Raw genomic sequence first — 72,089 nt, 5'->3', positions numbered from 1 at the left:
ATCAACATATGCAACGGATCGTGGACTCTCTCCACCTATATGAAAGAAAAGAAAATCTGGATAGGACACACCTGCTATCTGGCCCATCTAGCCAGTGATTTAGAAAACAATTCTGGATCTGCTGTGCTGCATTGACCATGTGCTAAATTAACTACTGCAATTGAACCTGGGTTTTATGAATGATCTTGGTTCACTTGCTGTCCTGCACAAACAGGTGCACTTATTAGGCAGTCTCTATTAAATGGCTTCCTTGCCTTTAAGTGCTCTGTCATTATAGTTTTGATTCTAGCTACTGCCTCTATTCCTGTGTGTATTTTGTGTTCTGATTTCCCTGTTGCTGTCATTGGATTTGTTTGGATTCTGCTATTTGGAATGTGCCTTGAACTACTACTTCTCGATTGTTTAAGACCCATTGCCTGACCCGAGTAAGCTTCTGTGGATCCTGATCTTGTTCCTCTTGTCCATAATTGTTTTGATTCAAGCCTTTTTGACTTTTATCATCCTGCTGTAAGTTATCCAGTACTGCCTTTTGGAGTTACAGCCTGCCTCAGTGTAACTCTAGCTTGCTGTTATCAGGTATAGCCAGCTTAGAGAGATTCCTGCCTGTAGTGTTCTAAAGATATCAGCAAATCTAGCTCTAGTGTTAGTTGTCTGCTGTGTTCTAGATTCCTTTCACTGCAAAGCTCCAGTGGTACCTGCTTCTGTGATATTAACAAACTTAAACATTAACTACGTTATTAATAAAGGTTTCCTTTTAGAGTTTTCTTACAACTTGCTCCCTATTATGTCAAAGAAACTTAGTAGCTCTAGGAGTTCTACCGCTCTAGCCCCTCTTAGTGGCCAAGTTGCACCAACTACATACTCCTCTGTATCTGGGCTCCTTTCTCTGAACAAAGTTTAGCCGAGCATGACAGAAACTTTTCCCTGTTTATTAAAGGCAATCACCCTTGATAGCAACAAAAAATGGATGAAAGATGTACCTCACATTAAAACACCAGCGAACTACTAAGGCATCTTAGGATCTCAAGACCTGACAATACCGGGACAGCTTGTGGTTCAAGTGGGAGGCCATGAGATTTTATGCCTGGAATGCTCAAAAATGTCAAAATCTGGTCAAATACTGGTTCAGAGGCCATTACACCCAGGTGAAGGTACTAACAGCTGAGAAAGTCCACTTTCCAGTTGTTCACTGCTGGGATGTAAATGACTGATATAATGCAACGATTGCTTTCTGGCTTTGAGAATGTAGACTTCTTTCATCGCCAAGGAAGTTTGTGTTCCCCCTTGATGATTGATGTAAGCCAGTGCTGTAACATTGGAAAGGATCCCTGCCTTAGGCTGGGCTAACTCTGGCCATGAAAATTGTGTGGAGCTCCAAAATATTGATTATTAACCTCATCTCCAGGGGAGACTAAACTCCTTAAGCCCTCTTGGGCACCTAGACTGCACACCAACCTGTCAAGATGGTGTTTATGGTGATAACAACCCACGCTGGCCAGAGAGATGAAGTCCGCTGAAGAATGGACTGGTGACTGCCACAATGTAAGGGCTGCCTTGTTTTGATATCTGGCATAGGGAACATTATATGAAGCTGCTACCATGAGGGCTACCATTTCCATGCGTTAAGATACTGAAATAAGGCAATTGAGTTGTAGAGGGGCACACGCCTTATGTAATTTAAGTCCGAGTTGTTCTGTCAGAGAAAGCCTCATTGATACTGAATCTATAATAGAACACAGGAAGGAGAGGTTAAGGAGCTCTTCAGAGGGTTGATTTTCTAACCGTGGTTGTGGAGAAACTAGAGAACCTTGTGTGTATGTTCACTTGCGAGCTGGAGGGAGGGAGCCTGTACCAGAATGTGGTCTAGGTACAGAGCTACGGCAATCCTGTGAGCTCTCGCTTCAGATACTATTGTTTCAAATACTTTGTAAAGATTCTGGGTGCAGTGGCCAGATCAAAGGAAAGCTCCACAATCTGATAATTTCTGGTAAGCAAGGCAAATCTCAGGATTAAACATAATATGTAAATAAAATTTCTTTAAGTTGTTAGACCTAAATTGACTCTGAACAGATTTTAGTAGAACCCATAATTCTGTTCCACAACAGGAATGGGAGCAATCAATAGCATCCCTTCCAGATCTTTTAAACAAGCCAACAATACTTCAGCCTTTGAGGAATCTTGCGAAACATGAGACAGAGGAAACCTTCCTCAAGGGGGTCTTGTTTGATAGCCTGGCAACAATGGAATATAATTTTTAACACCTAAGAACCCTGAACAGGACTTCTCCCAGGCCTGAAAAAGTGTCAATCTGCACCCTACTAGAATGTCCTCTTGTTTCTGAGGGCCTGATGATCAAAGGATTCGCCAGCTTGGAGAGAAAGTGTAGTGCAAACTTCCCAGGGGCTGTACTTAATGAATGCTCAAGCCCAATGCACTGCATGATAACATAATTTATGCTTACCAGATAAATGCCTTTCCTTTCTGGCAGGGAGAGTCCACAACTTCATTCCTTACTGTTGGGAAATACAACACCTGGCCACCAGGAGGAGGCTTAAATATCCCTCCCACTTCCCCTATCCCCCAGTCATTTTGCTGAGGGAACAAGGAAAAGTAGGAGAAATATCAGGGTATAAAGGTGCTAGAAGAAATAATATAAAAAAAGTAACCGCCCAACAAAAATAAATTACGGGCGAGGTCGTGGACTTTCCCTGCGAGGAAGAAAAGGAATTTATCTGGTAAGCATAAATTATGTTTTCCTTTCATAACGCAGGGAGAGTCCACTACTTCATTCCTTACTGTTTGGAAAACTAAACCCAAGCTCCAGGCTAAAGGAATAACGGGAGGGAACAAAAAAGATACAGACCCTATTCTGAGGACACCACAGCCTGCAAAACTTTTCTCGCGGAAGCAAACACATCAAACTTGTAAAATTTAGAAAAAGTGTATAAGGAGGACCAGGTAGCCACCTTACAAATGTAATCCATAGAGGCTTTGTTCTTAAAAGCCCAGGAGGAAGCCACTGCTCTAGTGGAATGAGCGGTTATCCTCTCAGGAGGCTGTTGCCCCGCTGTCTCATAAGCTAAGCGGATGACACTCCTCAACCAGAAAGATAGAGAAGTTACAGTAGCCTTCTGCCCCTTACGCTTCCTTGTATAGATGACAAAGAGGAAGACTGTCTGAATTCCTTAGTAGCCTAGAGATAGAACTTCAAGGCACGAACCACATCTAGATTGTGAAGCAAGCGTTACTTCGCTGAAGGAGGATTAGGATACAAAGAAGGAACAACAATTTCTTGATTAATGCTACAATCCGACACCCACCTTAGGTAGGAACCCTAATTTAGTACGTAAAACCGCCTTATCAGCATAGAAAACAAGATAAGACATTGTAAAGCAGAAAACATAATTTATGTAAGAACTTACCTGATAAATTCATTTCTTTCATATTAGCAAGAGTCCATGAGCTAGTGACGTATGGGATATACATTCCTACCAGGAGGGGCAAAGTTTCCCAAACCTTAAAATGCCTATAAATACACCCCTCACCACACCCACAAATCAGTTTAACGAATAGCCAAGAAGTGGGGTGATAAGAAAAAAGTGCGAAAGCATATAAAATAAGGAATTGGAATAAATGTGCTTTATATAAAAAAATCATAACCACCACAAAAAGGGTGGGCCTCATGGACTCTTGCTAATATGAAAGAAATGAATTTATCAGGTAAGTTCTTACATAAATTATGTTTTCTTTCATGTAATTAGCAAGAGTCCATGAGATAGTGACGTATGGGATAATGACTACCCAAGATGTGGATCTTTCCACGCAAGAGTCACTAGAGAGATAGGGATAAAATAAAGACAGCCAATTCCTGCTGAAAACAATCCACACCCAAAATAAAGTTTAATGAAAACATAAGCAGAAGATTCAAACTGAAACCGCTGCCTGAAGTACTTTTCTACCAAAAACTGCTTCAGAAGAAGAAAACACATCAAAATGGTAGAATTTAGTAAAAGTATGCAAAGAGGACCAAGTTGCTGCTTTGCAAATCTGATCAACCGAAGCTTCATTCCTAAATGCCCAGGAAGTAGAAACTGACCTAGTAGAATGAGCTGTAATCCTTTGAGGCGGAGCTTTACCCGACTCGACATAGGCATGATGAATTAAAGATTTCAACCAAGATGCCAAAGAAATGGCAGAAGCTTTCTGGCTTTTTCTAGAACCAGAAAAGATGAAAAATAGACTAGAAGTCTTTCGGAAAGACTTAGTAGCTTCAACATAATATTACAAAGCTCTAACAACATCCAAAGAATGCAATGATTTCTCCTTAGAATTCTTAGGATTAGGACATAATGAAGGAACCACAATTTCTCTACTAATGTTGTTAGAATACACAACCTTAGGAAAAAATTCAAAAGAAGTTCGCAACACCGCCTTATCCTGATGAAAAATCAGAAAAGGAGACTCACAAGAAAGAGCAGATAATTCAGAGACTCTTCTGGCAGAAGAGATGGCCAAAAGAAACAAAACTTTCCAAGAAAGAAGTTTAATGTCCAAATGAATGCATGGGTTCAAAAGGAGGAGCTAGAAGAGCCCCCAGAACCAAATTCAAACTCCAAGGAGGAGAAATTGACTGAATGACAGGTTTTATACGAACCAAGTCTTGTACAAAACAATGAATATCAGGAAGATTAGCAATCTTTCTGTGAAAAAGAACAGAAAGGGCAGAGATTTGTCCTTTCAAGGAACTTGCGGACAAACCTTTATCTAAACCATCCTGAAGAAACTGTAAAAAAAAATTCTCGGAATTCTAAAAGAATGCCAGGAAAAATGATGAGAAGACACTAAGAAATATAAGTCTTCCAGACTCTATAATATATCTCTCTAGATACAGATTTACGAGCCTGTAACATAGTATTAATCACAGAGTCAGAGAAACCTCTTTGACCAAGAATCAAGCGTTCAATCTCCATACCCTTAAATTTAAAGATTTGAGATCCTGATGGAAAAAAGGACCTTGCGACAGAAGGTCTGGTCTTAACGGAAGAGCCCACGGTTGGCAAGAGACCATCCGAAAAAGAATCCGTCCATGCTGGAGCTACCAGCAGAACAAACGAGCATTCCTTCAGAATCTTGGAGATTACTCTTGGAAGAAGAACTAGAGGCGGAGAGATATAGGCAGGATGATACTTCCAAGGAAGTGATAATGCATTCACTGCCTCCGCCTGAGGATCCTAGGATCTGAACAGAAACCTGGGAAGTTTCTTGTTTAGATGAGAAACCATCAGATCTATTTCTGGAAATTCCCACATTTGAACAATCTGAAGAAATACCTCTGGGTGAAGAGACCATTCGCCCGGATACAACGTTTGACGACTGAGATAATCCGCTTCCCAATTGTCTATACCTGGGAAATGAACCGCAGAGATTAGACAGGAGCTGGATTCCGCCCAAACCAGAATTTGAGATACTTCTTTCATAGCCAGAGGACTGTGAGTCCCTCCTTGATGATTGATGTATGCCACAGTTGTGACATTGTCTGTCTGAAAACAAATGAACGACTCTCTCTTCAGAAGAGGCCAAGACTGAAGAGCTCTGAAAATTGCACGGAGTTCCAAAATATTGATCGGTAATCTCACCTCCTGAGATTCCCAAACCCCTTGTGCCGTCAGAGACCCCCACACAGCTCCCCAACCTGTAAGACTTGCATCTGTTGAAATTACAGTCCAGGTTGGAAGAACAAAAGAAGCCCCCTGAACTAAACGATGGTGATCTGTCCACCACGTCAGAGAGTGTCGTACAATCGGTTTTAAAGATATTAATTGAGATATCTTTGTGTAATCCCTGCACCATTGGTTCAGCATACAGAGCTGAAGAGGTCGCATGTGAAAATGAGCAAAGGAGATCGCGTCCGATGCAGCAGTCATAAGACCTAAAATTTCCATGCATAAGGCTACCAAAGGGAATGATTGTGACTGAAGGTTTTGACAAGCTAATATCAATGTTAGACTTCTCTTGTCTGACAAAGACAGAGTCATAGACACTGAATCTACCTGGAAACCTAAAAAGGTTACCCTTGTCTGAGGAATCAATGAACTATTTGGTAAATTGATCCTCCAACCATGATCTTGAAGAAACAACACAAGTCGATTCGTATGAGATTCTGTTAAATGTGAAGACTGAGCAAGTACCAAGATATCGTCCAAATAAGGAAATACCAATACCCTGTTCTCTGAATACAGACAGAAAGGTACCGAGAACCTTTGTAAAAATTCTTGGAGCTGATGCTAAGCCAAACGGTAGAGCCACAAAACTGGTAATGCTTGTCTAAAAAAGAGAATCTCAGAAACTAAAAGTGATCTGGATGAATCGGAATATGCAGATCTGCATCCTGTAAATCTATTGTAGACATATAATGCCCTTGCTGAACAAAAGGCAGGATAGTCCTTACAGCTACCATCTTGAATGTTGGTATCCTTACATAACGATTCAATATTGATAGATCCGGAACTGGTCTGAAGGAATTGACCTTCTTTGGTACAATGAAGAGATAGAATAAAACCCCAGCCCCTGTTCCAGAACTGGAACTGGCATAATTACTCCAGCCAACTCTAGATCTGAAACACATTTCAGAAATGCTTGAGCCTTTGCTGGGTTTACTGGGACACGGGAAAGAAAAAAATCTCTTTGCAGGAGGCCTTAACTTGAAGCCAATTCTGTACCCTTCTGAAACCAGAGATTGTGAACGGAATTGATCCAAATTTCTTTGAAAAGAACGTAAACTGCCCCATACCAGCTGAGCTGGAATAAGGGCCGCACCTTCATGGGGACTTAGGAGCTGGCTTTGGATTTCTATAAGGCTTGGATATATTCCAAAGTGAAGAAGGTTTCCAAACTGATACCGCTCCTGAGGATGAAGGATCAGGCTTTTGTTCCTTGTTGTGATGAAAGGAACGAAAACAATTATGAGACCTAAATTTACCTCAGATTTTTTATCCTGTGGTAAAAAAGTTCCCTTCCTTCCAGTAACAGTTGAGATAAAAGAATCCAACTGAGAACCGAATAATGTATTACCCTGGAAAGAAAGGGATAGCAAAGTTGACTTAGAAGACATATCAGCATTCCAAGTTTTAAGCCATAAAGCTCTTCTAGCTAAAATAGTTAGAGACATATACCTGACATCAATTCTAATGATATCAAAGATGGCATCACAAATAAAATAATTAGCATGTTATAGAATAATAATGCTATGAGAATTATGATCTGTTACTTGTTGCGCTAAAGCTTCTAACCAAAAAGTTGAAGCTGCAGCAACATCCGCTAAAAATATAGCAGGAGTAGAGACAGCCCCATTAACCTTAGAGATTTTGTCCCAAACTCTAATCTGTCAGATGGCACAGGATATAATTGCTTAAAACGTTTTAAAAGGAGTAAATGAATTACCCAAATTATTCCATTCCCTGGAAATTACTTCAGAAATAGCATCAGGGACAGGAAACACCTCTGGAATAACTACAGGAGATTTAAAAACCTTATTTAAACGTTTAGTTTTAGTATCAAGAGGACCAGAATCCTCTATTTCTAATGCAATTAATACTTCTTTAAATAAAGAACGAATAAATTCCATCTTGAACAAATACAAAGATTTATCAGCATCAACCTCTGAGACAGAATCCTCTGAATCAGAAGAACCATTATCAGTATCAGAATGATGATGTTCATTTAAAAATTCATCTGAAAAAAGAGAAGTTTTAAAAGACTTTTATGTATACTAGAAGGAGAAATAACAGACATAGCCTTCTTAATGGATTTAGAAACAAAATCTCTTATGTTATCAGGAACACTCTGAGTATTAGATGTTGACGGAACAGCAACAGGTAATGTAACAGTACTAAAGGAAATTTTATCTGCATTAACAAGTTTGTCATAACATTTAATACAAACAATAGCTGAAGGAACAGATACCAAAAGTGATACACTTAGCTTTGGTAGCTCCAGCACCGGGCAGCGATTTTCCTGAAGTATCTTCTGACTCAGTTGCAACGTGGAACATCTTGCGATATGTAATAGAAAAAACAACATATAAAGCAAAATTGATCAAATTCCTTAAATGACAGTTTCAGGAATGGGAAAAAAATGCCAGTGAACAAGCTTCTAGCAACCAGAAGCAATAAATAATGAGACTTAAATAATGTGGAGACAAAAGTGACGCCCATATTTTTTATTTATTTTTTTTAACGCCAAATAAGACGCCCACATTATTTGGCGCCTAAATGCTTTTGGCGCCAAAAATGACGCCACATCCGGAACTCCGACACTTTTGACGCAAAAGAACGTCAAAAATGACGCAACTTCCGGCGACACGTATGACGCCGGAAACAGAAAAAAATTTTGCGCCAAAAAAGTCAGCGCCAAGAATGACGCAATAAAATGAAGCATTTTCAGCCCCCGCAAGCCTAACAGCCCACAGGGAAAAAGTCAAATTTTTTAAGGTAAGAAAAAATGATTGATTCAAATGCATTATCCCAAATATGAAACTGACTGTCTGAAAATAAGGAATGTTGAACATCCTGAGTCAAGGCAAATAAATGTTTGAATACATATATTTATTTTTTTATAAAAAAGTGCCCAACCATAGCTTAGAGTGTCACAAAAAATAAGACTTACTTACCCCAGGACACTCATCTACATGTTTGTAGAAAGCCAAACCAGTACTGAAACGAAAATCAGCAGAGGTAATGGTATATATATAAGAGTATATCGTCGATCTGGAAAGGGAGGTAAGAGATGAATCTCTACGACCGATAACAGAGAACCTATGAAATAGACCCTGTAGAAGGAGATCATTGCATTCAAATAGGCAATACTCTCCTCACATCCCTCTGACATTCACTGCACGCTGAGAGGAAAACCGGGCTCCAACCTGCTGCGGAGCGCATATCAACGTAGAATCTAGCACAAACTTACTTTACCACCTCCATAGGAGGCAAAGTTTGTAAAACTGATTTGTGGGTGTGGTGAGGGGTGTATTTATAGGCATTTTAAGGTTTGGGAAACTTTGCCCCTCCTGGTAGGAATGTATATCCCATACGTCACTAGCTCATGGACTCTTGCTAATTACATGAAAGAAATCTCAGAAACTCTGCGCGCAGAGGCAATAGCCAACAAAAAAAGATCCTTCCAAGATAACAATTTAATGTCAACAGTATGCATAGGCTCAAACGGAGCCTGCTGTAAAACACTAAGAACAAGATTGAGGCTCCAAGGCAGAGCTCCAGATCTAAACACAGGTCTGATCCTAGTCAGAGCCTTAACAAAGGACTGCACATCCGGAAGCTCAGCCAATCTCTTGTGCAGTAACACTGCTAGGGCCGATATCTGTCCCTTCAGGGAACTAGCAGATAGACCCTTCTCCAGTCCATCCTGGAGAAAAGATAAAAATCTGGCAACCTTAACCTTATGTCAGGGAAAGCCACGCTCTTCACACCAGTACAAGTAAGTTCTCCACACTTTATGGTAGATACGACGAGTAACTATCTAACGAGCTTGAACCAGAGTGTCGATAACACTCTCAGAAAACCCTCTCTTGGCTAAGAATAAACGTGCTTGATGCGAGCCACCACACAAGGGAGAAGCGGTAATGGAGGAAAAAGATATAAGTTTGAACCTCCATGGTACTGATAGGGCATCTATCAGTTCCGCCTGAGGATCCCTCAACCTCAACCCGTACCTGGGTAGCTTGGTATTGAGGCGGGATGCCATGAGATCTATCTCCGGCATTCCCCTGGGGGAAAGGATAGCCTGCTGATGAAGTCCGCTTCCCAGTTGTCCACACCCGGAATGTGGATCGCTGACAGCGTACATCTGAGTCTCTGCCCGCTCTAGTATCTGAGATACTTCTCTCATCGCCAAGGGACTTCTCGTTTCCCCCTGATGGTTGATATAGGCAACCAAGGTTATATTGTCTGATTGGAATGTGATGAACTGGGACGATCCCAGAAGGAACCAAGCCTTCAAGTCATTGAAGATTGCCCGGTGTTCCAATATATTGATCGGACGGGAGGACTTCTCCTAAGTCCACAGCACTTGTGCTTTCTTGGCACCCCAAACGGCTCCCCAGCTGGAAAATCTTGCGTCTGTAGTCACAATCTCCCAGGACGGTCTCAAGAAGCACGTGCCGTGGGACAGATGATCTGGACAGAGCCACCAAGAGAGCGAGTCTCTCGACAGGTTGTCCAGCACAATCTGTTGACACAGATCTGAATGGTTGCCGTTCCATTGTCTCAGCATGCATAGTTGTAAGGGTTTGAGATGGAATCTGGCAAAAGAGAGTTCAATCACCTCCATGCACTGGGTCACTGAGGGCCTTAAGGAGGCCAAGACATGCAGTAGTTAGCTTGCAACATCTCTGATCTGTGAGAAATATTCTCATGGATATGGAGTATATGATTGTCCCCAGGAAATTCACCCTTGTACTTGGAGTAAGAGAATTCTTTTCCAAGTTTATCTTCTATCCATGTGATCGAAGAAGACTGGGCTGCTTAGACTTGGATGAGGATTGCTGTCCTTGTGATTTGTCAGAACGAAAATTAGACAATTGCCATCCCTTAGGCCTATTCTTCTTATCCTGAGGTAGGAAGGCACCTTTCCCTCCAGTAACCGTAGAAATAATGGAGTCCAGTCCTGGACCGAATAAAATCTTCCCCTTGAAAGGAAGAAAAGGGAGTCTGGATTTAGAAGTCACATCCGCAGACCAAGACTTCAACTCGGCGAGCTAGGACCGTGAAGCCTTTGCATTTAGGCGAATAATCTGCATATTCGCGTCACAGATGAAAAAGTTAGCAATTCTCAGAGCTTTAATTTTCTCCTGAATATCCTCAAGGGGAGTCTCCACCTCAATAAGCTCCAACAGAGTGTTGCACCAGTAGGTAGCTGCTCCAGGAACCGTGGCTACAGCTGCCACCAGTTGAAATAAAAACCCTGTATGTTAAAATATCTTCCTCAGAAAAGTTTCCATTTTCTAATCCATAGGCTCTCTAAAAGAAGAACTATCCTCCAGAGGGATAGTAGTACGCTTAGCCAGCGTAGAAATAGCGCCATCCACCGTAGGGATAGAGCCCCACAAATCTAATTGAGAGTCAGGGACCGGGAATAATATTTTTTTTAAAGTAGACGAGGGGGAAAAAGAAGTTCCTATTCTTTCCCATTTGTTACTAATAATGTTCACCATCTTAACTGGCACAGGAAAAGTCAGAGGGACCTTCCTGTCTTCATAAACCCTGTCTAATTTAGGGATCTTAGGTTCCTCAGGGAGTTTAGCCTCTGGAACCTCTAGCGTAGACAGAACCTCCTTTAATAAAAAACGCAGATGCTCAATTTTAAATCTAAAGGAGGGTTCCTCCACTGAAGGAGGTTTAGAAACTGAAGTAGCTAAATCCGACAAATATTTAGATGACTCTAGGTCAGGAGAACTATGTTTAAAGGGACACTGAACCCAAATTTGTCCATTTGTAATTCAGAAAGAGCATGCAATTTTAAGCAACTTTCTAATTTACTCCTATTATCAATTTTTCTTCGTTCTCTTGCTATCATTTTTTGAAAAAGAAGGCATCTAAGCTTTTTTTTTGGTTTCAGTACTCTGGACAGCACTTTTTTATTGGTGGATGAATTTATCCACCAATCAGCAAGGACAACCCAGGTTGTTCACCAAAAATGGGTTGGCATCTAAACTTACATTCTTGCATTTCAAATAAAGATACCAAGAGAATGAAGAAAATTTGATAATAGGAGTAAATTCGAAATTTTCATAAAATTTCATGCTCAATCTGAACCACGAAATTAAATTTTTGGGTACAGTGTCCCTTTAACCTTTCTCTTAAGTTTGCTAGAGGGAGGCAAGGCACTCAGGGCCGCAGACACCACTGATTGTAACTGCGTGGTAATGTCCGCAGGAAAAAAGCCAATCCTCCAGATGGAGGATTAGTTGAGCCGCTGGGAACTGCATGTGGAGTGGGGAGTGTAGAAAGAATCGTAATCTCTCGGGACACAGATTCCTCAGAGGGGCTAATAGCGCTATGAGTATTAGTAGGCTTGTCTCCCTTCTTAGACTTTAGAACAGTGCTTAGGCAAATGAAACAAAATTGAGCAGGGGGTCAAACCACGGCCTCCTCACAATATAATTAGGAATTATTCATCAGTACAGAAGGAGCAGAACATTCTAATGTAGTATCAGAGTCCTCCATAGCTAAGATATATCCATAGGAGGACAAAAAAGAATGATTGTATTAAAAAAACGGCACATTTATAATCCCAATGGCTGGGTCACTCACCACCTCCTAGACCCAGACAGCCAACAGTGAAAACGCTCTCCTTAGGAGTGATGTCCGCAGCAGGATCGTAGGAAAATGAAAAGACTGCACCCGGTCACGTGGTGCGTAGAACAAGATTTCCCCTGCTATGAAAAAGGCGCTAAGCTATTATGAGCTGCGCAACACTCAAAAACGAAAGTGAAACCGGATTGTTCGAAGCCAAAAGCACACAGTCTATGAGCCCAAAAACTCTCACATTAAAGCAGTTATAAATATTCCCTAGCTGTTCAAATAATCTCCCTGAAGGAGATATTTAACCTTTTATCCTATTGAGGCATAAAGGAGCCACAGTGTGACCCTGAATAGCAAATGTGTATCTATAAAAACAAATTATGCTTACCTGATAATTTCCTTTTCTTCTGATGGATAGAGTCCACAGCTGCATTCATTACTTTTGGGAATTAAGAACCTGGCCACCAGGAGGAGGCAAAGACACCCCAGCCAAAGGCTTAAATACTCCTCCCACTCCCCTCTTCCCCCAGTCATTCTGCCGAGGAACAAGGAACAGTAGAAGAAATATCAGGGTGAAAGGTGCCAGAATAATAATAAGGGCGCCCCACATAAAATTATAGGTGGGGAGCTGTGGATAATTTATGTCCACAGCAGCATTCATTACTTTTGGAAAAACAATACCCAAGCTATAGAGGACACAATGCCAAGATGGGAGGGTACAATAGACGGCCTATACTGATGACACCAAGCCTGAACCTCTACCCAATAAAAAACCCAGCTTCGTCCTGGAAAAGCCCCAAGGACACTGACTCGCAGCTAGTCCAGGAGCCAAACTAGAGACCGCAAAACAGACTCGACTGAGCCAACAGTCCTCCAGGAGACACTGTCGCCCAACAGACGGTCCCCCACTATAGAAGGGTACACAAGCCAAAACCCCCAAGGGGACAAGGCAAAGGAGAACCAAGGAAACCGAAAGGTCCCCTAATACAAAAAAAAGAACACCTCCAAGAGTGAGTCCAGCTCACGGAGACCCCAACGGGCCCAATCCAGAAAAGGAGGCCACGCTCATACCAAGCGAAACCCGGGTTAAGAAACCCGGGCACAGAGACAGAACAGAGTTCTCTCCAACATCCTGCAAGCACTGAATGCAACTGAAGAGGCAAAGTCCTCCCAGTGTCGGAACATAGAATACCAAAGTATTCAACCACGAAAAACATGTAATAGACCCAGGTGAAAAACCCCAAGTTTGAGAACACAGAATCCATATCAGGATGACACCGAGGGCACTTGTGAGGAAGAAGCAGTCAAGCAAGGAACAGACCCCAAAAGCAACCCCCAGACAGAGGGCATGCTCCAGGCAACCAAGCCGCCGGACCTATACAGGTCCCTAAAAAGGGGAACACAAAACCTCAAATCGAGGCCCCCTGAGGAGAGTATACCCTCAGAACCTGAAGGAAGAGTAGACCCTCTTCTGAAATCAATGGAGCAAGTTGAAAGGAAATTCTATATCCTAGCAGACTGAGCTAACGGATAGACTCAACAAAGCTCACACATCCAGAGGAGACTGCAACCTTAACACAGCGCCTTAGACCGCTCAGCCATTCTGACCTGTAGACCCACACCCAGCTGGACCAACCCAGCCCCAGAGATCTAAAATAAGGGAACAGAAGAATCCCGAAACTGGTACAGGAATGAGCGTGAGGATAGCACAGCCATCCCCACAGAGTACAAGTACAACCCGACTCTGAAAACAGACGACAAGGCCATAGACCAAAGGATCTATCAAAATAAAGGCCCAACAAGTCTGACTTGGAGCCAGCAAGATCCCAGGGAGAACAAATCCCACCTTTCTACCACCCATCCAGGAGAATCCGCAAGAAAGGACTCCCATCTCCATAGGGAGGAGAATATCCCAAAAAGAAAAGGGATGAGGCCAGAAGGACAACTGTTCTCAAGGCCGGACTCCACCAGCTAATGGGAAGATAAATCCCCAACACAAATGTCCTAGAAGGACAAGTAGCTTGCCAAGCAGAGGCACAGTCAACCCATTTGCCTGCAGAGCAGGGAATCCACCAGTAAACTGTCAAGCTGACCAGGGTAATGCAACCCTAAGGCGCACCAGAAATTGGACATCCAGCACCCGCAGCTGGGTATGAACCAACAACACTTGAGGCGCAAGCCACACAGCTAACTACTAGATGACATGGGCTACTCTGTTGCAAAGAGTAAGAAATACTCAGAAAACCTGGCCAACCATGACCAGGCCAGGTAGATGGAGCAAGGGCATAGCCCAAGTTTCCACTACAGTGGAACACCCCGACCAGCCCTGAGATTCAAGATTCCAAACCACTCAACTGCGGCAACGGGGCACTAAGCCCTGTAATCCTCCTCTGCATGGGGGAGGAAAACACTAGGTTCTGATGATATCAGATGTCAGATAAAGTGACGCAGCGGATAAACTCTCCTGACCCTGTCACCTATGACTGAAGGCTATAAAGGACTGAAAGTATCCATCCCGCCTTACGGACCCATGGGTCGTCTCGAATGCTTAGTTGAACATGAAAACCTGAGCACTCGGTGCTTCTACCGTAATAGCTGAGCAGAACAGCACAACGTGTCTGAACAGCCGCAAGACCGAACAAACCCAACAGGACCAGGGTCATAACTGGTAAGCCAAATTCTCCCTCATAGGGGAAAAAAAAGAAAAGACATTTTAACATAGGACTAACGTGTCTAAAACAACATCCGAAGAACAAAGTATTGATCCCAGAAGGTTCCTGAAGGAAACAAAACCAAATAAAAGACATCCCATCGGATACAAATAAAATATAAGGCAACCCGGCGGTTAGCGACCAAAAAGATCAGCCAAACGGAGCCCTATCTTCCAAAAAAAAAAAGAAAAAAAGACTGGGAAAGATCTCAATCAAATGACAATCAGGAGATTACCTCATCCCCACATGTCTAATGAGGTGCACCATTCAAATTAGCAGACTGAAAATCCCCATATCTGGTAACGATAGGGTCATTCAATAACTGAAAAACCATGTCTGAGCAATACGCAAAGTCACGCAATCCTGTAACGAAAGGCACAACACTCAGGGAACGTTACACCCGCGGCGAACTGTAGAGGCCCTCTCCAAGGCGGAAGGCCCGGGACAATACGGCACGAGCACATTCTCAAAGAAACGTCTGGACCCTGCAGACGAACAATCGCCAACATTATGTGGAAGGGAAAACGTGCTGCAACCACCTGGGGGGAACACGCCACCCTGCATGGAGGAATCAGAAACTGGGTTACCTGCATGTGTAGAAGTATGAATTGGTAGGGAACTCGCCTCTCGGAGGACAGGACTCCCAGAGGCGGATGGCTCAGCTGTCCCTTGATTTCCCGAGCCCGAGGAACCAGTCGCTCTAAAATGGCAAACGGAACAAAACTGGTTGACATGTGTCAACGAGGCCAGTCCGGATTCGTCACCGGACACAGAATCTGAAATCAAAATAGTCTCAGTATCAGAATCCTCCGTAACTGAATCTGAAATTAGCAGTCTCAGCATCAGAATCCTCCATAACTGGTAGAGGATATATAAATATGGACTAAAGTAGTAAAATAAAAACGGCACCTGACACCCACAATGGCCGGGGCCCTCACCACCTCCTATGACCAGACCCCTGCGGACTAGAATATGGTCGGGAATGCGGAAATGGAAAACGGAACGTAATCACGCCCGATACAAGATGAACCGTACAGTCCGAAAAAGCGTGCCCAACCACAAGGCCGCGTTACTTCCAAAGGCCTCTAATGTTCCAAACCAAAAGCCTATAAACATCACACATAAGCAAGTTGAATCACATAACAAACATGATTATAAACCCCCTGTTCAATTAACCCTCCTCAGGAGATATTAACCCTCGATTCCAAGATACTAAAAGACACTCACTGAGACCCTGGTGATAAGATAGACCCGCAAGGTGATAGCATCTTGGGAAACATTCACATTACAGTACATTGAGAAATAAAGTAAAATGAAACGATCTTACTGGAATCTACGCCGTGGAACAGGAACACAGCCTTTCAAGTGTGATGGATAGTAGCATCGCCTCCGCCATAGACTTAAGAGAAGAAAGCAGGCAGCAGAGCGAAGTTCGACAACACAGATTGCTTGAGGAGCTGTTAACATGAGTCAGAATGGTTTCCCAGAATCTCCCTGCATCTCCGGACTTTAACTTTCATCCAACTCCTCATTGAGAGACTGACAGGACTACTTAAAACTCTTGTCCCATGCCGAAGAGTACTACCCTCCATAAGAGACAAAAATTAAAAATTCTGACACTTCCCTGCCAACCTCCTGGGACGAAAGGCAAAGAATGACTGGGGGATGAGGGGAGTGGGAGGAGTATGTAAGCATTTGGCTGGGGTGTCTTTGCCTCCTCCTGGTGGCCAGGATCTTAATTCCCAAAAGTAATAAATGCAGCTGTGGACTCTTTCCATTTAAGAAGAAAATGCTCTTAGCCTCCAGGATCCATGCTGTCGAACAGGCACAGCCTCTCAAGTGTGACAGTCTTGCAGCGGCGCTCTGACATGGACTTGAGTGTGTAACAGCAAGCAGTGAAACTCGTCAACACTGATTGCTCAGGAGCTGTTAGGCGACAGTCTGGATGGGTTCGCAGAAAAAATTTCCCTGCATCTCCAGACTCTAACTTTCATCAATACTCTCACTGACAGTTTGACAGGATTACTTAAAACTCCATACCTTTCTTGAAGGGAACATACCCATTACAGGACTATCCAAATCTTCTGACATTTCTCTGCCACCTCCTATAGTGACGAAAGGCAAATAATGACTGGAGGATAGGGGAAGTGGGAGGAATATTTAAGCCTTTGGCTGGGGTGTCTTGCCTCCTGCTGGTGGCCAGGTGTTGTATTTCCCAACAGTAAGGAATGAAGTCGTGGACCCTCCCTGCCTTATGGAAGGATATGTGTTTTGTCACACGTATACTTTGTGCATTTTATATTACTTTACACTTCAGATAGGGTCCTTTCAGTATTATTACATTTAAGCTTTGCACTTTCTATTTTATATATTGATTTATACTTTTAGATTTAGATACAGCAATGATCTTACACATTCTGATTAGGTTTTGAAAGTATCTATGTTACTTTAACAAATTAAGATCATACTTTGTAAAAGATGCACAGAAATATATAAAATTACAATGCACTTTGTATTTGCTCTATAGTAAACAAAAAGATTCAGAAAGTGGGAAGGACAGGGTATGTCTGAAGAACTCCTGTAAAATGGTATACACATTTTAAACAAGCTGGTCTCACTGATTTATCTCACCAGCTGTATGCAGGTAAAGTTTGCTCAAAATTCACAATACACTTATTTTAACAGAAAAACATAATTTATGTAAGAACTTACCTGATAAATTCATTTCTTTCATATTAGCAAGAGTCCATGAGCTAGTGACGCATGGGATATACATTCCTACCAGGAGGGGCAAAGTTTCCCAAACCTCAAAATGCCTATAAATACACCCCTCACCACACCCACAATTCAGTTTAACGAATAGCCAAGAAGTGGGGTGATAAGAAAGGAGCGAAAGCATTAAAAATAAGGAATTTGAATAATTGTGCTTTATACAAAAAAATCATAACCACCACAAAAAGGGTGGGTCTCATGGACTCTTGCTAATATGAAAGAAATGAAATTATCAGGTAAGTTCTTACATAAATTATATTTTCTTTCATGTAATTAGCAAGAGTCCATGAGCTAGTGACGTATGGGATAGCAGATACCCAAGATGTGGAACTTCCACGCAAGAGTCCCTAGAGAGGGAGGGATAAAATAAAGACAGCCAATTCCGCTGAAAAAATAATCCACAACCCAAATCAAAATTTTTAATCTAAATAATGAAAAAAACTGAAATCATAAGCAGAAGAATCAAACTGAAATAGCTGCCTGAAGTACTTTTCTACCAAAAACTGCTTCAGAAGAAGAGAAAACATCAAAATGGTAGAATTTAGTAAAAGTATGCAAAGAAGACCAAGTTGCTGCTTTGCAAATCTGATCAACAGAAGCTTCATTCCTAAAAGCCCAGGAAGTATAAACTGACCTAGTAGAATGAGCCGTAATCCTTTGAGGCGGGGACTTACCCGACTCCACATAAGCATGATGAATCAAAGACTTTAACCAAGACGCCAAAGAAATGGCAGAAGCTTTCTGACCTTTCCTGGAACCAGAAAAGATAACAAATAGACTAGAAGTCTTTCTAAAATCTTTAGTAGCTTCAACATAATATTTCAAAGCTCTTACTACATCCAAAGAATGTAAAGATCTCTCCTTTTAATTCTTAGGATCAGGGCACAATGAAGGGACAACAATTTCTCTACTAATGTTGTTAGAATTCACAACCTTAGGTAAAAATTGAAATGAAGTCCGCAACACTGCCTTATCCTGATGAAAAATCAGAAAAGGAGATTCACAAGAAAGAGCAGATAACTCAGAAACTCTTCTAGCAGAAGAGATGGCCAAAAGGAACAAAACTTTCCAATAAAGTAATTTAATATCCAGAGAATGCATAGGTTCAAACGGAGGAACCTGTAAAGCCCTCAGAACCAAATTAAGACTCCGAGGAGAGATTGACTTAATGACAGGCTTGATACGAACCAAAGCCTGTACAAAACAATGAATATCAGGAAGATTAGCAATCTTTCTGTGAAAAAGAACAGAAAGAGCAGAGATTTGTCCTTTCAAAGAACTTGCAGATAAACCTTTATCCAAACCATCCTGAAGAAACTGTAAAATTCTAGGAATTCTAAAAGAATGCCAGGAGAACTTATGAGAAGAACACCAAGAAATGTAAGTCTTCCAGACTCGATAATAAATCTTTCTAGACACAGATTTACGAGCCTGTAACATAGTATTAATTACTGAGTCAGAGAAACCTCTATGACTAAGAATCAAGCGTTCAATTTCCATACCTTCAAATTTAATGATTTAAGATCCTGATGGAGAAATGGGCCTTGATATAGAAGACTTGTATAGAAAAGTAACCAGCGCCCAGGACCGATATCTGCTCACTATAAGGATGACCCCCTAATAGGTCTAAAGATTGAACAATGGAACAGGATATATAGGAGCGCCAATGGTCCATACCCTTGGAATAGAAACAATCTCTAATTACTTCCCTTAGAATTGATGTGATCCTAAGTGATTAGATTTACTCACTCAAATGCCATACAAATATATTTTTATGCCATACAAATATATGATACTTATATGTATACCAGATCAATACTGATCTTTGGAATTTATTAAAATAAAATCGATATACAGAAAACTAGATACAAAGAAATTAAATACAACATTTTTTTTAAATACAGTGAAGAATATAAAATAGAATAGAATAGAGTCCAGTTGATACAACTGGATTTCAGATATCTTACAGTACAAAATTCTGGGTCGTGAGCCCTCTTATGTACACGCAAAGGTATATTCAGATACAGAATGATACTTAATTGAAATAAATCTAAAGTGTATACAAATCCATATAGTGTCAAATTTAGGATAATGTAATCTCATAAAGTGTGAGCAATATGTGATAATACCAACTCCAATTGGTAGTGCAAGACCTATGTTATAGGTCAACAATTAGACAACAAAATTGTTTTTACAATAATATAAAATATAAAATATGATAATAAAAACAAATTCCGTGATTCAAAAAATAAGAATAAGATGTAATGCAAAAACAGGAATAATAAAAATAAACAAATTGGTGATAATTGCTGTGAGTGGGTGCGGTCAAAAACAATCAGAACCAAAAATAAAAATACAAGTGTTGTCCTACTAGTGAAAACCTAAACTAAACTGGTACCAGCCATTATCTCAATGAGCCTATTACGAATCTAGATGGTGAAAGTTAGTGGACTCGGTGGTCCGTGTGAAATATCTAACTTCACTATCTTATATACAATAACACATAATAAAATAAATTGAAAGCAATATAAACAGTATACAAAACAATTTATAAAACAATAGATTTAAATCTAGTTTGGCCAAACAATTAATTCACAATTCCTAAAACCGATAATGATCATGTCCTAAGAGAGTCAATTGGAAAACAAGTCTATATAATGTCTAATAAAAAAGAGAGAGAAAAATTCCTCAATATGCGATGGAGTCCAAAGTCCTACTCCTTTGTGATAACAGAGACCTTGAAAAAATAAAAAATGAGCAACTAAACAAAAAGCGCTACAAGAGTATGGACTATTGGAAATAGTCTTACCAATCAAAGCCTGGTCCTGGATATAATGAGCCTCTCAAATCTTTGGTATAAAGTTGTCGTCTACGCGTTTTGGCCCTCGTAACGGGCCTTTTTTATAGAGGCTACATTAATACTGACCTTATGTACTCTTACATGTGGGCGTTTGTTAAAAATTGCGCCAAATCGGGCGGATGCTGTCAGATTGTCCTCCGCCGAAAAAACACACCTCCGTTGGCAAACCGGAAATCTGTGCGTGTAATACTTCTTTGATGCTTCCGGTTTTTCGGAGCCATTTTGGAAATGGGCATAATCGGCAATGGGCGATTAGACAGCCTGTTAATACTAACTTTTTCTTTAATGTGTTAGAGATGGGCATAATCGGCTATGGGCAATTAGATAGCCTATTGATACAAACTTTTTCTTTAATTTGTTAAATTGGTTATTTAATACATTTCAATTAGCATCCGTTAGGATGGCTAATGAATGGAGGTTAACTTTAATCTTTAAAGATTTTTACCTATTTGGGGCTGATATATCCAGGACTAACATTAGATTAGTTATATACAATTTGATCAACAGAGATCTACTAATAAATACAGATCTACATCAATTTAACATTTAGATGTTTGAGTATATGGTCTCTTATTTACAAAATAAGTCTCTTTTGCAGATAATGTTTGCAAAGATGATCCAATATTTAACCCCTTAATGACCTCAGCACTTTTTCATTTTCTGTCCGTTTGGGACCAAGGCTATTTTTACATTTCTGCGGTGTTTGCGTTTAGCTGTAATTTTCCTCTTACTCATTTACTGTACCCCCACATATTATATACCGTTTTTCTCGTCATTAAATGGACTTTCTAAAGATACCATTATCTTCATCATATCTTATAATTTACTATAAAAAAATTATAAAATATGAGGAAAAAAAATGGAAAAAACACACTTTTTCTAACTTTGACTCCCAAAATCTGTTGCACATCTACAACCACCAAAAAACACCCATGCTAAAAAGTTTCTAAATTTTGTCCAGAGTTTAGAAATACCCAATGTTTACTTGTTCTTTGCTTTTTTTGCAAGTTATAGGGCCATAAATATAAGTAGCACTTTGCTATTTCCAAACCATTTTTTTTTTCAAAATTAGCGCTAGTTACATTGGGACACTGATATCTTTCAGGAATCCCTGAATATCAATTGACATGCATATAATTTTTTTAGTAGACATCCCAAAGTATTGATCTAGGCCCATTTTGGTATATTTCATGCCACCATTTCACCGCCAAATGCGATCAAATACAAAAAAACGTTCCCTTTTTTTTTTTCTCACTGAAATTATTTACAAACAGCTTGTGCAATTATGGCATAAATGGTTGAAAAATCTTCTCTGGGATCCCCTTTGTTCAGAAATAGCAGACATATATGGCTTTGTCATTGCTTTTTGGTAATTAGAAGGCCGCAAAATGCCGCTGCGCACCACACGTGTATTATGCCCAGCAGTGCAGGGGTTAATTAGGGACCTTGTATGGAGCTTGTAGGGTTAATTTTAGCTTTAGTGTAGTGTAGTAGACAACCCAAAGTATTGATCTAGGCCCATTTTGGTATATTTCATGCCACCATTTCACCGCCAAATGCGATCAAATAAAAAAAAATGTTCCCTTTTTCACAAACTTTAGGTTTCTCACTGAAATTATTTACAAACAGCTTGTGCAATTATGGCACAAATGGTTGTAAATGCTTCTCTGGGATCCCCTTTGTTCAGAAATAGCAGACATATACGGCTTTGGTGTTGCTTTTTGGTAATTAGAAGGCCGCAAAATGCCACTGCGCACAACACGTGAATTATGCCCAGCAGTGAAGGGGTTAATTAGGTAGCTTGTAGAGAGCTTGCAGGGTTAATTTTAGCTTTAGTGTAGAGCTCAGCCTCCCACCTGAAACATCAGACCCCCTGATCCCTGCCAGTACCCAGTTAAGAAAAAAGTGTTGGTTTTTTTTTAGAAAAAAATCCCTTTTTCTGTAGTGTAGCTTCTCCCCCCACCCAAGACCAACCCTCCACCACTCCAAAATCACTTTGTTTATTATTTGATTTATATTTTAGTGCCCTTTTGCCCCACATGTGTATTTAAACGTTTCTGTAGTATAGCTCCCACCCGCTCCCGCCCCGTGCCCGCCCGCCGCCCCCCGTGCACGCGCGCGCCCCCGTCAGCTCCGCCCCCGATCCCGCCCCCTCCACCTTAAACAGCACACCGATGGCCGCCCACCCGCCACCCAAGTCGGCTCCCACCCACCAACGATACCGGCCATCGATGTCCGGTGCAGAGAGGGCCACAGAGTGGCTCTCTCTGCATCGGATGGCCATGTAAGGTTATTGCAGGATGCCTCCATATCGAGGCATCACTGCAATAACCGGAAAGCAGCTGGAAGCGATCAGGATCGCTTCCAGCTGCTTTCCACACCGAGGACGTGCAGGGTACGTCCTCAGGCGTTAACTGCCTTTTTTTTTTTGAGGACGTACCCTACACGTCCTCGGTCATTAAGGGGTTAAATTAATACATATCGTTCACCTTGAAAAATGTTACTTGATAATATTGATTCTACAGAAAATCAAAATAAATAATCCGAATAAATAAGATAGTAAACTAATTTTTCTTACATATACACAAAATGATTGTCTAAACTAATACCCTCTGTGTATAATTTAATCACACAGAGGGGGGGCGGAACCGGCCGCAGCTAAGATGGCAGCTTAAGCCCTGAGCTCTGTGAAGGGGACCAGAGATAGAAAGATCCATATGGGTCTTATGAAAGCATAGAGTGCTGCAAGTTAATGGATCATGTACCGGATGCTTTGGGGACTCTAACAGTACCCTCTGTTTTCAGATCCACAGCGCAAAATCCAGGTACGGAGCCAGCAGCAGAATACAGTAGAGGCCATGCTGTTTAGCTGAAAAGATAGGAGCTGCGCCACAACGGAGCCGGCAAAGTTACACGGAGGTACAAATGAGAGGATCAACTTCTTAATGGGTGAGCACAGAGACACATAGAAGTACACACCCGTTGTGGGGAGAAAGTTGGAGGGGATAGATTCTACAGCTACAATCAGATTTTAAATGAAAAACGGAACTGGGGGCGCAACGAGTGGATCAATATAAACATCACAAAGCAGACATAAGTTTGTAAAGTGTGGGGATACAGCAGTACTCACAACAGAGTAAAAGGTTAAATCCCCCAACTAGAGCTCCATTTGTACATACCTACAAGAACTTTTAATAACACACTGGACTTGACCTTATATAGGCCTGAGCCTAATACGGACATACATGTGAGGATGGCTACAAAAAAGAATATTAAACCTCCCAAAAGCTCCCGCACTCCCTTAAACAAAAGCCAGTCTGTCAGTGCATTTTTTTAACACTGACCAGAAAACACAAAAGCGCCAAGTAACCCCCAGTACGCCATCTTCTCCAAGTGAATCTCCCCTCCAAGTATCAGAAAACATGGACACAAGTCAAACTTCAATACCATCTCACATTTTATCTTCTCTTGCCTCAACACAAGATATAGCTAAAGTAGTCAGAACCTGTATAAGGGAGGAATTACAAGAGCTTAAGCAGGATATGCACACCCTAGGCTTCAGGGTAGAAGCATTGGAGGATCAGGGAGACATCATGAGAGAGGATCTCACAACCATACAAGACACAGTCGGACAGCAGGCGGAATTGATTACATCCCTACAAGATAAATTAGAGGACCTTGAGAACAGGGGAAGGAGGAAAAATATCAGGCTTAGAGGGGTCCCTGAATCAGTACTCCCAAAATATCTACCTGTGTATTTGCCCGCCTTGTTCACACATCTGTTAAATGACTCAAATGCTGCTAAAATACAGTGGGTTCGAGCACATAGAGCCCTCAGACCGAAACCCCCAGACACTGCTCCCCCACGGGACATTATAATAAAATTCAAAATATTCCTGGAAAAGGAGAATATCATGGCTGCCTCCAGAAAGAAACAACCAGTGAGGTTTAGAGGAGTCGTCATACAGTTTTATGCTGACTTGGCAGTAAGGACTTTACAGAGACGGAAGGAATTATCACCTTTAACCACACTCCTGAGAAATAAAAAAAATCCCTTATAGATGGGGATTTCCTTTCCAGCTGCTGGTTCTACACAACAACAAAAGAGTCTTCTGTTCCAGTCCATCGGAAGTGGAACAATTTTGCAGGTTGCTGGACTTAGACCCTCCTGCTATGGAGGCAACACACAAAAATCAGGATAAAGAAAATCCGAGATCACAAGGAAAATCACAAGAAAAGTCATGGGACATTGCCTCTTCACGCAAAAAGAGAGGGAAAGCAACATCCAATTCACAAGGGGTTCCGAAAGAACAGAGACTATCTAAGCATACAACTCAAGTCCCTTCAGAAGATGAAGACTCTGAATCGGAACCTGAGGACCCGTAACTATAGATATGAATATGTGTCATCTGATGATTTAAGTATATTTACAGACTCTATATTAGATAATGTTCAGGCCTTACCTCTAGAGGTAAAAACATAATTTATGTAAGAACTTACCTGATAAATTCATTTCTTTCATATTAGCAAGAGTCCATGAGCTAGTGACGTATGGGATATACATTCCTACCAGGAGGGGCAAAGTTTCCCAAACCTCAAAATGCCTATAAATACACCCCTCACCACACCCACAATTCAGTTTAACGAATAGCCAAGAAGTGGGGTGATAAAAAAGTGCGAAAGCATATAAAATAAGGAATTGGAATAATTGTGCTTTATACAAAATCATAACCACCACAAAAAAAGGGCGGGCCTCATGGACTCTTGCTAATATGAAAGAAATGAATTTATCAGGTAAGTTCTTACATAAATTATGTTTTCTTTCATGTAATTAGCAAGAGTCCATGAGCTAGTGACGTATGGGATAATGACTACCCAAGAAGTGGATCTTTCCACACAAGAGTCACTAGAGAGGGAGGGATAAAATAAAGACAGCCAATTCCTGCTGAAAAAAATCCACACCCAAAATAAAGTTTAACGAAAAACATAAGCAGAAGATTCAAACTGAAACCGCTGCCTGAAGTACTTTTCTACCAAAAACTGCTTCAGAAGAAGAAAATACATCAAAATGGTAGAATTTAGTAAAAGTATGCAAAGAGGACCAAGTTGCTGCTTTGCAGATCTGGTCAACCGAAGCTTCATTCCTAAACGCCCAGGAAGTAGAAACTGACCTAGTAGAATGAGCTGTAATTCTCTGAGGCGGAGTTTTACCCGACTCAACATAGGCAAGATGAATTAAAGATTTCAACCAAGATGCCAAAGAAATGGCAGAAGCTTTCTGGCCTTTTCTAGAACCGGAAAAGATAACAAATAGACTAGAAGTCTTACGAAAAGATTTCGTAGCTTCAACATAATATTTCAAAGCTCTAACAACATCCAAAGAATGCAACGATTTCTCCTTAGAATTCTTAGGATTAGGACATAATGAAGGAACCACAATTTCTCTACTAATGTTGTTGGAATTCACAACTTTAGGTAAAAATTCAAAAGAAGTTCGCAACACCGCCTTATCCTGATGAAAAATCAGAAAAGGAGACTCACAAGAAAGAGCAGATAATTCAGAAACTCTTCTGGCAGAAGAGATGGCCAAAAGGAACAAAACTTTCCAAGAAAGTAATTTAATGTCCAATGAATGCATAGGTTCAAACGGAGGAGCTTGAAGAGCTCCCAGAACCAAATTCAAACTCCAAGGAGGAGAAATTGACTTAATGACAGGTTTTATACGAACCAAAGCTTGTACAAAACAATGAATATCAGGAAGAATAGCAATCTTTCTGTGAAAAAGAACAGAAAGAGCAGAGATTTGTCCTTTCAAAGAACTTGCGGACAAACCCTTATCTAAACCATCCTGAAGGAACTGTAAAATTCTCGGTATTCTAAAAGAATGCCAGGAAAAATGATGAGAAAGACACCAAGAAATATGTCTTCCAGACTCTATAATATATCTCTCGAGATACAGATTTACGAGCCTGTAACATAGTATTAATCACAGAGTCAGAGAAACCTCTTTGACCAAGAATCAAGCGTTCAATCTCCATACCTTTAAATTTAAGGATTTCAGATCCTGATGGAAAAAAGGACCTTGTGACAGAAGGTCTGGTCTTAACGGAAGAGTCCACGGTTGGCAAGAGGCCATCCGGACAAGATCCGCATACCAAACCCTGTGAGGCCATGCCGGAGATACCAGCAGAACAAACAAGCATTCCTTCAGAATCTTGGAGATTACTCTTGGAAGAAGAACTAGAGGCGGAAAGATATAGGCAGGATGATACTTCCAAGGAAGTGATAATGCATCCACTGCCTCCGCCTGAGGATCCCGGGATCTGGACAGATACCTGGGAAGTTTCTTGTTTAGATGGGACGCCATCAGATCTATTTCTGGAAGTTCCCACATTTGAACAATCTGAAGAAATACCTCTGGGTGAAGAGACCATTCGCCCGGATGCAACGTTTGGCGACTGAGATAATCCGCTTCCCAATTGTCTACACCTGGGATATGAACCGCAGAGATTAGACAGGAGCTGGATTCCGCCCAAACCAAAATTCGAGATACTTCTTTCATAGCCAGAGGACTGTGAGTCCCTCCTTGATGATTGATGTATGCCACAGTTGTGACATTGTCTGTCTGAAAACAAATGAACGATTCTCTCTTCAGAAGAGGCCAAAACTGAAGAGCTCTGAAAATTGCACGGAGTTCCAAAATATTGATCGGTAATCTCACCTCCTGAGATTCCCAAACTCCTTGTGCCGTCAGAGATCCCCACACAGCTCCCCAACCTGTGAGACTTGCATCTGTTGAAATTACAGTCCAGGTCGGAAGCACAAAAGAAGCCCCCTGAATTAAACGATGGTGATCTGTCCACCATGTTAGAGAGTGTCGAACAATCGGTTTTAAAGATATTAATTGAGATATCTTCGTGTAATCCTTGCACCATTGCTTCAGCATACAGAGCTGAAGAGTTCGCATGTGAAAACGAGCAAAGGGGATCGCGTCCGATGCAGCAGTCATAAGACCTAGAATTTCCATGCATAAGGCTACCGAAGGGAATGATTGTGACTGAAGGTTTCGACAAGCTGTAATCAACTTTAGACGTCTCTTGTCTGTTAAAGACAGAGTCATGGACACTGAATCCATCTGGAAACCCAGAAAGGTTACCCTTGTCTGAGGAATCAAAGAACTTTTGGTAAATTGATCCTCCAACCATGATCTTGAAGAAACAACACAAGTCGATTCGTATGAGATTCTGCTAAATGAAAAGACTGAGCAAGTACCAAGATATCGTCCAAATAAGGAAATACCACAATGCCCTGTTCTCTGATTACAGACAGCAGGGCACCGAGAACCTTTGTAAAAATTCTTGGAGCTGTAGCTAGGCCAAACGGCAGAGCCACAAACTGGTAATGCTTGTCCAGAAACGAGAATCTCAGGAACTGATAATGATCTGGATGAATCAGAATATGCAGATATGCATCCTGTAAATCTATTGTGGACATATAATTCCCTTGCTGAACAAAAGGTAAGATAGTCCTTACAGTTACCATCTTGAACGTTGGTATCCTTACATAACGATTCAATATTTTTAGATCCAGAACTGGTCTGAAAGAATTCTCCTTCTTTGGTACAATGAAGAGATTTGAATAAAACCCCATCCCCTGTTCCGGAACTGGAACTGGCATAATTACTCCAGTCAACTCTAGATCTGAAACACATTTCAGAAATGCTTGAGCTTTTACTGGATTTACTGGGACACGGGAAAGAAAAAATCTCTTTACAGGAGGTCTCAACTTGAAACAAATTCTGTACCCTTCTGAAACAATGCTCTGAATCCAAAGATTGTGAACAGAATTGATCCAAATTTCCTTGAAAAAATGTAACCTGCCCCCTACCAGCTGAGCTGGAATGAGGGCCGCACCTTCATGTGGACTTAGAAGCAGGCTTTGCCTTTCTAGCTGGCTTGGATTTATTCCAGACTGGAGATGGTCTCCAAACTGAAACTGCTCCTGAGGATGAAGGATCAGGCTTTTGTTCTTTGTTGAAACGAAAGGAACGAAAACGATTATTAGCCCTGTTTTTACCTTTAGATTTTTTATCCTGTGGTAAAAAAGTTCCTTTCCCACCAGTAACAGTTGAAATAATGGAATCCAACTGAGAACCAAATAATTTGTTACCCTGGAAAGAAATGGAAAGTAAAGTTGATTTAGAAGCCATATCAGCATTCCAAGTTTTAAGCCATAAAGCTCTTCTAGCTAAAATAGCTAGAGACATAAACCTGACATCAACTCTGATAATATCAAAAATGGCATCACAGATAAAATTATTAGCATGTTGAAGAAGAATAATAATATCATGAGAATCACGATGTGTTACTTGTTGCGCTAAAGTTTCCAACCAAAAAGTTGAAGCTGCAGCAACATCAGCCAAAGATATAGCAGGTCTAAGAAGATTACCTGAACACAGATAAGCTTTTCTTAGAAAGGACTCAATTTTCCTATCTAGAGGATCCTTAAACGAAGTACCATCTGACGTAGGAATAGTAGTACGTTTAGCAAGGGTATAAATAGCCCCATCAACTTTAGGGATCTTGTCCCAAAATTCTAATCTGTCAGACGGCACAGGATATAATTGCTTAAAACGTTTAGAAGGAGTAAATGAATTACCCAAATTATCCCATTCTTTGGAAATTACTGCAGAAATAGCATCAGGGACAGGAAAAACTTCTGGAATAACTACAGGAGATTTAAAAACCTTATTTAAACGTTTAGATTTAGTATCAAGAGGACCAGAATCCTCTATTTCTAAAGCAATTAGGACTTCTTTAAGTAAAGAACGAATAAATTCCATTTTAAATAAATATGAAGATTTATCAGCATCAACCTCTGAGACAGAATCCTCTGAACCAGAGGAATCATCAGAATCAGAATGATGATGTTCAGTTAAAAGTTCATCTGTAGGGAGAGAAGTTTTAAAAGATTTTTTACGTTTACTAGAAGGAGAAATAACAGACATAGCCTTCTTTATGGATTCAGAAACAAAATCTCTTATATTATCAGGAACATTCTGCACCTTAGATGTTGAAGGAACTGCAACAGGCAATGGTACTTTACTAAAGGAAATATTATCTGCTTTAACAAGTTTGTCATGACAATCAATACAAACAACAGCTGGAGGAATAGCTACCAAAAGTTTACAGCAGATACACTTAGCTTTGGTAGATTCAGCACTTGACAGCGATTTTCCTGTAGTATCTTCTGACTCAGATGCAACGTGAGACATCTTGCAATATGTAAGAGAAAAAACAACATATATAAAGCAAAATTGATCAAATTCCTTAAATGACAGTTTCAGGAATGGGAAAAAATGCCAAAGAACAAGCTTCTAGCAACCAGAAGCAATAAAAAATGAGACTTAAATAATGTGGAGACCAAAGTGACGCCCATATTTTTTCGCGCCAAATAAGACGCCCACATTATTTGGCGCCTAAATGCTTTTTGGCGCCAAAAATGACGCCACATCCGGAACGCCGACATTTTTGGCGCAAAATAACGTCAAAAAATGACGCAACTTCCGGCGACACGTATGACGCCGGAAACGGAAATAGAATTTTTGCACCAAAAAAGTCCGCGCCAAGAATGACGCAATAAAATGAAGCATTTTCAGCCCCCGCGAGCCTAACAGCCCACAGGGAAAAAGTCAAATTTTAATGTAAGAAAAAAATGTTTAAATTAAAATGCATTATCCCAAATATGAAACTGACTGTCTGAAAATAAGGAAAGTTGAACATTCTGAGTCAAGGCAAATAAATGTTTGAATACATATATTTAGAACTTTATAAACAAAGTGCCCAACCATAGCTAGGAGTGTCACAGAAAATAAGACTTACTTACCCCAGGACACTCATCTACATATAGTAGATAGCCAAACCAGTACTGAAACGAGAATCAGCAGAGGTAATGGTATATATAAGAGTATATCGTCGATCTGAAAAGGGAGGTAAGAGATGAATCTCTACGACCGATAACAGAGAACCTATGAAATAGACCCCTTAGAAGGAGATCACTGCATTCAAATAGGCAATACTCTCCTCACATCCCTCTGACATTCACTGCACGCTGAGAGGAAAACCGGGCTCCAACTTGCTGCGGAGCGCATATCAACGTAGAATCTAGCGCAAACTTACTTCACCACCTCCATCGGAGGCAAAGTTTGTAAAAACTGAATTGTGGGTGTGGTGAGGGGTGTATTTATAGGCATTTTGAGGTTTGGGAAACTTTGCCCCTCCTGGTAGGAATGTATATCCCATACGTCACTAGCTCATGGACTCTTGCTAATTACATGAAAGAAAATAGTACCACCCAATATAAGGCCTCACTTTTATTTAAATCTGCATAATGTTTATTTGTATTTCTCATACCCGTTACATAGCAACCCTAAAACTACCAGTTAAAGCCTTAAATATAAATGATACTTAGACTCAAAGGCCACCCTATATAAGACCCCTAAGTATTGTGTTATTATTTTCAATTTTCTAATTTTCTAATTTTGAATTTTGGAGAATGACTGTTCGAATTTTACTTGTTACTGTTTTCACTGTTATATTATTAGTTTGTTTTGTAAACATTGAGGTTAATTATTGTACAATTACATTCCTAGGTTTGAAAGGGGCGATCCTTCCCTCTAAGCACAGTTCAGGTTATGGTAAAGTGTTCATATGGGCGATCAGATCTATAGGAAGTCTTTACAAGGTACACCCCGATTCTATTCCCCCCCCAATGTAAGCCCATAGAATTAAATATTTTTTGCGCTCTCACATTCCCCTATTGCTCCCATCACAAATATTATGGCGTATAATCTAAATATCATATCTCAGAATGTAAAGGGATTAAATTCACCACAAAAACGTGCAACAGCACTATCAGATTTGCATAAGCGTAAAGCAAATGTTCTTTTCTTGCAGGAAACACATTACAAAAGACCCAGGGGTGGCGGATTGAAAACCAGGTACGCTGGGCCGTAAAAGTGCCGAGCGTACCTGCTAGTTTTTTGATAACTAGCAAAAGTAGTGAGAATGTGCCGCACTTGTGTACGGAACATTTGGAGTGACGTAAGAATCGATCTGTGTCAGACTGAGTCCGGCGGATCGAAGTTTACGTCACAAAATTCTACTTTTGCCGGTCTCGAGCCTTTGATAACTAAGGCGTATCAGCCTCGCCACAAATACGCTGCGGAATTCCAGCGTATTTGAGGTTGACGGCTTGATAACTAGGCCCCATAGGGAGCCCAAGTACCATGGTCAACATTTCACACAACAATTCCATAACTCATACACACAAAAAAAAAAGAGGGGTTAGCATTCTTATAGATAAGAATACTGCTTTTCAGCACATTCAAACATCTAAAGATAGAGAAGGTAGGTTTCTGGGGATCTTTGGGCTTCTATATGGAAGCCCAGTGACACTTATAAATATATATGCGCCAAATAACAAACAAACAACCTTCTTTAAGAGTATGTTTCAAAAGATATTAGACTTTTCTAGGGGAGTACTCATATTGGGAGGTGATTTTAATTTCCCACTCCAACCAACATTAGATAGCTCAAATCCCAAAACCGGAGTGTCCCTTAAAACAGCCAGATTTTTATGGAAGGCATTGAGAGAACATAATCTTTTTGACACCTGGCGGTACTTTCATGGTGAAAAGCGTGATTATACATTTTTCTCGGCCCCTTATAAAACCTACACAAGACTAGACTATTTTTTCATCAATCAAAAAGGCCTACCACTTTCCAAAAACTCTATGATAAAACCTACTGCATGGTTAGACCATTCTGCAATGACCCTACAATTATGTTGGCCCAACACTAGGAATTCTGAGTTTCAATGGAGACTAGACGACTCCTTGTTAGATTCTGAAGAAAGAAAAGAGATATTAGATAAGGCTCTTAAAGTCTTCTTTGACATAAACAACACTGCAGAAGTTGACGAAATAACATTATGGGAAACACATAAATGCTATATAAGAGGAGAATTTATAAAATACAAAGCTCAAAAACAGAGGTTAGACAGACAGCATTACACTGACTTGACCACACAGCACTCAAGCCTAGACATACAACACAAGAATAAACCATCAGACCCTTGTACTCTCAAAAGATTGCAAGAGTGCAGATATCAACTTAAAAAATTATTAGCCCAGGAACAGCAGACTATTGCTCAAAAATATAGGCAGAGGTTTTTCTATGAGGGGAATAGGGCAGGGAAAATGTTAGCTAGATACCTGAAGGCCAAGAAACTCAAATCCCACATTCACGAACTACATACTTCCAAGACACACAAAATCTATACTACTCCGGAGATCATTGCACGATTCCGGGAATACTATAACAACTTGTACAACCTAAATAATCCAACCTCACAAGCAGGTCTAGGATCCAGTGTGTCCACATATCTAGATAACACTAAGCTTCCAACACTAACTGATGAGCAGAAAAAATAATTGGACGCCCCTATCTCCAAAATAGAAATATTTCAAGCCATTAAAAACCTGAAAGGGGGAAAAAGTCCAGGCCCAGATGGGTTCTCAGCTCGCTATTACCAATCCTTTAAAGACATCTTGACCCCCCATCTCTTGAATCTATTCAATAAAATAAAGACAACCCCTTTCCCCAAAATTTGGTAGAAGCGCATATCACAGTACTCCCCAAACCCGGGAAACCCCCAACTACTCCAGCCAATTTTAGACCAATATCATTGCTTAATGTAGACACAAAACTATACGCAAAAATAATAGCCACACGAATGAATAGAATACTCCCTTTAATAATCAACACCAATCAAGCCGGATTTACACCTAATCGAGAAGCCAGAGATAACACTATTAAAATAATTAATCTTATCGATTACACCTCTAAGATGAATACTCCTACAATATTTTTGTCCGTAGACGCGGAAAAAGCCTTTGATAGGCTAAACTGGGATTTTTTAAAGGCTACATTGTATAAATTTGGTTTTGGTAATTGAGAAAATCTTTGCCCTATATAGGCATCCCACAGCTAAAATATGTTTAAATGATACATTATCCTCACCAATAAGTATATCGAATGGCACACGCCAGGGATGCCCATTATCACCCATTCTATTTGTGATGGCCATGGAAGCATTGGCAACAAATATAAGACAGAACCCCAATATTTCGGGTATCACAGCACATAATAGAGAGTATAAAATGGCATTATATGCTGACGATGTCATGTTAACACTCACATACCCAATACAATCCTTGTCAGCCCTTTCCACAGAATTCTCTAGGTACAGCAAAGTATCATATTTCAAAATCAATGAATCTAAATCGGAATTCCTAAGCTTCAACAACACTCAAAATACCATACAGCATATACAACAAACATTCTCATATAAACACAATAATACCTCAATTAGGTATCTGGGGATACAAATCCCTAATGATAAAAACAAACTATTCTCCTTAAATTTTCTCCCATTACAACAAAGAGTTAAGCAGGAACTCCAAGACTGGACATACAAATCTATGTCATGGTTAGGCAGAATTAGCGCCATAAAGATGATGATCCTCCCAAAAATACTGTATCTACTACAGACACTACCCATACCTGAACAATATATGCAATCCCTACAAAACACCATCAATACCTTTATCTGGTCTAAACACATGATTAGAGTATCAATGAAGACAATGTACATGCCTAAGGAGATGGGGGGAATGGGAGTCCCAAATTTAACGTTATATAAATCTGCAGTGCACTTAACACGCATTATTAATTGGTGTAAGGACGAAAATGATAAAGAATGGGTAGCGTTAGAAAGAGAAATGGCCAATTACACAAACCTCGGTAGTATATGCTGGGAGACGGGAGCACAACGGAAAACGTTACTTACACCTTCGTGGCTCACTTCCGAAACACTCAAACAATGGGACAGAATGCTCAAAAAGGACAGCAAGCTCTCTTCTAATCCTTCTCCACTTACACCAACTTTAGTGAAATGGGAGAAAAATACCAACTCAAGTGCGACATGCTCCATACACACACTGCTACCCTTTCATACATTACTCGACAATGGTAGATTACGCACACGGACAGAATTGCTTAATCTAAGCATAACACATCTTGACCACTGCTTTAAATATCATCAGCTAGTTCACAAAATTAGCTCACACTCCGAGAAAAGCAAACTGTGCAGGGCATTAACCCCGTTTGAATCCCTTTGCTACACGACAATAATATCTAGGGGATATCTGTCCACCACATACAAACTACTAACACAACGAACATCTCGCACACTTCCCACATATACACAAAAATGGGAAGAAGAGCTAAATTCTAAGCTTTCTGAAAAGGAGTGGTTAGATATCATCTCTAAGATGAACTCCTCGAGATCCTCAGTGAGATTCCGGGAGACAAATATGAAACTTCTCAGTAGATGGTATTACACGCCCCAAAGACTAGCACAAATATACCCCATGGCAAATGCCAACTGTTGGAGAGGCTGTGGTCAAATAGGCTCGCTTACACACATATGGTGGGGCTGTCCCAAGATAAATGATTATTGGCAGGATATAATTAGTGAAATAAGTAAAGTAATACATATCACCCTACCTCTAGATCCTCTTATATGCTTATTCCACAAGCCAGTTAAATTGAATTGTAAACTGAGGACTACACTATTATACATCATGTTAAACTGTGCGAAACAACTAATTCCCCGATTATGGAAGAAAGAATCTATACCACTAAAGGGAGAATGGAAGGAATATGTTAGTTTGGTGTTGTCCCTTAAAAAATATCACTACTACAAACTCCATAAGCTAGAGGAGTACTTTAATATTAAATTTATTTGGGAAGAATACATACATGCAACAAAATAATTTGATGGGTGTTCGTTCTAAATAGAAGGAAAGCTGACCATTGAATGTAGATTACTTATGTAATTGTATTTATGAAGATGATATTAATACAATGTATCGCTACTGATTGTTCACTAATGTAACCTCATTGTGTTGTAAGTTTTCAATTTCATTAATAAAAACTCTTTATAAAAAAAAAAAAAAATAATTTAATCACACAGATCTAGGACTATTGGAAATCTTTTTATTGAAAATCTTTTTATTGACAGTAATAGAAGTTGATAATTGTGCTACTCAACTCGACCAAGCCAAATGGTTAGGAGTAGTTCTAAAAGGTTGGTTGATAAAGATGACTCAAAATGAATATGACTTGAAATAAATGGGTAATCTCAAAGTGGATATTGGGACATGTTTTGGCTTTAGAGATGAAATTCTAACAATTACTCTGGACTGTTCAAAACAGGTGGACAATCTCAAAATTTGCATTGAGACCTTTTGGCTAGATACAATCTAAATTGAAGATCCATTTCGATTCTGTTTTTAATAACTTCAGTTCCATGTCTCCTCCTCTCCAATCCTTGTTCAGTTTGCATATCCCCATATATTTGAAGCTTTTATCGCTTCCACCATGTACTTCTTTAAAGTGTTTGTAGATTGGTAAGTCAACCTTCTTCCATTTGATCTGCAACAGATGTTCTCGAATTCGGTCTTTTAATTTTCTGGAGGTTTGGCCTACATATTGCAGGCCACACCCACACTCAACCAGATAGACTATGTTATGATCCGTACATCTTATTGTTTGTCTAATATGGAACACTTCATTAGATACTTTGGACTTGATTGTATTAGTTTTCTTTCCATGTGTACATGCTTTACAGAAGTAGCATGGGAAAAAACCACACAGTTTTTTTATCCATGATGTCTAAAGAGTTCTTATCTTTCTTCTGTTTGGGTATGCTTGGAGCCAGAATCGATTTCAAATTGTTGGCCTTCCTATAGACGAAGTTCGGTTGTTCTGTTAGATGTTCACCCAGAATGTCGTCGTCTTTGAGTAGGTGCCAATGTCTTTTAATTATATCCTCAATTGTCTTTTTTCTTTCTCCATATTGAGTGATAAAAGGAATTTTTAGACCTTCAGATTTTTCTTTATTTGGTTTCATCTTGTATGTTAAGAGGGTATCTCTTTTCATGTTGTTTACTTCTGTGATGGTCTTGTCTATGAGAGATTCACTGTATCCTCTTTCCAGGAATCTAGTTTTCAGTATTCCCGATTGTTTGACCCACATTTCTTCATTTGAGCAATTTTTCCTAATCCTTAATAATTGCCCTTTCGGGATATTCGATAACCATTTTTTGTGGTGGCAGCTCGTATGGTGGACATAATTGTTGGAGTCCACTTCCTTGAAGTGGGTGGATGTTTCGATCTTCCCATTGACCACTCTAATGTCTAGATCTAGAAAGACAATATGGTCTTTGCTGATGGAATTAGTAAATCTGAGATTGGACTGATTCAAATTCATTGCGTTCAATGTGTGTTTCAAATCGTCCTCACTTCCCTTCCAGATGATTAGAAGGTCATCTATATATCTTTTGTATAAGACCAGGTCCGCGCCCGCCGGACAGGATTCCCAGAAGATGGTTTCCCATCTACCCATGTAAAGATTGGCATAGCTGGGCGCGAACCTGGTCCCCATGGCTGTCCCACAGACTTGACGATAAAATGTATTATCACAGTAGAAATAATTGTGTTGGAGGATGTAGTCTATCCCATCCAATATGAACCTCCTCTGGGATTCTGGCATGTTGTCGTCTTTATCTAGGAAGTAGTTGATAGAATCCAGTCCTCCCTCATGCGGAATCGAGGTGTATTATGATGTTACATCACTGGTGATCATAATATAACTCTCATCCCATTCTATATCTCTTAGTAGATTTAGTACTTCAGTGGAATCTCTCAGATATGATGGTAAAGTTCGGACATATGGTTGTAATTTCCTATCTATATATTCAGATAGATTGCTCGACACCGATCCTATGCCCGATATTATGGGCCTTCCCGGTGGATTGACCAAACTTTTGTGAATTTTGGGCAGGTGGTAGAACACTGGAATCTTAGGATGTTTCACACTTAAATATCGATGTTCTTTATCATTAAGAATACCCAATCTGTTGGCTTCGATGAGTAAATCATCAAGTGTTCTTTTATATTCACTTGTTGGGTCAGCTTCCAGAATTTCATAAGTGTCTTTGTCTCCTAAGATTCTTCCAGATTCTTTCTGATAGTCCATCCTGTTCATTATCACAATGCCCCCGCCTTTGTCGGCTGATTTGATGATAATGTCATGGTTCTTTTCCAAATTCGATATGGTGTTCAGTTGCTTGGCACTAAGATTCCTATTGTATGCCTTGTTGGATTTCAATTTCTTTATATCATTACACACCATTGTTTCGAATGTCTCAATGGCCGGTCCTTTGCAATGGGTAGGATAAAAATGAGACTTCGGTTTAAGATCGGAGTGTTGGAATTGGTCTTCAATAGAGGAGCTCGCTGGAAGGGAGATATTTCTCTCCACTGGTGACTTTAAGAAGTATCTCTTCAATGTGAGTTTTCTTACGAACTCCTTTGTGTTCAGATATGTTTGGAATTTATCCAATCCTCTAGACGGTGCATAAGATAGACCCAACCTGTGAGGCCATACTGGAGCCACCAGCAGTACAAACGAACATTCCATTAGAATTTTGGAAATCACTCTTGGAAGAACTAGAGGCGGAAAGATATAGGCAGGATGATAATTCCAAGGAAGCGACAACGCGCCTACTGCTTCCGCCTGAGGATCCCTGGATCTGGACAGATACCTGGGAAGTTTCTTGTTTAGATGAGAGGCCATCAGATCTATTTCTGGAAGTCCCCAGATTTGAACAATCTGAAGAAATACCTCTGGGTGAAGAGACCATTTGCCCGGATGTAACGTCTGGCGACTGAGATAATCCGCTTCCCAATTGTCTACACCTGGGATGTGAACCGCAGAAATTAGACAGGAGCTGGATTCCGCCCATACAAGTATCCGAGATACTTCTTTCATAGCTTGAGGACTGTGAGTCCCACCTTGATGATTGACATACGCCACGGTTGTGACATTGTCCGTCTGAAAACAAATAAACGATTCTCTCTTCAGAAGAGGCCAGAACTGGAGAGCTCTGAAAATCGCACGGAGTTCCAAAATGTTGATTGGTAATCTCGCCTCCTGAGATTCCCAAACCCCTTGCGCTGTCAGAGATCCCCATACAGCTCCCCAACCTGAAAGATTCGCATCTGTTGAGATCACAGTCCAGGTTGGACGAACAAAAGAGGCCCCTTGAATTAAACAATGGTGATCCAACCACTAAGTCAGAGAAGATCGAACATTGGGATTTAAGGATATTATTTGTGATATCCTTGTATAATCCCTGCACCACTGGTTCAGCATACAAAGCTGAAGAGGTCATGTGAAAACGAGCAAAGGGGATCGCGTCCGATGCAGCAGTCACGAGACCTAGAATTTCCATGCAAAAAGCTACCGAAGGGAATGACTGAGACTGAAAGTTTCGACAAGCTGAAACCAACTTCAGACGTCTCTTTTCTGTCAGAGACAAAGTCATGGACACTAAATCTATTTGAAAGCCCAAAAAGGTTACCTTTGTCTGTGGAATCAAAGAACTCTTTGGTAAATTGATCCTCCAACCATGTTTTTGAAGAAACAACACAAGTTGATTCGTATGAGATTCTGCAGAATGTAAAGACTGAGCAAGTACCAAGATATCGTCCAAATAAGGAAATACCGCAATACCCTGTTCTCTGATTACAGAGAGAAGGGCACAGAGAACCTTTGAAAAGATCCTTGGAGCTGTTGCTAGGCCAAACGGAAGGGCAACAAACTGGTAATGCTTGTCTAGAAAACAGAATTTATATTTACCTGATAAATTCCTTTCTCCTACGGTGTGTCTGGTCCACAGCTTCATCCTTACTTGTGGGATATTCTCTTCCCCTACAGGAAGTGGCAAAGAGAACACACAGCAGAGCTGTCCATATAGCTCCCCTTAGGCTCCGCCCCCCCAGTCATTCGACCGACGGTTAGGAGAAAAAGGAGAACCATAGGTTGCAGTGGTGACTGTAGTTTGGAAAATTAAATTTAAACCTGACTAAATGCCAGGGTGGGCCGGGGACCGGACACACCGTAGGAGAAAGGAATTTATCAGGTAAATATAAATTCTGTTTTCTCCTACATTGGTGTGTCCGGTCCACGGCTTCATCCTTACTTGTGGGAACCAATACCAAAGCTTTAGGACACGGATGAAGGGAGGGAACAAGTCAGGTAACCTAAACGGAAGGCAACACTGCTTGTAAAACCTTTCTCCCAAAAATAGCCTCCGAAGAAGCAAAAGTATCGAATTTGTAAAATTTGGTGAATGTATGCAGTGAAGACCAAGTCGCTGCCTTACAAATCTGTTCAACAGAAGCCTCATTCTTGAAAGCCCATGTGGAAGCCACAGCTCTGGTGGAATGAGCTGTAATCCGTTCAGGAGGCTGCTGTCCAGCAGTCTCATAAGCCAATCTGATGATGCTCTTTAGCCAGAAGGAAAGAGAGGTAGCAGTCGCTTTTTGACCTCTCCTCTTACCAGAATAGACAACAAACAAGGATGATGTTTGTCTGAAATCTTTAGTTGCTTGTAAATAGAACTTTAAAGCACGAACCACATCCAGATTGTGTAACAGTCGTTCCTTCTTAGAAACTGGATTAGGACACAGAGAAGGAACAATAATTTCCTGGTTAATATTCTTATTAGAAACAACTTTTGGAAGGAAACCAGGTTTAGTAGGCAAAACAACCTTATCTGCATGGAACACCAGATAGGGTGAATTAAACTGCAAAGCAGACAATTCAGACACTCTTCTAGCAGAAGAAATAGCAACCAAAAACAAAACTTTCCAAGATAGTAACTTAATATCTATGGAATGTAAAGGTTCAAACGGAACCCCCTGAAGAACTGAAAGAACTAAATTTAGGCTCCATGGAGGGGCCACAGGTCTGTAGACAGGCTTGATTCTGACTAAAGCCTGTACAAACGCCTGAACATCTGGCACGGCTGCCAAACGTTTGTGTAGCAAAACAGACAGGGCAGATATCTGTCCTTTTAAAGAACTAGCTGATAGACCTTTCTCCAATCCTTCTTGGAGAAAGGATAGTATCCTTGGAATCTTAATCTTACTCCATGAGTAATCCTTGGATTCACACCAGCAAAGATATTTTCACCATATCTTATGGTAAATCTTCCTGGTGACAGGCTTTCTAGCCTGGATCAGAGTATCTATGACTGATTGCGAAAATCCCCGCTTCGCTAGAATCAAGCATTCAATCTCCAAGCAGTCAGTTGCAGAGAAACTAGGTTTGGATGTTCGAATGGACCTTGAGTTAGAAGGTCCTGCCTCAAAGGTAGCTTCCATGGTGGAACCGATGACATATTCACCAGGTCTGCATACCAAGTCCTGCGTGGCCACGCAGGAGCTATCAGAATTCCTGAAGCCTTCTCCTGTTTGATCCTGGCTACTAGCCGGGGGAGAAGAGGAAACGGTGGAAAGACATAAGCTAGATTGAACGACCAAGGTGCCACCAAGGCATCTACTAATGTCGCTTTGGGATCCCTGGACCTGAACCCGTAACGTGGAACTTTGGAGTTCTGACGTGACGCCATCAGATCCAAATCTGGAATGCCCCATAGTTGAGTTAACTGGGCAAAAACCTCCGGGTGAAGTTCCCACTCCCCCGGATGGAAAGTCTGACGACTCAGATAATCCGCTTCCCAGTTGTCCACACCTGGGATGTGAATTGCTGATAGATGGCAGGAGTGATCCTCCGCCCATTTTATGATCTTGGATACCTCCCTCATCGCCAGGGAACTCCTTGTTCCGCCTTGATGATTGATGTACGCTACAGTCGTCATGTTGTCCGACTGAAATCTGATGAATTTGGCCTCCGCTAGTTGAGGCCACGTCTGGAGCGCATTGAATATCGCTCTCAATTCCAAAATGTTTACCGGGAGAAGAGATTCTTCCGGAGACCATAGACCCTTAGCTTTCAGGGACTCCCAGACCGCACCCCAGCCTAAGAGGCTGGCGTCGGTCGTGACAATGATCCACTTCGGTCTGCGGAAACTCGTTCCCTGAGACAGGTGATCCTGAGCCAACCACCAGAGAAGTGAGTCTCTGGTTTTCTGGTCCATTTGTATTTGGGGAGACAAATCTGCATAATCCCCATTCCATTGTTTGAGCATGCACAGTTGCAATGGTCTTAAATGAATTCGAGCAAAAGGAACCACGTCCATTCCTCCATGCATAGTCCTATTACCTCCATGCACTGAGCTATGGAGGGTTCTGGAATGGAGTGAAGAACTCGGCAGGAGTTCAAAAGTTTTAACTTCCTGACCTCCATCAGAAAAATTTTCATTTCTACCGAGTCTATTATTGTTCCCAGGTAGGGAACCCTTGTGGCCTTAGTACCGCTAGAAGGGACCCTAGCACCTTTGTGAAAATTCTGGGAGCAGTGGCCAATCCGAAGGGAAGAGCCACAAACTGGTAATGCTTGTCCAGAAAGGCGAACCTTAGAAACTGATGGTGATCTTTGTGGATAGGAATATGCAGGTACGCATCCTTTATGTCCACGGTAGTCATATATTGACCCTCCTGGATCATTGGCAAGATTGTCCGAAAGGTTTCCATTTTGAATGATGGAACTCTGAGGAACTTGTTTAGGATTTTTAAATCCAGAATTGGCCTGAAAGTTCCTTCCTTTTTGGGAACGACAAACAGGTTTGAGTAAAAAACCCCTCCCTTGTTCTGGTATCGGAACTGGGTGTATCACTCCCATCTTTAAAAGGTCTTCTACGCAATGTAAGAATGCCTGTCTCTTTATCTGGTCTAAAGATAAGCGATACATGTGGAACCTTCCCTTGGGGGAGAGTCTTTGAATTCTAGAAGGTACCCCTGAGAGACAATTTCTAGTGCCTAGGGGGCCGGAACATCTCTTGCCCAAGCCTGAGCAAAGAGAGAAAGCCTGCCCCCTACTAGATCCGGTCCCGGATCGGGGGCTAATCTTTCATGCTGTCTTGGTAGCAGCAGCAGGCTTCTTGGCCCGTTTACCTTTGTTCCAGCCTTGCAATGGTTTCCATGCTGGTTTGGGCTGGGATTCGTTACCCTCCTGCTTAGTGGCTGAAGAGGTAGCAGCTGGTCCGTTCCTGAAATTGCGAAAGGAACGAAAATTAGACTTGTTTTTAGCCTTGAAAGGCCTATCTTGTGGGAGGGCATGGCCCTTTCCCCCAGTGATATCCGAAATAATTTCTTTCAACTCTGGCCCGAATAGGGTCTTACCCTTGAAAGGAATGTTAAGCAATTTTGTTTTGGACGACACATCCGCCGACCAAGATTTTAGCCAAAGCTCTCTGCGCGCCATGATTGCAAAACTTTAATTTTCGCCGCCAATTTAGCTAACTGAAAAGCGGCGTCTGTAATGAAGGCATTAGCCAACTTCAGAGCGTGAATTCTGTCCATGACTTCATCATAAGAAGTCTCCTTCTGGAGCGAGTTTTCTAATTCCTCAAACCAAATGGACGCTGCCGTGGTTACAGGAATAATGCAAGAAAACAGAATTTATGCTTACCTGATAAATTACTTTCTCCAACGGTGTGTCCGGTCCACGGCGTCATCCTTACTTGTGGGAATATCTCTTCCCCAACAGGAAATGGCAAAGAGTCCCAGCAAAGCTGGCCATATAGTCCCTCCTAGGCTCCGCCCACCCCAGTCATTCGACCGACGGACAGGAGGAAAAAATAGGAGAACCCATATGGTGTCGTGGTGACTGTAGTTAGAGAAAATAATTCATCAGACCTGATTAAGAAACCAGGGCAGGCCGTGGACCGGACACACCGTTGGAGAAAGTAATTTATCAGGTAAGCATAAATTCTGTTTTCTCCAACATTGGTGTGTCCGGTCCACGGCGTCATCCTTACTTGTGGGAACCAATACCAAAGCTTTAGGACACGGATGAAGGGAGGGAGCAAATCAGGTCACCTAAACGGAAGGCACCACGGCTTGCAAAACCTTTCTCCCAAAAATAGCCTCCGGAAAAGCAAAAGTATCAAATTTGTAAAATTTGGCAAAAGTGTGCAGTGAAGACCAAGTCGCTGCCTTACATATCTGATCAACAGAAGCCTCGTTCTTGAAGGCCCATGTGGAAGCTACAGCCCTAGTGGAGTGAGCTGTGATTCTTTCAGGAGGCTGCCGTCCGGCAGTCTCATAAGCCAATCGGATGATGCTTTTAAGCCAAAAAGAAAGAGAGGTAGAAGTTGCTTTTTGACCTCTCCTTTTACCAGAATAGACGACAAACAGAGAAGAAGTTTGTCTGAAGTCTTTCGTAGCTTCTAAGTAGAATTTTAGAGCACGGACTACATCTAAATTGTGTAGCAAACGTTCCTTCTTTGAAACTGGATTCGGACACAAAGAAGGTACAACTATCTCCTGATTAATATTTTTGTTGGAAACAACCTTTGGTAGAAAACCAGGCTTAGTACGCAAAACAACCTTATCTGAATGGAACACCAGATAGGGTGGAGTACATTGTAGAGCAGATAACTCAGAAATTCTTCTAGCAGAAGAAATAGCAACCAAAAACAAAACTTTCCAAGATAACAACTTAATATCTACGGAATGTAAAGGTTCAAACGGAACCCCTTGAAGAACTGAAAGAACTAGATTTAAACTCCAGGGAGGAGTCAAAGGTCTGTAAACAGGCTTGATCCGAACCAAAGCCTGAACAAATGCTTGAACATCTGGCACAACTGCCAGTCGTTTGTGCAATAGGACAGATAAAGCAGAAATCTGTCCCTTTAGAGAACTTGCAGATAATCCTTTATCCAAACCTTCTTGTAGAAAGGAAAGAATCCTAGGAATCTTTATCTTATTCCATGGGAATCCCTTGGATTCACACCAGCAGATATATCTTTTCCATATCTTATGGTAAATCTTTCTAGTTACCGGTTTTCTGGCTTGAACCAGAGTATCTATCACGGAATCTGAAAACCCACGCTTTGATAGAATCAAGCGTTCAATCTCCAAGCCGTCAGCTGGAGGGAGACCAGATTTGGATGTTCGAATGGACCCTGAACAAGAAGGTCCTGCCTCAAAGGTAGCTTCCATGGTGGAACCGATGACATATTCACCAGGTCTGCATACCAAGTACTGCGTGGCCACGCAGGAGCTATCAAGATCACCGAGGCCCTCTCCTGTTTGATCCTGGCTACCAGCCTGGGAATGAGAGGAAACGGTGGAAACACATAAGCTAGGTTGAAGGTCCAAGGCGCTACTAGTGCATCCACTAGAGTCGCCTTGGGATCCCTGGATCTGGACCCGTAGCAAGGAACCTTGAAGTTCTGACGGGACGCCATCAGATCCATATCTGGAATGCCCCATAGTTGCGTCAACTGGGCAAAGATCTCCGGGTGGAGTTCCCACTCCCCTGGATGGAATGTCTGATGACTCAAATAATCCGCTTCCCAGTTTTCCACACCTGGAATGTGGATCGCAGATAGGTGGCAGGAGTGATTCTCCGCCCATTGTATTATTTTGGTCACTTCTTTCATCGCCAGGGAACTCCTTGTTCCCCCCTGATGATTGAGATACGCAACAGTCGTCATGTTGTCTGATTGGAATCTTATGAATTTGGCCTTTGCTAGCTGAGGCCAAGCCCTGAGAGCATTGAATATCGCTCTTAGTTCCAGAATGTTGATCGGGAGAAGAGACTCTTCCCAAGACCACAGTCCCTGAGCTTTCAGGGATTCCCAGACCGCGCCCCAGCCCACTAGGCTGGCGTCGGTCGTGACGATGACCCACTCTGGACTGCGGAAGCTCATTCCCTGGGATATGTGATCCTGGGTTAGCCACCAACGGAGTGAGTCTCTGGTCTTCTGATCTACTTGAATCACTGGAGACAAGTCTGTATAGTCCCCATTCCACTGTTTCAGCATGCACAGTTGTAATGGTCTTAGATGAATTCGCGCAAAAGGAACTATGTCCATTGCTGCAACCATCAATCCTACTACTTCCATGCACTGAGCTACGGAAGGACGAGGAATAGAATGAAGAACTTGACAAGCGTTTAGAAGTTTTGACTTTCTGACTTCTGTCAAGAAAATCCTCATTTCTAAGGAATCTATTATTGTTCCCAAGAAGGGAACCCTTGTCGACGGAGACAGGGAACTTTTTTCTATGTTCACCTTCCATCCGTGAGATCTGAGAAAGGCCAGAACGATATCTGAGTGAGCCTTTGCCTTTGAAAGAGACGACGCTTTTACTAGAATGTCGTCCAAGTACGGTACTACTGCAATGCCCCTTGGTCTTAGAACTGCTAGAAGGGATCTGAGTACCTTTGTGAAAATCCTTGGAGCAGTGGCTAACCCGAATGGGAGGGCCACAAACTGGTAATGTTTGTCCAGAAAGGCGAACCTCAGGAACTGATGATGTTCTTTGTGGATAGGGATATGTAGATACGCATCCTTTAGATCCACGGTAGTCATAAATTGACCTTCCTGAATTGTGGGTAGAATCGTTCAAATGGTTTCCATCTTGAACGATGGTACTCTGAGAAATTTGTTTAGGATCTTTAAATCCAGGATTGGTCTGAAAGTTCCCTCTTTTTTGGGAACTACAAACAGATTTGAGTAAAATCCCATTCCATGTTCCGCCGTTGGAACCGGGTGTATCACTCCCATCTTTAACAGGTCTTCTACACAATGTAAGAATGCCTGTCTCTTTATTTGGTTTGAGGATAAGTGAGACATGTGGAACCTTCCCCTTGGGGGTAGTTCCTTGAATTCCAGAAGATAACCCTGAGAAACTATTTCTAGCGTCCAGGGATCCTGAACATCTCTTGCCCAAGCCTGAGCAAAGAGAGAGAGTCTGCCCCCCACTAGATCAGGTCCCGGATCGGGGCCTACTCCTTCATGCTGTTTTGTTAGCAGCGGCAGGCTTCTTGGCCTGCTTACCCTTGTTCCAGCCTTGCATCGGTTTCCAGGCTGGTTTGGTCTGTGAGGTATTACCCTCTTGTTTAGAGGATGCAGAATTAGAGCCCGGTCCGTTCCTGAAATTAAGAAAGGAACGAAAATTAGACTTATTCTTGGCTTTGAAAGGCCTATCTTGTGGAAGGGCGTGGCCCTTTCCCCCAGTGATGTCTGAGATAATCTCTTTCAATTCTGGCCCGAAGAGAGTTTTACCCTTAAAGGGGATATTAAGCAATTTTGTCTTGGATGATACATCCACTGACCAAGACTTTAGCCAAAGCGCTCTGCGCGCCACAATTGCAAACCCTGAATTTTTCGCCGCTAACCTAGCTATTTGCAAAGCGGCATCTAAAATAAAGGAGTTAGCCAACTTAAGTGCGTGAACTCTGTCCATAACCTCCTCATATGGAGTCTCTCTACTGAGCGACTTTTCTAGTTCCTCGAACCAGAACCACGCTGCTGTAGTGACAGGAACAATGCACGAAATGGGTTGAAGAAGGTAACTTTGCTGTATAAAAATCTTTTTAAGCAAACCCTCCAATTTTTTATCCATAGGATCTTTGAAAGCACAATTATCCTCAATAGGAATAGTAGTGCGCTTGTTTAGAGTAGAAACTGCCCCCTCGACCTTAGGGACTGTCTGCCATAAGTCATTTCTGGGGTCGACCATAGGAAATAATTTCTTAAATATAGGAGGGGGAACAAAAGGTATGCCGGGCTTCTCCCATTCCTTATTCACTATGTCCGCCACCCGCTTGGGTATAGGAAAAGCGTCGGGGTGCACCGGAACCTCTAGGAACTTGTCCATCTTGCATAATTTTTCTGGAATGACCAGGTTGTCACAATCATCCAGAGTAGATAACACCTCCTTAAGCAGTGCGCAGAGATGTTCTAATTTAAATTTAAATGTCACAACATCAGGTTCAGCCTGTTGGGAAATTTTTCCTGAATCTGAAATTTCCCCATCTGACAAAACCTCCCTCATGGCCCCTTCAGATTGGTGTGAGGGTATGACAGAAAAATTATCATCAGCGCCCTCCTGCTCTTCAGTGTTTAAAACAGAGCAATCGCGCTTTCTCTGATATGCAGGCATTTTGGATAAAATATTTGCTATGGAGTTATCCATTACAGCCGTCAATTGTTGCATGGTAATAAGCATTGGCGCGCTAGAAGTACTAGGGGCCTCCTGCGTGGGCAAAACTGGTGTAGACACAGGAGGAGATGATGTAGAACCATGTCTACTCCCTTCATCTGATCATCTTGGGCAACTTCATTATCTGTGACAGTACTGTCCTTACTTTGTTTGGACGCTTTAGCACAATTATCACATAATTTAGAAGGGGGAGACACATTGACTTTCATACATATAGAACATAGCTTATCTGAAGGCACAGACATGTTAAACAGGCTTAAACTTGTCAGTAAAACACAAAAACCGTTTTAAATCAAAAACGTTACTGTCTCTTTAAATTTAAACAGAGCACACTTTATTACTGAATATGTGAAAAAATATGAAGGAATTGTTCAAAATTTACCAAAATTTCACTACAGTGTCTTAAAGCATTAAAAGTATTGCACACCAATTTTCAGAGCTTTAACCCTTAAAATAACGAAACCGGAGCCGGTTACAGTTTTAACCCCTCTACAGTCCCAGCTACAGCCTTTGCTGCGACTCTACCAAACCCAGAGGGGAATACGATACCAAATGACGCCTTCTAAGAACTTTTCCAACTATTTTCAGGTCCTCACACATGCATCTGCATGTCTTGCTCTCAAAAACAACTGCGCAGTAATGGCGCGAAAATGAGGCTCAGCCTACAACTGGGAAGGCCCTTCCTGACTGGAAAAGGTGTCTAACATAGTGCCTGACGTTAAAAAACGTTCCCCAGGGGGGCGGAGCTAACCGCCGTTGTAGATGGCTGCCTTTTTACAGAGCTCCTGACTAAGACTCACAAAAAGAGATCTATCTAACTAATTCACCAGCTTGACATGATTCATGCTAAGTCATCTCTAGAGGAGATACTGTCTGACTGTCTTTGGGAGCATTCCAAAGCCTCTTTCATGCAAGATCTCAATATGGGACTCGAGTGATACGGAGTCAGGGACGCCAAAGATGGCGACTTAAGCAACAAGCAGATTGCAGTGATTGACGGAATAGACTGAAGCGATCCTAATTGTGAATAAAAGCAACTTGTCCTGACGATGGCGGAGATACTGACACTACTCAGGGAGTTATCTTTGCGGATGCAGACTAATTTTGAAGAGCTTACAACCACACTCAGAACTACATGTGAGCATGGAGATAGAATCCCACGCAAGATGGCGGAGACATGTGAAGATCCTCTTCAGAACGGGAAACCGCAAATAGATCTAGCCATTCTACCTCCCACGGCAATCCCTCCCGAGTACCACCCGATCCAAACTGAGAGGGATGAAACTACTCTGAGCCCTGACTTATACTACTGGAATTATGACAACCTCCGATATGCACCTCACCAGAGATTCACTATACCTCGGCGCAGCCATCACCTTGAATTTTCCTCAGTCGGTGCTGTTGTGGATACAGCAGGCGTCCTGCTGCAGGATAGCACTGACATCGGTTTACAACTTCTGGCTGGCTTACCAATAGCAGCGGCTTTACATTCTGAGGCATATGTCACACGGGCACCCGACCCTCCACAATTATTGGCCTCTCTGCTGACCCATACACCTGAGGTAGCGCATATCTCTGCTGGCTCAACAACACCAACTGGTATCGGCTAAAAGATCAGCTGAACTGACCACATCGCGAATGACACAGATGTTTCATTTACCAGCTGGACATGTGGTCTATATGAACTGGCAAACATTCATAGCATTATTTATTGTATGTGGCATGGGTAGATGAGAAGACGCAAAGCTTGATCTGTGTGTTTTTCTTAAGACAGATGTTAACACTATATATGCCTGTTGTAGAGTGTTATGCTATTTTCCAGGCCCACAGACTTCCGTTAATGACGACAAGCCTAAATTGTCTGATATGCTGTCTGCTAAGTACTGATTGAATCTACTGAATGTGCTGGGGGGCGGTCTACCTCTGCCTTCTAGCCCTTTATATATATATATCCTGATATATCTAACTAAGTATACATACTAGTGTTGGTTTTCATCTGTACAGAACTTGATTTCTCTTGGCTCCCCCCCTACAAAACCATGTCCGGCATTCAGCATATATAGATGCCAGTATCCTTCATTTCATAGACAGGTTGTCAGTTTACACAGATAGCCTTGTAAGACCTTGTACCATAAGCACTTATACTCCTGCAACATCTAGTCCTCAAAAGTTGATGCCAATAATTTAATCTCATATTACTAGGAGGGAGTATTAGCTTGAGCCTCATCTCAACTGCTAAGATATAGAATGAGGGCAGTCAGTACAGATCCTACTTAATTTATCTATGTAAATGTGTCTTATGCAAGGCCCTTGTTTTACTCTATTCCTACATGTATATGGTACACAGTCAGTCTTTCCATCTTTCACCTCCGTAGTTACAAACATTAACATTAAGGTTAGTTTCTTGCATAATAACAATTTATATTATAAATAGTGGAATCTCTTTTTGTGTATGGACCAAGAGATACCTATAAGATTGTAGTTGCATTATTATAGGTGCTGAATGATAGTGTGTTTTTTATATGTATCTAACCTCTACCCTGCAAATACTATAGTAGTACATGTTTATATTAAGTAGAAGGCACATATTTAATCTACTAAATTCTCTTACAGGGCAATTCACCCACATACCAGCCTCCCACCCCAGAGGGCTTGCCTGCTCTAATATATGTAGGTTCTACTATTGAGTTTACTGTGTAATGGAGATAACTAGGATATTGGTAAACTAATATACCTTGCACTGGCTATACATTCTCACTTGTTCTTTATGCGAGTCTCCCCTCTTGGGGTGTCTCATGGGTTATATATTAGGTTCACACGTACTACTGGCAGGCCTTGAATAGTAGATTTGTGGATAATATACATAGAATTAGTGTGAATGGACCAGAACAGTTGTTATGCATTTTACAAGCCTCATACAGGCTATATAGGGTTCATAGCTTAGTTGTAATAGTAGAACTTATACCCTGTATATATGTAAGTGCCTATTTGTTTACTAATTACTATACATTACTTATTTTCCTCTGTAAGAGGCCCTTTCCTTAACAGTAACGTAAGGATCTTATACTAGACTCTGATGTATCCCTTGTGTGCTTGTAATGCACTTTATTTTTGTTAAGTTATACCAACCCAATTCTAGACAGGGTGCTCTCAATGAAAGATAGATCTGCTGTAGGTTATGTTCTTTAGCAAATGGTTATAGTTTGTACTGCTACCCTTGTAATTATCCTGAGCACTAGTAACTAATGTGACATGCACTAGGTCCATACCTCCACTGTCTCTACATCTACTGGTCATATGCACCAGAATGGGAAATGTTTGTGCTTATATTCTCAAGACATAACTGTCTACTATCTTCTCAAATGTTATCTTGAAAGTGTATTATGTAACATACTTCATCTCAGCTAGTAGATACGTTTGTTACGCAATGCTTGGATAAGTTTATATATTACCTGTTTCATTACTCTTTAGGTCAGTCCTGAATACATATATGAATTACTATCATTGTGACATGAGTACATTTCTCTATAGTATATTTCTGTAACGTTTGAGTCTCTCTGAATGAAGCAGCAGAGTAGCTTTCCGCCATTATTTAGCTACTTTACCTGGTGTTATGATGTTACGTTGCCCCACTACCTACTTTTAAGTAGACTAATTCTCCTAGGCATATCTAACTTATCTGTTTAATAATCTAACTACCAGGCCTTGTGGTGCTCGTGCACCCCTAAGTCCATTATAGGTACCCTATGTTACTTGCATTTATATTTAGCTCCGTCCTCCCGCCCCTTTTCCTATACAAATAGCGGTGCTTACCCGCTGAATATCCCCCTTCCCCCTATCTACCTCGGCCCAAGAGTGGCTGATACTTATTCTAACCCTCCGCAGATTCATATTTTTGATTTTTGGTAATACTTTATTAGAATGTGGAGTTCATACGCTGATAATAAAAAAAAAAAAAGAAGTTTTATTTTATCTCGCCAAAGATATTGTCTATCTTCATAATCAGACTTGAAATGTATTTTTTCTTACTGTATGTTCATATTGTTTTCTCAATAATCCCTTTGTATAGACAATGTATTATTCGCTTTGTTGTAACTTTTGACTTAGGGCGAGTTCTTGTTTAGATGATATATGTGTCAACTTCAATAAAAAAATTATTTAAAAAAAAAAAAACGTTCCCCAAGTTTATAAATGTGAAATACCAGCATAAACATGTATAAAATGCCCAAATAAAGCAATCGATTTTGCCCATAAAAGTGTCTACCAGTTTTATAGCCCATATTAAGCCTTTCATTCTGCTTGAGACTAAGAAAATGGCTTACCGGTCCCCATGAGGGGAAATGACAGCCTTCCAGCATTACACAGTCTTGTTAGAAATATGGCTAGTCATACCTTAAGCAGAAAAGTCTGCTAACTGTTTCCCCCAACTGAAGTTACTTCATCTCAACAGTCCTATGTGGAAACAGCAAAGGATTTTAGTTACTGTCTGCTAAAATCATCTTCCTCTCACAAACAGAATTCTTCATCTCTTTCTGTTTCAGAGTAAATAGTACATACCAGCACTATTTTAAAATAACAAACTCTTGATAGTAGAATAAAAAAACTACAACTAAACACCACATACTCTTAACCATCTCCGTGGAGATGTTGCCTGTGCAACGGCAAAGAGAATGACTGGGGTGGGCGGAGCCTAGGAGGGACTATATGGCCAGCTTTGCTGGGACTCTTTGCCATTTCCTGTTGGGGAAGAGATATTCCCACAAGTAAGGATGACGCCGTGGACCGGACACACCAATGTTGGAGAAATTGGTTGAAGAAGAAAACCTTGTTGAACAAAAATTTTCTTAAGCAAACCTTCTAATTTTTTATCCATAGGATCTTTGAAGGCGCAACTATCTTCTATTGGTATAGTCGTGCGTTTAGCTAGTGTTGAAACTGCTCGCTCTACCTTAGGGACCGTCTGCCACGCGTCCTTTCTGGGGTCAACAATGGGGAACATTTTCTTAAATATAGGGGGGGGAAACAAAAGGTACACCTGGTCGCTCCCATTCCCTAGTCACTATATCCGCCACCCTCTTGGGTATCGGAAACGCATCAGTGTGTACTGGGACCTCTAAGAATTTGTCCATTTTACACAAGTTTTCTGGAACCACCAAAGGTTCACAATCATCAAGTGTAGCTAGGACCTCCTTAAGTAGGGCGCGGAGGTGTTCTAGCTTAAATTTAAATGCTATGGTATCAGGCTCTTTCCTGTGTCAGAAATTTCTCCCTCAGACAGGCCCTCCCTCACCGCCAAATCAGATTGATGTGAGGGCACTACAGATAAATTATCCTCTGCGTCTGCTTGCTCATTCTCTGTATTTAAAACTGAGCAATCACGCTTCCTAGTAAAGGCTGGCAGTTTAGATAAAAATGCTGAAAGAGTTATCCATTACTGTCGCTAACTGTTGCATGGTAATCATCATTGGTGCGCTAGATGTACTGGGCAACGCTGGCGCGGTCATAGCTGGTATTGACACAGAAGGAGAGGATAGCGAGCTATCTTCACTACCTTCAGCTAAAGATTCATCTTGGGCTATATCTTTAAGTGTGATTGAATGGTCCTTAAGCTGCTTGGACGCTATGGCACACTTCACACATAAATTTAATGGGGGAACCACCTTGGACTTTGAACATACAGAACATAGGCTATCTGAAGGATCAGACATGTTTGACAAACCTTAACAGAACTTCAATGCAATAAAAATTATTTGGACCGGACACACCAATGTAGGAGAAAAGAGAATCTCAGAAACTGATAGTGATCTGGATGAATTGGAATATGAAGATATGCATCCTGTAAATCGATTGTGGACATATAATGCCCTTGCTGAACAAAAGGCAGAATAGTCCTTATAGTCACCATTTTGAATGTTGGTATTCTTACATAACGATTCAATATTTTTAGATCCAGAACTGGTCTGAAGGAATTCTCCTTCTTTGGTACAATGAATAGATTTGAGTAAAACCCCAGACCCCGTTCCAGAACTGGAACTGGCACAATTACCCCAGCCAACTCTAGATCTGAAACACATTTCAGAAATGCCTGAGCCTTTACTGGGTTTACTGGAATGCGAGAGAGAAAAAATCTTCTCACAGGTCTTATCTTGAAACCTATTCTGTATCCTTGAGAAACAATGTTCTAAATCCAAAGACTGTGAATCGAATTGATCCAAATATCTTTGAAAAATCGTAACCTGCCCCCTACCAGCTGTGCTGGAATGAGGGCCGCACCTTCATGCGGATTTGGGAGCTGGTTTTGACTTTCTAAAAGGCTTGGATTTATTCCAGACTGGAGAAGGTTTCCAAACAGAAACCGTTCCTTTAGGGGAAGGGTCAGGCTTCTGTTCTTTATTCTGACGAAAGGAACGAAAACGATTAACAGCCCTGTATTTACCTTTAGATTTTTTGTCCTGCGGCAAAAAGGTTCCTTTACCCCCAATAACAGTTGAAATAATAGAATCCAACTGTGAACCAAATAATTTATTACCTTGGAAAGAAAGAGAAAGCAAAGTTGACTTAGAAGTCATATCTGCATTCCAAGATTTAAGTAAATATGAAGATTTATCAGTGTCAATATCTGAGGCAGAATCTTCTGAACCAGATAGATCCTCATCAGAAACAGATAAGTCAGAATGATGACGGTCACTTAAAAATTCATCTGAAATATGAGAAGTTTTAAAAGACCTTTTACGCTTACTGGAAGGAGGAATAACAGACAGAGCCTTCCTAACAGATTTAGAAACAAATTCTTTTACATTAACAGGGACATCCTGAACATTAGATGTTGAAGGAACAACAACAGGTAATGGATTATTACTAATGGAAACGCAATCTGCATTAGAAAGTTTATCATGACAGTTATCACAAACAACAGCCGGAGGAACAGTTACCAAAATTTTACAACAGATGCACTTAACTTTGGTAGAACCAGCATCAGACAGCGTCTTTCCAGAAGTAGATTCTGATCCAGGGTCATGTTGAGACATCTTGCAATATGTAATAGAAAAAACAACATATAAAGAAAAATTATCAAATTCCTTTAATGACAGTTTCAGGAATGGGAAAAAATGCCAAATGAACAAGCCTCTAGCAACCAGAAGCAATGAAAAATGAGACTGAAATAATGTGAAAAAAAGGTGGAGACAAGAATGACGCCCACATTTTTTGGCGCCAAAAATGACGCCCACATTATTGGCGCCAAGTACAACGCCCATATTTTTTGGCGCCAAGTATGACGCCACATCCTGTGACACGGAAAAAAACGACGCCCACAATTTTGGCGCAAAAAAACGTCTGAACGTCAATGACAACATTTTTGCGCCAAAAAAGTCTGCGCCAAGAAGGACGCAATAAATTGAAGCATTTTCAGCCCCCGCGAGCCTAACAGCCCACAGGGAAAAAAAGTCAATTGAAAAAAATTCTTTTAAGGTAAGAAAAAAATATTCCATATGCATTATCCCAAATAATGATCTGTCTGAAAATAAGGAATACTGATTATCCTGAATCATGGCAAATATAAGTTTAAACACATATATTTAGAACTTTACATATAAAGTGCCCAACCATAGATTAGAGTGTCATAATAAAATAAGACTTACTTACCCTAAGACACTCATCTACATATAGTAGACAGCCAAACCAGTACTGAAACGAGAATCAGTAGAGTATATCGTCGATCTGAAAAGGGAGGTAAGAGATGAATCTCTACGACCGATAACAGAGAACCTCAATGAAATAGATCACGTAGAAGAAGACCATTGAATTCAAATAGGCAGTACTCTCTTCACATCCCTCTGACATTCACTGCACTCTGAGAGGAAAACCGGGCTCCAGCCTGCTGCGAAGCGCATATCAACGTAGAATCTAGCACAAACTTACTTCACCACCTCCATGGGAGGCAAAGTTTGTAAAACTGAATTGTGGGTATGGTGAGGGGTGTATTTATAGGCATTTTGAGGTTTGGGAAACTTTGCCCCTCCTGGTAGGAATGTATATCCCATACGTCACTAGCTCATGGACTCTTGCTAATTACATGAAATAAATTAATATATACTAAAATGGATAAAACCAAGTTTGTGGTCCCTCATGGACTCTTGCCAATATGAAAGAAATGAATTTATCAGGTAAGTTCTTACAAAAATTATGTTTTCTTTCATGTAATTGGCAAGAGTCCATGAGCTAGTGACGTATGGGATAGCAATACCCAAGAATTGGAACTCCATGCAAGAGTCACTAGAGAGGGAGGGAACAAATAAAAACTACCATTTCGCTGAAGAAAATTAATCCACAACCCAAATAGAAGTTTATTCTCATAAATAAAAGGAAAAACTTAAACCATAAGCAGAAGAATCAAACTGAAACAGCTGCCTGAAGAACTTTTCTACCAAAAACTGCTTCCGAAAAAGCAAATACATCAAAATTGTAGAATTTATGCAAAAAAGACCAAGTTGCTGCTTTGCAAATCTGATCAACTGAAGCTTCATTCTTAAAAGCCCAAGAAGTGGAAACTGATCTAGTAGAATGAGCTGTAATTCTCTGAGGCGGGACTTTACCTGACTCCAAATAAGCTTGATGAATCAAAAGCTTTAACAACAATGCCAAAGAAACGGCAGAAGCCTTCTGACCTTTCCTGGAACCAGAAAAGATAACAGACTAGAAGTCTTCCTGAAATCTTTAGTAGCTTCAACATAATATTTCAGAGCTCTCACCACATCCAAAGAATGTAAAGATCTCTCCAAAGAATTCTTAGGATTAGGACACAAAGAAGGGACAACAATTTCACTATTAATGTTGTAAGAATTCACAACCTTAGGTAAGAATTTAAATTAAGTCCGCAAAACTGCCTTATCCTGATGAAAAATCAGAAAAGGAGATTCACAAGAGAGCAGATAATTCAGAAACTCTTCTAGCAGAAGAGATAGCCAAAAGGAACAACACTTTCCAAGAAAGTAGTTTAATGTCCAAAGAATGCATAGGCTCAAATGGAGGAGCCTGTAAAGCCTTCAAAACCAAATTAAGACTCCAAGGAGGAGAGATTGATTTAATGACAGGCTTGATATGAATAAAAGCCTGTACAAAAAAGTGAATATCAGGAAGTTTAACAATAAAACAGAAAGAGCAGAGATTTGTCCTTTCAAGGAACTTGCAGACAAACCTTTATCCAAACCATCCTGAAGAAACTGTAAAATTCTAGGAATTCTAAAAGAATGCCAAGAGAATTTATGAGGGGAACACCATGAAATGCAAGTCTTCAAAACTCGATAATAAATCTTTCTAGAAACAGATTTACGAGCCTGTAATATAGTATTAATCACTGAATCAGAGAAACCTCTATGACTAAGCACTAGGTGTTCAATTTCCAAACCTTCAATTTTAATGATTTGAGATCCTGATGGAAAAACGGAACTTGAGAAAGAAGGTCCGGTCTTAATAGAAGTGGCCAAGGTTGGCAACTGGACATCCGAACAAGATCCGCATACCAAAACCTTTGAGGCTATGCTGGAGCCACCAGCAACACAAACAATTGTTCCATGATGATTTTGGAGATCACTCTTGGAAGAAGAACTAGAGGCGGGAAAATATAAGCAGGTTGATAACACCAAGGAAGTGTCAACGCATCCACTGCTTCCGCCTGAGGATCCCTGGACCTGGACAGGTACCTGGGAAGTTTCTTGTTTAGATGAGAAGCCATCAGATCTATTTCTGGAAGGCCCCACATCTGAACTATTTGAGAAAACATCTGGGTGGAGAGACTACTCTCCCGGATGTAAAGTCTGACGACTGAGATAATCTGCTTCCCAATTGTCTATACCTGGGATATGAACTGCAGAAATTAGACAGGAGCTGGATTCCGCACAAACAAGTATCCGAGATACTTCTTTCATAGCTTGAGAACTGTGAGTCCCACCCTGATGATTGACATATGCCACAGTTGTGATATTGTCTGTCTGAAATCAAATGAACGGTTCTCTCAATAGAGGCCAAAACTGAAGATCCCTGAGAATCACACAGAGTTCCAAAATATTTATTGATAATCTCGCCTCTTGAGATTTCCAAACCCCTTGTGCTGTCAGAGATCCCCAAACAGCTCCCCAACCTGAAAGACTCGCATCTGTTGTGATCATAGTCCAGGTTGGACGAACGAAAGAGGCCCCTAGAACAATACGATGGTGATCTAACCACCAAGTCAGAGATAGTCAAATACTGTGATTTAAGGATATTGTGATATACTTGAATAAACCCTGCACCATTGGTTCACATTAAAAAGCTGGAGAAGTCTCATATGAAAACGAGCAAAGGGGATCGAGTCCGATGCTGCAGTCATGAGACCTAAAACTCCCATGCACATAGCTACTGAAGGGAATGACTGAGACTGAAGGTTCCGACAGGCTGCAACCAATTTCAAACGTCTCTTGTCCGTTGGAGACAAAGTCATGGACACTGAATCTATCTGGAAACCTAAAAAGGTTACTCTTGTCTGAGGAATCAAAGAACTTTTTGGTAAATTGATCCTCCAACCATGTCTGAAGAAACAACACTAGTTGATTCGTGTGAGATTCTGCAGAACGTAAAGACTGAGCAAGTACCAAGATATTGTCCAAATAAGGAAACACCGCATTACCCCGCTCTCTGATTACAGAGAGTAGGGCACCAAGAACCTTTGAAAAGATTCTTGGAGTTGTCGCTAGGCCAAAAGGAAAAGCAACAAATTGGTAATGCTTGTCTAGAAAAGAGAATCTCAGGAACTGATAGTGGTCTGGATGAATAGGAATATGAAGATATGCATCCTGTAAGTCTATTGTGGACATATAATGCCCTTGCTGAACAAAAGGCAGAATAGTCCATATAGTCACCATTTTGAAAGTTGGTACTCTTGCGTTTCAATTCAAAAATTTTAGATCCAAAACTGGTCTGAATGAATTTTCTTTCTTTGGGACAATGAATAGATTTGAATAAAACCCCAGACCCCGTTTCTGAAACGGAACTGGCATGATTACCCCTGATAACTCCAGGTCTAAGACACACTTCAGGAAAGCCTGAGCCTTTACTGGGCTTTCAGGGATGAGTGAGAGAATTTTTTTTTCTCACAGGCGGTCTTACTCTGAATCCTATTCTGTACCCCTGAGAGACAATACTCTGAATCCATTGATTTTGGACCAAATTGATCCAAACATCTTTGAAAAATCTTAATCTGCCCCCTACGAGCTGAGATGAGGGCCGCACCTTCATGCAGACTTGGGGGCTGACTTTGATCTCTTAAATGGCTTGGATTTATTACAATTCGAGGAAGGCTTCCAATTGGAAACAGATTCCTTGGGGGAGGGATTAGGTTTCTGTTCCTTATTTTGTAGAAAGGAACGAAAACGGTTAGAAGCTTTAGATTTAGCCTTAGGTCTTTTATCCTGAGGCAAAAAAAAACTCCCTCCCCCCAGTAACAGTTGAAATTATTGAATCCAACTGAGAACCAAATAACTTATTACCTTGGAAAGAAAGAGATAGCAATCTGGACTTAGAAGTCATGTCAGCATTCCAAGATTTAAGCCACAAAGCTCTTCTGGCTAAAATAGCTAAAGACATAGATTTAACATCAATTTTGATGATATCAAAAATGGCATCATATATAAAATTATTAGCATGTTGAATTAAGTTAACAATGCTAGACAAATCATGATCCGATACTTGTTGCGCTAGAGTTTCTAACCAAAAAGTTGAAACAGCTGCAACATCAGCCAAAGAAATTGCAGGCCTGAGAAGATGACCTGAATATAAATAGGCTCTTTAAAAGAAGTACTATCTTCCATAGGAATAGTAGTACGTTTAGCAAGAGTAGAGATAGCCCCACCAACCTTGGGGATCTTTTCCCAAAACTCTAAAGAAACTGCTGGCAAAGGATACAATTTTTTAAACCTTGAAGAAGGAATAAAAGAAGTACCAGGCCTATTCCATGCCTTAGAAATCATATCAGAAATAGCGTCAGGAACTGGAAAAAAAACCTCTGGAATAACCACAGGAGGTTTATAAAGAGAAAAAAAGACACCGGAAACGTAGCTTCGCGCAAAAAAAATCTTGCACCAAGAATCACGCAATAAACTTTGGCATTTTGCACCCTCGCGAGCTTAATTCTGCCCGCGAATTTAAAAGACAGTCAATTTGAAAAAGAGACTAAACCCCAGGTAAGAAATATTTTTTTCTAAAAAAACATAATTTATGCTTACCTGATAAATTTATTTCTCTTGTAGTGTATCCAGTCCACGGATCATCCATTACTTATGGAATATATTCTCCTTCCCAACAGGAAGCTGCAAGAGTCCACCCACATCAAAGCTGCTATATAGCTCCTCCCCTAACTGCCATATTCAGTCATTCGACCGAAAACATGCAGAGAAAGGAAAAACCATAGGGTGCAGTGGTGACTGTAGTTCAAATGAAAAAATTACCTGCCTTAAAGTGACAGGGCGGGCCGTGGACTGGATACACTACAAGAGAAATAAATTTATCAGGTAAGCATAAATTATGTTTTCTCTTGTTAAGTGTATCCAGTCCACGGATCATCCATTACTTATGGAATACCAATACCAAAGCTAAAGTACACGGATGATGGGAGGGACAAGGCAGGTACTTAAACGGAAGTTACCACTGCCTGTAAAAAACCCTTTCTCCCAAAAATAGCCTCCGAAGAAGCAAGGTATCAAATTTGTTAAATTTGAAAAGTATGAAGCGCAGACCAAGACTCCGTCTTGTAAATCTGTTCAACAGAAGCCACATTTAAAAAAGGCCCAAGTGAAAACCACAGCTCTAGTAGAATGAGCTGTAATCCCTTCAGGAGGCTGCTGTCCAGCAGTCTCATAAGCTAAATGAATTATGCTTTTTAACCAAAAAGACAGAGAGGCTGCTGAAGTCTTTTGACCTCTCCTCTGTCCAGAATAGACAACAAACAAAGTGAACGTTTGATGAAAACTGTAGTAGCTTGTAAGTAAAACTTTAAAGCACAAACCACGTCCAATATTGTGTAATAGACGTTCCTTCTTTGAGGAAGGATTAGGATACAAGCATGGAACAACTATCTCTTGAGTGATGTACTTGTTAGATACCACCTTAGGAAAAAACCCAGGTTGGTACGCAGGACTACCTTATCCGTACGAAGGACCAGATAAGGAGAATCACATTGTAACACAGATAACTTGGAGACTCTACGAGTCGAGGAATTAGCTACCCAAAAGGAACTTTCCAAGATAAAGATTGATATCTATGGAACAAAAAAGGTTCAAACAGAACTTCTTGAAGAACCTTAAGAATCAGGTTTAAGCTCCATGGCGGAGCAACAGTTTTAAACACAGGCTTGGATCTAACCAAAGCCTGACCAAATGCCTGAACGTCTAGAATACCTGCCAGACGCTTGTGCAAAAAAATAGACAGAGTAAAAATCTGTCCCCTTTTAAGGAATTAGCTGACAACCCTTTTCTCAAAAACATCTTGGAGAAAAGATAATATCCTGGGAATCCAGACTTTACTCCATGAGTAACCCTTGGATTCATAACAATCAGATATTTACACCATATCTATGTTCAATTTTCCTAGAGACAGGCTTTCATGTCTGTATTAAGGTATCAATGACTGACTCGGAGAAGCCATGCTTTGATAACATCAAGCGTTCAGTCTCCAGGCAGTCCATCTCAGATTGATTCTATTTAGATGGTTGAAAGGACCCTGAGGTAGAGGGACCTGTCTCTGAAGCAGAGACCGTGATGGAAAGGATGACATGTCCACCAGATCTGCATACCAGGTCCTGCGTGGCTACGCAGGCGCTGTCAAAAACACCAAAGCCCTCTCCTGCTTGGTCTTGACCTCCGGAGGAAATCCCACTCCCCCGGAAGAAAAGTCTGACGACTTAGAAAATCCACCTCCCAGTTCTCAACACCTGGGATATGGATAGCTGATAGACAAGAGTGAGTCTCTGTCCAGTAAATTATTGTAAGACTTCTAACATCGCTAGGGAACTTCTGTTCCCCCTTGATGGCTGATGTAAGCCACAGTCGTGTATATTGTCCGACTGAGTATGATGTACCTCAGAGTTGCTAACTGAGGCCAAGTCTGAAGAGCATGGAATATCACTCCCAGTTCCAGAATATTTATTAGAAGGAGGGTCTCCTCCTAAGTCCACTATCCCTGAGCCTTCAGGGAGTTCCAGACTGCATCCCAACCTAAAAGGCTGGCATCTATTGTAACAATTGTCCCATCTGACCTGCGGAAGGTCATACCCTTGGACAGATGGACCCGACATAGTCACCAGAGAAGAGAATCTCTGGTCTCTTGGTCCAGGTTTAACAGGGGGACAAATCTGTGTAATCCCCGTTCCTCTGACTGAGCATGCATAGTTGCAGCGGTCTGAAATGTAGACGTGCAAACGGTACTATGTCCCTTGCCGCTACCATTAAGCCGATTTCATTCATGTACTGAGCCACCGAAGGGCGCGGATGGGATTAAAAAAACACGGCAGAAATTTAGAAACTTTGACAACCTGGACTCCGTCAGGTAAATTTTCATTTCTACAGAATCTATCAGAGTCCCTAGGAGGGAAACCCTTGAGATTGGGGATAGAGAACTCTTTCCTTGTTCACTTTCCACCCATGTGATCTCAGAAATGCCAGTACTACGTCCGTATGAGACTGGGCAATTTGGATGTTTGACGCCTGTATCAGGATGTCGTCTAAATAAGGGGCCACTTCTATGCCCCGCGGTCTAAGGACCGCCAAAGCGACCCCAGAACCTCCATAAAGATTCTTGGGGCTGTAGATATCCCAAAGGAAAGAGCTACAAACTGGTAATGCCTGTCTAGAAAGGCAAACCTGAAAAACGATGGTGATCTTTATGCATCACAATGTGAGGATAAGCATCCTTCAAATCCATTGTAGTCCTCTATTGACTCTCCTGGATCATAGTTAAGATGGTACGAATAGTTTCCATCTTAAATGACGGAATTCTGAGGAATTTGTTTAAGATCTTTAGATCCAAAATAGGTCTGAAGGTTCCCTCTCCTTGGGAACCACAAACAGATTTGAGTAAAAACTCTGTCCCTGTTCCTCTCTTGGAACTGGATGGATCTCGTACACAATGTAAGAATGCCTCCTTCTTTATCTGGTTTGCAGATAATTGTGAAAGGCGAAATCTCCCCTTTTTTTGGGGGGGAATCTTTGAAATCCAGAAGATATCTCTGGGATAAAAATTCCAATGCCTAGGGATCCTGGGCATCTCTTGCCCACGCCTGGGCAAAGAATGAAAGTCTGCCCCCTATAGGATCCGTTACCGGATAGGGGTCCGTTCCTTCATGCTGCCTTAGAGGCAGCAGCAGGCTCCTTGGCCTGCTTATCTTTGTTCCAGGTCCGATTGTCTCCAGACCGCCTTGGACTGAGCAAAAATTCCCTCATGTTTTGCCTTAGAGGAAGAGGATGCCACACCTGCCCTGAAGTTTTTAAAAGGTACGAAAATCAGACTTTTTTTTTTTTTTTTTGCCCTTGATTTAGACCTATCCTGAGGAAGGGCATGACCTTTTCCTCCAGTGATATAAGCAATAATCTCCTTCAAACCAGGCCCGAATAGGGTCTGCCCCTTGAAGGGAAGTTAAGTAGCTTATTTATTAAAGTCACGACAGCTGACCATGATATAAGCCATAGCGCTCTGCGCGCCAGTATAGTAAAAAACAGAATTCTTAGCCGTTTGTTTTCTGATGCCTTGTTCATTTGACTAGACTAAGGAATTGGCTAGCATAAGCTTGTCAAATATATTCATCCAATGGAGTCGCTTAACTGTAAAGCCTCATCAAGAGACTCAACCCAGAACGCCGCAGCAGCAGTGACAGAAGCAATGTATGCAAGGGGCTGCAGGATAAAACCCTGTTGAATAAACATTTTTTATCCATTGGATCTAAAAAGCACAACTGTCCTCGTCAGAGGTAGTGGTACGCTTAGCTAGAGTAGAAACTCTTCTCTCCACCTTAGGAACTGTCTGCCAGAAGTCCCGTGTGGTGGTAACTATTAGAAAACATTCTTCTAAAAAATAGGAGGGGAAGAGAACGGCACACCTGGTCTATCCCATTCCTTATTAAAAAAAATTTTTTAGTAAACCTCTTTAGGTATTGGAAAAACATCAGTACACACCGGCACTGCATATTATTTATCCAGTCTACACAATTTCTCTGGCCCTGCGATTGTACACATTCATTCAGAGCAGCCAAAGCCTCCCTGAGCAACAAGTGGAGGTTCTCAAGCATAAATTTTAAATGTAGAAATATCAGAATCAGGTTAAATCATCTTCCCTGAGTCAAAAAAAAAAAAAAAAAAAAAAAAAAAAAAAAAATCACCCACAGACTAAGCATATTGTGAGGTAGTATCATACATGGTTCTTAAAGCGTCTGTATGCTCTGTATCTACCCCCAGAGCTAACTGCTTTCCTTTAATTTCAGGTAGTCTGACTAATACTGCTGCCAAAATATTATTCACCACCTTTGCCATGTCTTGTAAAATAAACGCTATGGGCGCCCTTGATGTACTTGGCGCCATTTGAGCGTGAGTCCCTGAAGCGGGAGTCGAAGGGTCTGACACGTGGGGAGAGTTAGTCGGCATAACTTTCCCCTCGACAGAATCCCCTGGTAAAGAAACGCTATGGGTGCCCTTGATGTACTTGGCGCCATTTGAGCGTGAGTCCCTAAAGCGGGAGTCAAAAGGTCTGACACGTGGGGAGAGTTAGTCGGCATAACTACACCCACGACAGAATCCTCTGGTGATAATGTTTTTAAAGACAAAAAATGATCTTTATTGTTTAACATGAAATCAGTACATCTGGTACACATTCTAAGATGGGGTTCCACCATGGCTTTAAAACATAATGAACACAGAGCTTCCTCTATGTCAGACATGTTAGAACAGACTAATAATGAGACTAGTAAGCTTGGAAAACACTTTAAATCAAGTTAACAAGCAAATATATAAAACGTTACTGTGCCTTTAAGAGAAACAAATTTTGCCAAAATTTGAAATAACAGTGAAAAAAGGCAGTTAAACTAACAAAATTTTTACAGTGTATGTAACAAGTTAGCAGAGCATTGCACCCACTTGCAAATGGATGATTAACCCCTTAATACAAAAAACAGATTAACAAAACGAAAAATATGTTTTAAACAGTCATAACAGCTCCTACTTTTGAAGCCCTTTTGAGCCCTTCAGAGATGTCCTATAGCATGCAGGGGACTGCTGAGGGAAGCTGAATGTCACTGTTTGTAATTTTAACTGCACCAACTGTAACTTTTATACTATAACAGTGGAAAGCCTCAGGAAACTGTTTCTATGTAAAATTTAAGCCAGCCATGTGGACAAAACTTAGGCCCCAATAAATTTTATCACCAAACATATGTTAAAAAACGATTAAACATGCCAGCAAACGTTTTAAAACACATTTTTACAAGAGTATGTATCTCTATTAATAAGCCTGATACCAGTCGTTATCGCTGCATTTAAGGCTTTACTTACATTACTTCGGTATCAGCAGTATTTTCTTAGTCAATTCCATTCCTAGAAAAATATTTTACTGCACATACCTTATCTGCAGGAAAACCTGCACGCCATTCCCCCTCTGAAGTACCTCACTCCTCAGAATGTATGAGAACAGCAAATGGATCTTAGTTACGTCTGCTAAGATCATAGAAAAACGCAGGCAGATTCTTCTTCCAAATACTGCCTGAGATAAACAGCACACTCCGGTGCCATTTAAAAATAACAAACTTTTGATTGAAGAATAAACTAAGTAGAAAGCACCACAGACTCTCACAACCTCCTATCTATGTTGAGGCTTGCAAGAGAATGACTAAATATGGCAGTTAGGGGAGGAGCTATATAGCAGCTTTGATGTGGGTGGACTCTTGCAGCTTCCTGTTGGGAAGGAGAATATATTCCATAAGTAATGGATGATCCGTGGACTGGATACACTTAACAAGAGAAAAGCATTTCCCAGATATGAAACTGACAGTCTGCAAAAGGAAATATACTGAAAACCTGAATCATGGCAGATATAAGTACAATACATATATTTAGAACTTTATATAAATACATAAAGTGCCAAACCATAGCTGAGAGTGTCTTAAGTAATGAAAACCTACTTATCAAAAGACACCCATCCACATATAGCAGATAGCCAAACCAGTACTGAAACGGTTATCAGTAGAGGTAATGCAATATCAGAGTATATCGTCGATCTAAAAAGGGAGGTAGGAGATGAATCTCTACAACCGATAACAGAGAACCTATGAAATAGATCCCCCGTGAAGAAAACCATTGCATTCAATAGGTATTACTCCCTTCACATCCCTCTGACATTCACTGTACTCAGAGGAATCGGGCTTGAAAATGCTGAGAAGCGCATATCAACGTAGAAATCTTAGCACATACTTACTTCACTACCTCCATAGGAGGCAAAGTTTGTAAAAACAGAATTGTGGGTGTGGTGAGGGGTGCATTTATAGGCATTTTGAGGTTTGGGAAACTTTGCCCCTCCTGGTAGGATTGTTTATCCGAATACGTCACTAGCTCATGGACTCTTGCCAATTACATGAAAGAAACAGCCATTTTTCGCTGAAGAAAATTAATCCACAATATAATTTTATTTTCATAAATAAAAGGAAAAAACTTAAAACATAAGCAGAAGAATCAAACTGAAACAGCTGCCTGAAGAACTTTTCTACCAAAAACTGCCTCCAAAGAAGCAAATACATCAAAACGGTAGAATTTAGTAAATGTATGCAAAGAAGACCAAGTTGCTGCTTTGCAAATCTGATCAACTGAAGCTTCATTCTTAAAAGCCCAAGAAGTGGAGACTGATCTAGTAGAATAAGCTGTAATTCTCTGAGGTGGGGTTTGACTCGACTCTAAATAAGCTTGATGAATCAAAAGCTTTAACCACAATGCCAAAGAAACGGCAGAAGCCGTCTTACCTTTCCTAGGACCAGAAAAGATAACAAATAGACTAGAAGTCTTCCTGAAATCTTTAGTAGCTTCAACATAATATTTCAGAGCTCTCACCACATCCAAAGAATGTAAAGATCTCTCCAAAGAATTCTTAGGATTAGGACACAAAGAAGGGACAACAATTTCACTATTAATGTTGTTAGAATTCACAACCTTAGGTAAGAATTTAAATTAAGTCCGCAAAACTGCCTTATCCTGATGAAAAATCAGAAAAGGAGATTCACAAGAGAGCAGCTAATTCAGAAACTCTTCTAGCAGAAGAGATAGCCAAAAGGAACAACACTTTCCAAGAAAGTAGTTTAATGTCCAAAGAATGCATAGGCTCAAATGGAGGAGCCTGTAAAGCCTTCAAAACCAAATTAAGACTCCACTGAAGTGAACAACTTGCATACAGCACTTTTAAGCACTAGGTGGCAGCAGGGTTTGCAAAAATGTATAATGCTGTTACAAACATTGATGCAAAACTGCTGCCATATAGTACTCCAGAGCCTACCTAGTTATGCTCTTCAACAAAGGATACCAAGAGAACAAATGTATTAACAGAAGTAAATTAATTGTGAAAAACAGAATTTATGTTTACCTGATAAATTACTTTCTCCAACGGTGTGTCCGGTCCACGGCGTCATCCTTACTTGTGGGATATTCTCCTCCCCAACAGGAAATGGCAAAGAGCCCAGCAAAGCTGGTCACATGATCCCTCCTAGGCTCCGCCTACCCCAGTCATTCGACCGACGTTAAGGAGGAATATTTGCATAGGAGAAACCATATGATACCGTGGTGACTGTAGTTAAAGAAAATAAATTATCAGACCTGATTAAAAAAACCAGGGCGGGCCGTGGACCGGACACACCGTTGGAGAAAGTAATTTATCAGGTAAACATAAATTCTGTTTTCTCCAACATAGGTGTGTCCGGTCCACGGCGTCATCCTTACTTGTGGGAACCAATACCAAAGCTTTAGGACACGGATGATGGGAGGGAGCAAATCAGGTCACCTAGATGGAAGGCACCACGGCTTGCAAAACCTTTCTCCCAAAAATAGCCTCAGAAGAAGCAAAAGTATCAAACTTGTAAAATTTGGTAAAAGTGTGCAGTGAAGACCAAGTCGCTGCCCTACATATCTGATCAACAGAAGCCTCGTTCTTGAAGGCCCATGTGGAAGCCACAGCCCTAGTGGAATGAGCTGTGATTCTTTCTGATGATGCTTTTAATCCAAAAAGAGAGAGAGGTAGAAGTTGCTTTTTGACCTCTCCTTTTACCGGAATAAACAACAAACAAGGAAGATGTTTGTCTAAAATCCTTTGTAGCGTCTAAATAGAATTTTAGAGCGCGAACAACATCCAAATTGTGCAACAAACGTTCCTTCTTTGAAACTGGTTTCGGGCACAGAGAAGGTACGATAATCTCCTGGTTAATGTTTTTGTTAGAAACAACTTTTGGAAGAAAACCAGGTTTAGTACGTAAAACCACCTTATCTGCATGGAACACCAGATAAGGAGGAGAACACTGCAGAGCAGATAATTCTGAAACTCTTCTAGCAGAAGAAATTGCAACCAAAAACAAAACTTTCCAAGATAATAACTTAATATCAACGGAATGTAAGGGTTCAAACGGAACCCCCTGAAGAACTGAAAGAACTAAGTTGAGACTCCAAGGAGGAGTCAAAGGTTTGTAAACAGGCTTGATTCTAACCAGAGCCTGAACAAAGGCTTGAACATCTGGCACAGCTGCCAGCTTTTTGTGAAGTAACACAGACAAGGCAGAAATCTGTCCCTTCAGGGAACTTGCAGATAATCCTTTTTCCAATCCTTCTTGAAGGAAGGATAGAATCTTAGGAATCTTAACCTTGTCCCAAGGGAATCCTTTAGATTCACACCAACAGATATATTTTTTCCAAATTTTGTGGTAAATCTTTCTAGTTACAGGCTTTCTGGCCTGAACAAGAGTATCGATAACAGAATCTGAGAACCCTCGCTTCGATAAGATCAAGCGTTCAATCTCCAAGCAGTCAGCTGGAGTGAGACCAGATTCGGATGTTCGAACGGACCTTGAACAAGAAGGTCTCGTCTCAAAGGTAGCTTCCATGGTGGAGCCGATGACATATTCACCAGATCTGCATACCAAGTCCTGCGTGGCCACGCAGGAGCTATCAAGATCACCGACGCCCTCTCCTGATTGATCCTGGCTACCAGCCTGGGGATGAGAGGAAACGGCGGGAATACATAAGCTAGTTTGAAGGTCCAAGGTGCTACTAGTGCATCCACTAGAGCCGCCTTGGGATCCCTGGATCTGGACCCGTAGCAAGGAACTTTGCAGTTCTGACGAGAGGCCATCAGATCCATGTCTGGAATGCCCCACAGTTGAGTGATTTGGACAAAGATTTCCGGATGGAGTTCCCACTCCCCCGGATGCAATGTCTGACGACTCAGAAAATCCGCTTCCCAATTTTCCACTCCTGGGATGTGGATTGCAGACAGGTGGCAGGAGTGAGACTCCGCCCATTGAATGATTTTGGTCACTTCTTCCATCGCCAGGGAACTCCTTGTTCCCCCCTGATGGTTGATGTACGCAACAGTTGTCATGTTGTCTGATTGAAACCGTATGAACTTGGCCCTCGCTAGCTGAGGCCAAGCCTTGAGAGCATTGAATATCGCTCTCAGTTCCAGAATATTTACCGGTAGAAGAGATTCTTCCCGAGACCAAAGACCCTGAGCTTTCAGGGATCCCCAGACCTCGCCCCAGCCCATCAGACTGGCGTCGGTCGTGACAATGACCCACTCTGGTCTGCGGAAGGTCATCCCTAGTGACAGGTTGTCCAGGGACAGCCACCAACGGAGTGAGTCTCTGGTCCTCTGATTTACTTGTATCCTCGGAGACAAGTCTGTATAGTCCCCATTCCACTGACTGAGCATGCACAGTTGTAATGGTCTTAGATGAATGCGCGCAAAAGGAACTATGTCCATTGCCGCTACCATCAAACCTATCACTTCCATGCACTGCGCTATGGAAGGAAGAGGAACGGAATGAAGTATCCGACAAGAGTCTAGAAGTCTTGTTTTTCTGGCCTCTGTCAGAAAAATCCTCATTTCTAAGGAGTCTATTATTGTTCCCAAGAAGGGAACCCTTGTCGACGGAGATAGAGAACTCTTTTCCACGTTCACTTTCCATCCGTGAGATCTGAGAAAGGCCAGGACGATGTCCGTGTGAGCCTTTGCTTGAGGAAGGGACGACGCTTGAATCAGAATGTCGTCCAAGTAAGGTACTACAGCAATGCCCCTTGGTCTTAGCACAGCTAGAAGGGACCCTAGTACCTTTGTGAAAATCCTTGGAGCAGTGGCTAACCCGAAAGGAAGCGCCACGAACTGGTAATGCTTGTCCAGGAATGCGAACCTTAGGAACCGATGATGTTCCTTGTGGATAGGAATATGTAGATACGCATCCTTTAAATCCACCGTGGTCATGAATTGACCTTCCTGGATGGAAGGAAGAATTGTTCGAATGGTTTCCATCTTGAACGATGGAACCTTGAGAAACTTGTTTAAGATCTTGAGATCTAAGATTGGTCTGAACGTTCCCTCTTTTTTGGGAACTATGAACAGATTGGAGTAGAACCCCATCCCTTGTTCTCCTAATGGAACAGGATGAATCACTCCCATTGTTAACAGGTCTTCTACGCAAAGTAAGAATGCCTGTCTTTTTATGTGGCCTGAAGACAACTGAGACCTGTGGAACCTCCCCCTTGGGGGAAGCCCCTTGAATTCCAGAAGATAACCTTGGGAGACAATTTCTAGTGTCCAAGGATCCAGAACATCTCTTGCCCAAGCCTGAGCGAAGAGAGAGAGTCTGCCCCCCACCAGATCCGGTCCCGGATCGGGGGCCAACATTTCATGCTGTCTTGGTAGCAGTGGCAGGTTTCTTGGCCTGCTTTCCCTTGTTCAAGCCTTGCATTGGTCTCCAAGCTTGCTTGGCTTGAGAAGTATTACCCTCTTGCTTAGAGGACGTAGCACTTTGGGCTGGTCCGTTTCTACGAAAGGGACGAAAATTAGGTTTATTTTTGGCCTTGAAAGGCCGATCCTGAGGAAGGGCATGGCCCTTACCCCCAGTGATATCAGAGATAATCTCTTTCAAGTCAGGGCCAAACAGCGTTTTCCCCTTGAAAGGAATGTTAAGTAGCTTGTTCTTGGAAGACGCATCAGCTGACCAAGATTTCAACCAAAGCGCTCTGCGCGCCACAATAGCAAACCCAGAATTCTTAGCCGCTAACCTAGCCAATTGCAAAGTGGCGTCTAGGGTGAAAGAATTAGCCAATTTGAGAGCATTGATTCTGTCCATAATCTCCACATAAGGAGGAGAATCACTATCGACCGCCTTTACCAGCTCATCGAACCAGAAACATGCGGCTGTAGCGACAGGGACAATGCATGAAATTGGTTGTAGAAGGTAACCCTGCTGAACAAACATCTTTTTAAGTAAACCTTCTAATTTTTTATCCATAGGATCTTTGAAAGCACAACTATCTTCTATGGGTATAGTGGTGCGTTTGTTTAAAGTGGAAACCGCTCCCTCGACCTTGGGGACTGTCTGCCATAAGTCCTTTCTGGGGTCGACCATAGGAAACAATTTTTTAAATATGGGGGGAGGGACGAAAGGAATACCGGGCCTTTCCCATTCTTTATTTACAATGTCCGCCACCCGCTTGGGTATAGGAAAAGCTTCTGGGAGCCCCGGGACCTCTAGGAACTTGTCCATTTTACATAGCTTCTCTGGGATGACCAAATTGTCACAGTCATCCAGAGTGGATAATACCTCCTTAAGCAGAGCGCGGAGATGTTCCAACTTAAATTTAAACGTAATCACATCAGGTTCAGCTTGTTGAGAAATGTTCCCTGAATCTGTAATTTCTCCCTCAGACAAAACCTCCCTGGCCCCATCAGACTGGTTTAGGGGCCCTTCAGAACTATTATTATCAGCGTCGTCATGCTCTTCAGTATCTAAAACAGAGCAGTCGCGCTTACGCTGATAAGAGTGCATTTTGGCTAAAATGTTTTTGACAGAATTATCCATTACAGCCGTTAATTGTTGCATAGTAAGGAGTATTGGCGCGCTAGATGTACTAGGGGCCTCCTGAGTGGGCAAGACTCGTGTAGACGAAGGAGGGAATGATGCAGTACCATGCTTACTCCCCTCACTTGAGGAATCATCTTGGGCATCATTGTCATTGTCACATAAATCACATTTATTTAAATGAGAAGGAACTCT

The sequence above is a fragment of the Bombina bombina genome, chromosome 1, assembly GCF_027579735.1.
Source record: "Bombina bombina isolate aBomBom1 chromosome 1, aBomBom1.pri, whole genome shotgun sequence".
Taxonomy (NCBI): Eukaryota; Metazoa; Chordata; class Amphibia; order Anura; family Bombinatoridae; genus Bombina; species Bombina bombina.
The sequence above is the reverse complement of the archived record's forward strand: the minus strand, read 5'-3'. Positions refer to the sequence as shown.